The following is a 64,476-nucleotide window of genomic DNA, read 5'->3' on the forward strand; positions in this document are numbered from 1 at the left end:
CCCTCTCGTGCTGCCCATTGGCCAGACCCACACAGAAGCTGATGATGCCCCTGGCCAGTCTGGGGGACATGGGTTTGACCAGAGCAGGCAACGAGGGCAGCATACAGCAGAGGCGCTCATCTGTCGGGTGGGCACAGAGGAGTGGGACCTTCCAGGGTCCTGAGGTCTAGCCTCAGAGGCTGCACCCGGAGCTGTGGGATGGCAGGAGCAGCAGTTCACACAGGGGCTTTCATTGTCCATTTCCCTGATGAGCAAACTGAGTCCAAGAAGCCACGAGCCAGGTGGGCCAGAGGCAGTTGGCTGGGGCAGCGCAGACCCAAGCCAGGTCACCCTCTCCCCTGTCTGGCTGCTGCAGGTCCCCGCCCCCCTGGGCTTGCCTGAAAGTGAGAGAAGAGCTCTCTTCCTTGCGAAGGGGGACACAGAAGCCACAGCCACACTGGGTCCTCCTGCCCTGCAGCGCCCCAGGACCCCGCACATCCCTGGCAGCTCAGGCTCTGCCACCAGCTCCCCCCTCGGCCTTCCTCCGAGCCCTAGGGTTGGCATCCCCCACCCAGGGCCCCCCAGCGCTGCTCTCCATTCTGATGTCTGGCGAGTACCCCATCTCCAAACTTCTTCCTCCTGGGGTAGTGGGGGTAAGTGAGCCTCTCTGGCGAGGCACTCACGCAGCTGAGCTCCAGTCGCTTAATAAAGCGTGTGCAACAGTCGCTTAATAAACGCAGGGGCGAGCCCGCAGCTTCCGGAGTCCCCTAGCGTTTCAACCCCCGGCGGGCAGGCAGAAGTGTCCTTCGCCCCCAGGCTTTCTGTGCTGCTCACGCCTCCGGGCTCAGCCTGTGCAGCTCCTTCTCTGTGAAGCCTCCCCGACACGTTTCACCCCCAGAGACCACCCTCTCTACACCGCCCCCTCCCTCCCAGCCTTCCGGGGCCTGGGCCCCTGGTGGGCGGCCGGGTGCTAACCGGGACTGCGCGCTGTGCAAATAGAAGCCTGCGCTCGGGCTCTCTGTGCGCCCGCGCGGGGCCGCCCTCAGCGCAGGGCCCAGCGGCGCGACTAGGGGCCTCGCCGCGGAGCCGGGCTCCCACGCCCTCCGAGACCGCCGGGCGCCCCCGCCCCGCCCCGCCCCCTCTAATCCCCTCCGCGGGCAGAGGCGAGGCAAGCCGCGGCCCCGCCTCCGGACCGCCCCAGGGGAGGGGCGTGTCCCCGCGCCCGAGCGGGCCAGAGCGGGCGTGGCCGGGGCGGGGCGGGGCGGGCGCAGGCCGGCCCCCACTGGCTGCCGCGCGCCGGGCAGCCCGGGCTCAGTGCGCGGTGGCGGCGGCGGCGGCGGCGGCGCGGGCAGCTGGCGCCGCGCGGTCCAGCTCGGCCGGGCGCACGGACGCACCGCCGAGCCGACGGCCGGTGGGACGGGGCGCAGGCGCTGGGCCGGCGGGCAGCGAGCGCGAGCCAGAGCCGCGCTCAGTGAGTCGGGCGCCCGCTGCTGCCAGGTTGGTGCGTGGGGACCCGGCGGGCGCGAGGGGACCAGGCGGGCGCGCGGCAGGTCCAGAGCGCGCGGCGGGCTCGGATCCCGAGCGGTCTCTGCGGCGGGGCCCGGCCGGGGCGCGGGCTTCCAGCTCTGGAAAGTTTGCAGCCGCCGCCGCCGCCGCCCTGGGAGGGCTCTGCAGCAGCCAGGGAGGGAAGGGGGAGGGAGGGACCGCGGCGGGGAGGCGGCGGCCGGCGCCAGGCGGCCCGGGAGCCCTGGGCGGCGGCGGCGGGCGGGGCGGACGGGGATCGGAGGGGCCGGGGCGCAGGAGCCCTGCCACCGCCGCCTTCGCCCCTGCGCGCCCGAGTAACGAGTTGCCTGCCTCCTCCAACAGACTCCCGAGTGGCGCCCTCCCGCCGGTGCCAGAACCGGGCCATGGGGGGCAGCATGCTGGCGCGCGCCGCCTGAGGACGTCGTAACACCCTCCCCAGCTATGGGCGCCCCGGCTTGCGCCCTCGCGTTCTTTGTGGCCGTGGCAGTCGTGATGACCGGCGCCGTCTCCGGGTCCCCGGGCATGGAGCAGCGCGTCGTGCGGAGAGCAGCAGGTACGGAAGGACCCGACGGGTACTGGGGAGGGGCACTGGGCCCCGGCAGGCAGAAGCGTCGGGGCCGGGGAACGGGCGCCTGGGTGGGTGTGGGGCGCCGGAGATCAGAGTGGGCCCCAGGGCTTGCTCTGGGCTGGCATAGCGGGGCCAGCGTCCGGGTTTCTGCCGCCCTCCCTCCCCGGGGATCGGGGCCAGAGCTGGCGCGGCAGTTTGTGGGGCGCCTGGAGCCGCAGGGCTGCCACCCAAGTGCGAGGCTGCGGCGGCGAGCCGGGCACCGCGGTGGCGTCCGCAACCCCCGCCCCCAGCGGTTCCCCAGTGGGGCGCAGCCTGCTCCCGGGCGCTGTCGGGAGGGCTTGGGGACTGCGTTTCCACGATTCCCATTGTTCCGCCGGTTCTGCACTGACGGACAGTTTCTGCTGTTGGTGCCTCTCCCCCCAGCCCCCTTCGGGCCCCAGTTCGTGGCCAGCGTCAGCCAAAGCGAGAGGTTGGACTTTGGAGGGAGGGTATGAGAGTGCGTCAGCCCGGGGCCGGGCCCCAGCCCCTCAGTGGCCTGCATGACCAGGTGACACCTAGTGCCTCCGTTTCCCCCCACCCAGCTCTCATGCCCTGTGAGTTAAGATGACTGCCCCCAGGGGTGTGCAGCGAACGCCAGGCGGGGGCCGGGAGGTGAGAGGGCGGATGTCCGAGCGATGTGGAGTCGCAGAACCCCGCTGGCGGTCAAGGTCCAGCGGGACGTCGAGGGTCTGCGAGGAGGGCCCGTAGAGCCTGGGCAGGGGCGGGGCGGGAGCGCGTCTTGGCACCGGGCCCTGACCCGCACACGCACAAGGCCCTCGAGGTGCAGCGCGCGCTGACCCACGCTGCGCCCGGCCGAGCGCTCCGGGTGCCCACGCCCCGCACACGCGCTGCCAGGCCCCGGCAGAGAGGGGAGGCCGTAGGGAGCCCGCCCCCTGGAGACCAACAACTCCGGGGCGCTGGCGAGGATCGGCGCGGGCGAGGGGGCTGCGCGCACCGCTGTCCCCAGCCCGGCGGCGGCGCGGAGGGAGGCCTTCGCCCGGTGAGCTCACGCCCCACCCGGGCGAGACCCGAACAGCCGCTCCTTTGTACCTCGGCGCGGCCACAGACCGCGCATTGATGGCGGCCGGGCCTCGCGGGGAGGTGTGAGTCGAGCGGCTGCGGGCGCGCAGTGCCAGGGAGGCGGCGGCCGCGGGCTGGACGGAGGCAGATGGCGGCCCGCCCCTCCCTGCGTCCCCCGCGCCCCTTCCTCCGGCGGCGGCTGCGGCCTCCCGGAACAATGTCATTTTTTTATGAATGAAAGTGGGCTCGGCGCTTGAATGTGCGTGTCATTCAGCGGCGTGACAGAGGCCGTCGGGAGGTCAGGGCGCGCTTTTAGCGCTTGCTAGGGCGGCCCCCGCTTCCAGGGGCGCAGAATAGGCGGCCGCGGGGGGAGCCCCGAATTAGCATTCGCATTCAGATAAAGATATTACTCCCTACGGCCGGGGAATGTCAAATAGCCCCGGGGGAGGGGGCGGTGGGCGGAGCTCCAGACCTCCCGGACCCCCTGCGGCGCGGAGGTGGGGCAGCGGCCCCCTCCTTCCCCGCCTCGGGAAACTGGCAGCGCCCCCACCAGATGCGGGCCTGGGGTAGAGCGTCCTGAGGACCCCCCCAGGGGCTGGGGTGCCCGCGCACCGGGGCCCCCGTCCCCGCAGTCAAGTTGGTGAAACAGGTAGTGAGTTGACGGGTCAATAAACCTCATCCGGTTCCTGAAGGAGCTGGGCCGCGGGCCAGGCCGGAAAAATACAAAGGCCCCAGCCTGGCACTTCCCGGGGAACAGAAATTACGGAGCCGGAGCTGGCAGGGGTCGCGGACGCTGGGGAAGGTGTCCGCCGCTGGACTGCCCTGGCCACCCCAGGCCCCGCCAGGGCGGCCTCCAGCTCCGCACGAAGCCACTGGCGGGGGCCCCCGCCAGGCAGGAAGGTTGATGGGTGCCCCCCCCCCCCCGGCCAGGAGGGGCCTCGGGGGGTGAGGGTACTTCCCAGGAAGGCGCTGGCGGCACCCTCCCCCACCTGCTCCTCCTCAGGGCTGGACTTTGAGCCCCGCGGGCCTCTGGGTGGTTCATTAACCTGCGCTGAGCCTGAGGCTGGACCTCTGGCCTCTGAGCCCCTGCACTGAGCCAAAGGTGCCCCCGCCCCCCCAGGCCCTCAAGTCCCACCTGGGGCCCTATCTGGGGCCTGGTGCGCCCCATTGTACAGTTGCACCTAGAGGGGAGCTAGGGGTCTCCTTGAGGAGGTAGGCGGGGCGTCTGCCCAGGTACCGGTTTGGGGGAGCGGGTGGCCAGGCCGGCCTGAGTGATTTACAAGTGAATGAAAGGTGAGGAGCCTCTTCAGGCTGGGGGACCGGGGGGCTCCCTGACCCCAGGCCCTGCTGGGCCCGAGGCTGCTGGCTGCCCACCCTGGTTCTGGTTGCTTTCCTGCAGCCTCAGTTTCCTCGCCTGTGCGGGATAACGGAAGGGTTGCTGGAGGATTAGGCTGGATAATCCTGTAAGCCCTCATTAGCCCGCCAGGCCTCTGGATCCCACCCCTTTCTTTTCCTCACTTTGTTACGAAACTTTTCATATTGTTTCCGGGTGGGGAGGGGACTGGGGAGGCAGGAAGGCCATGACTTCACGGTCCCTTTGGGGCGCGCCTCCCGGCTATTTAAAGCATGTACCTGGCATCAGAGACCTTCACCCACATCCAGAGCCAGAGGGCTTTGCTCTTCCTCCGTCGTCAGCTCCAGGCGCCTCCTCTGAATCGGGTCTGGATTTGATGCTTGTTTCCTGGGGTCTCCTCCAGGCCCCTCTCACAGAGGGTGGCCCGACCCCTGCACACCCCACATGCATTGAGCGGGTCTCAACTGTAGTGACCCCAAACCGGGAGCGAGTTCCGCCAGCAGGGCTCGCGGCCCTCCGGAGCAGGCTGGCACCACTCCGGCTGCGGCCTGGTGGACATCAATCCTGGGGTGTAGCCCTGGGGCAGGGGGGTCTCGCGCCCCCTATTTTCACCGGCTCCAGTGCTTTAACTGCTTGTGGTGGCCCCCCTGGCCTGCCAGTGGGGGAAACTGAGTCACGGGGCCCGTGAGTGGCAGATTCAGGAGGATTCTGGGCCTGGGAGACGTGCCCGAAGGCCCGGCTTGGCCCCTCCAGGACACAGTACCCCTTGGCGGCCCCCTCACCGAGCTCAGGCCTTCGGTGGGGGTGCAGGCTGGAACAGGTGCTGTGGGACCCACGGGGGCGGACATTCCACCTCTGCCTACCCCCGCATGGCACGTGGGCACCCACCATGGCACAGAGGACATTTGTCTTCCCACGTGTGTGGCGCCAGTGCCTGTGTGGGTGTGGACGGGCCCCCTTTTGTTGATCAAGAAAGCCTCCTTCCTGAGGCCATTGTGGTGGGAGCTGAGTAGGCCACCGCCCCTAGGCAGAGTGCCCCCTCGGGCCCTGCCCGTCACTCTGTGTCCCCCCGCCTGACACCACCGCCGCCCCCTCCTTGGCGTTGCCTGGTCTCCCCCGGGTCCTCTGTGGCGCGGAGTGGATCGGATCTGCAGGAAGTGGAGGTGCTACTGCTGTCCCTGCCCTGGTCCGGAGGTCCCCGGCCTCTACGGCCACCTAGTGGAGCAGGGTCCTGGGCAGGTCCGGGGCTGGCCCTCGGCGGAGTGCTGGGTCCTCCCAGCCCCCTGCTGGACCAGGTTGAAGCGAATACTTGTGCGGATGGCTTGACCTGCCTTTGCCACCCAGACCAAACCGGAACCAACCACTGTTGCCCTTGGGCCAGGGCCTGGGGCTGAGGCAGCCGCAGCCAGCCTGTTCTCGGCCTTCTGGGGGGCCTCAGCCGGCTCCCGGCACTGGGTGGTCCCCACATAACACTGTGGCCGGGACTGGGGGTCTGCAAGTCAAGCCAGGAGCCCCCTGACTGTGGGGACCCTGGGAATGCAGACCCCATGGGCACTTCAGGGACCCTTCTGGTGGGCGCCGAGCTTGTGGAACCTCCTGAGGTGGGGGGCAGAATGGGGCCCGTCAGAGGAGCCAGGGACTGGCGTGGCCAGAACGGGCAGCTGGGCCCTCGAATCTAGGCCGTGCGTCGGCAGAATGACAAGTAACGGTGTGACCGACCCAGCTGGGTCTGCGTGGTGGGACCACCCACCCCTGTCCCGGGCCCAAAGCCCAGGCTGCCTGCCTGCGCCGTGCATTGCCCAGCTCTGGCAGGGAGGCCTGGGGGGGCTGGTCAGCCCCTGGGTCCCAGGCCTTGTTGGCCCCTTGGGATCTGGACAGCCACTGGTCAGGGGAGGGGCGCAGGGGCCACAGTGGACATCCGCCCTCGGCAAGGACCCTCCACCCCGACTTCTCGGCACCTGCGGGGAGAGGAGGGCCGGGCCTCCTCAGCCTGGCCTGGCGGTGCCTGCTCTGGCCTCGCCGCCAGCCGAGTCTGCAGTCTTCCTCCCCTCGCCTGTGTCCATCTGTAAGATGAGGGGTCCTAGGTCCCCTCACCCCACTGGCCACAACTGGTACCACGTCTGTGTATTTCTAGCCTCCTTCTGGGTATGTGTTCTCTCTGATTTACTGCGGAGGTGTAGTCTGAGTCGGGGTTCAGGCTGTCCATGCCCCTGAGAGCCTCCACTCTGGGCTGGCCTTGCCGGCATCAGCTTGGGGCTCTTCTGGAAGGCTTGGGGGTGTTGTCTGACTGCGGCGCTCCCTTCTGGGGCTGGGCAGGTCCCGAACTGGTTTTGAAGCCAAGATGAGGGGTGGGGGGCACCAGGTGGGCACCCCCTCCTGGGATGAATTGTCTTGTCACTACCCCGCTCGTCCCCACCTCCGAGCCTCTGTTTTAGCTGAGGTCGGCCAAACACAGCACGCCCACCTCCTGCTTCGCTGCTGCCCGTGAGGTCGGAGCGGATGCTGCATTTCTAAATCACTGAAAAGAATCAAAGGAAAATTGGACGCTCTGAAACTGGAGTGTTCCGTGTCTACAGACAGTGCTGGACTGGAGCGGCCCCTCCCGCTTCCTCGCGTGTCCTCTACGTAAGCGCTACCACAGCAGGGTCGTCCTCGGGACGGAGACCTGGTGGCACTACGAACAGTGCCCGCGCCCGGCCCTGTGGGACAGTCGGCAGGACCACAGGCTCTTCCGTCTCCTGGGCCCACCTCAGCCCCCACAGGCCCCAGCCTCCCCCCGGCGCCCCTGGTTTGGGGGGCGCCTGCCTCACGGGCCCCCATCTTGCCCGCAGAGGTCCCGGGCCCTGAGCCTGGCCAGCAGGAGCTGGTCTTTGGCAGCGGGGACACCGTGGAGCTGAGCTGCCACTGGCCCGCGGGGGCTCCCTCAGGGCCCACGGTCTGGGTGAAGGACGGCGTGGGGCTGGCGCCCTCAGACCGCATCCTGGTGGGGCCGCAGCGGCTGCAGGTGCTCAACGCCTCCCATGAGGACGCCGGGGCCTACAGCTGCCGCCAGCGCCTCACGCAGAGTGTCCTGTGCCACTTCACCGTGCGCGTGACAGGTAGGGCCTGCTGGGGCCCACGACGCTCCCGAGGGTCCTGGTGGCCTTGGGGGAGGGGAGGCCCCCGGAGGCGCCGTCGGAGTGAGGGGCCCCTGCCTGGTTGCAGGGCCACCTCCCACATTTCCCTCTCGCCTGCGCTACAGATGCTCCGTCCTCAGGAGACGATGAAGATGGGGAAGACGAAGCTGAAGACACAGGTGAGGCCGGGTTCCAGGCGCGCGGGGCTGCCCAGGGCTGGGGGCCACCTCCGTGGGGGCCCCTTAGTGTGGGGTGGCGGCGATGCGTGCCCAGCTCTGGGCTCCGGGTGGCAGGTGACGGGTGGGATGGGGCACCGTGCTGTGGGGAGGGGACTGGGGCCCGGGGCTCCAGGAGCAGCCGGGGGGCCGGTGTGGCCGGGGCCGGGGCAGTGAGGCCTGTGGGCGAGGTGGCCCGTCCCACGTGTGACTGAGACAGGGCAGGCGGCAGCGGACAGAGGGGTTAGGGCCGGTGGGGGGCGACTGAGACAGTGTGGGTGGGGGGGGGGGTGGCGCTGAGCAGCAGGGACAGCAGGTCCCGGCATACCACTGTGAAGGGGCTGCGCGGTGCTTTCCGGTGACAGGCTGAGGTGACAGCGCCTGGAACAGTGAGCAGCAAGGGCTTTGCCCAGCGGGCGGGGGCCGGCTCAGGGAGGTGGCGTCTGGTTTTGGAGGAGCTGAGTTTGAGATGCCCCGAGATGCGGGACGGGGGTGAGGGCCCGGCGGGCGCCCCGCCGCCTCCCGCCTGTCCCCTGTGTGTCCCGCTCGCCCTGGCCGTCCCAGGCAGGGGGTTGGCGTTCTTCTTCCTGAGTGGGCTCAGGGCCACGCAGCAGGGCTGCTGGCAGAGCTGCCTTCCTGAAGGCATCGCGGTCTCCAGTCCCAGGGAACGGCCCCTCCCTGCCGGGCTCCCCGGGCCACCCTGGGGTCTCTGACACCGGCCCCCAGAGCTCTGGAGGCGCCACCCCCGGCGCCTGCCCACACTGCTCCCCACCCGGGCTTCGGCACCCTCTCGGAGGTGGCTGCACGGATGGCAGCAGGGTCGCGGGGAAAGGCTCCCTCCCTCCTGGGGACACCCACCCAGCCTCCCCGTGGTGGGAATGCAGCCTCACCCCAGCCCCAAGGGAGAAAAGCCAGTTGGGCTGTGAGGGTGGGGGTGGGACGGTCCTGGAAAACAGGATGGGGGAGCAGGGCCTCCCAGACACCCTTTCACCGCGTCCCCACCTGGCGCCCATGGTGTGGAGAGTGGCTCCTGGCCGGTCTCAAGGCTCCGGGTTCTGCGGGTGGCTGGGTCTTGCCTCCTGGTGAGCTCCCGAGGCCTGGCCCTGCCCGTGCATGCAGCCGGGCTTCCTAGCCCGCTGTGACCTGGTCCCTCTGCGGGCTGCGTCTCCCCTCTGGTGGGCCTGCCTGGGTGGGTGGGTGCTCCCCTGGGAGGACACCTTTGCGTCGTGAAGGCTCCTGGGCCGTGGTGTGGCGCCCGGGGTCCTCTCGGCTGGAGGAGGTGCTTGAGGGAAGTGGACGGGAAGGGAGGGGACCTGGCTTTTGAATGCCGGGAGGTGGCCACCTGAGGCCACCGAAGGCTCGTCCAGCCCAGGCAGGGGTCTTCAAAAGGCCGACCTTTCCTACACAGGAGGGGAGACTGAGGCTGGCGCGGGGCAGGCAGGCCTCTACTCCCACCCTGGTCACAGCCTTCCCGCGCCCTTCTGCCAGCAGGGGCCCCTTACTGGACACGGCCCGAGCGGATGGACAAGAAGCTGCTGGCGGTGCCGGCGGCCAACACGGTTCGCTTCCGCTGCCCAGCCGCCGGCAACCCCACCCCGTCCATCTCCTGGCTGAAGAACGGCAAGGAGTTCCGAGGCGAGCACCGCATCGGGGGCATCAAGGTGGGCCCGGCGGGGGGCGCTGGGGCCTCGGTGCCGGCCAGCAGGGCACAGCCCGCCGTCCGCTCACCCGTGTCCACCTGCAGCTGCGGCACCAGCAGTGGAGCCTGGTCATGGAGAGCGTGGTGCCTTCGGACCGCGGCAACTACACGTGCGTCGTGGAGAACAAGTTCGGCAGCATCCGGCAGACGTACACTCTGGACGTGCTGGGTGAGGCCCGGGCTGGCGGGTGCGGGCGGCAAGCGGGCGCGGGTCAGGCAGCCTCTGAGCGCCCCCTGTCCCGCAGAGCGCTCCCCGCACCGGCCCATCCTGCAGGCGGGGCTGCCCGCCAACCAGACGGCGGTGCTGGGCAGCGACGTGGAATTCCACTGCAAGGTGTACAGCGACGCGCAGCCCCACATCCAGTGGCTCAAGCACGTGGAGGTGAACGGCAGCAAAGTGGGGCCCGACGGCACACCCTATGTCACGGTGCTCAAGGTGGGCCCCGCTGCGCCGCTGGCTGGGTGGGGCAGGCGGGCTGGGGGCGGGGGACTCCTTGCAGGTGAGCCATCAGGCCCGGCCCCGCGGGGGCCCCTTTCGCCGGGGACAGGGAGGGCATCCCAGGCAGGAGGCCTGTCGTGTTTAAGGGACGGGGGTCGGGGCACAGGCTTTGGACCTGTGGGGAGAAGCAGCGGGGGGGGGGGGGGGTCGGCTCGGGAGGTGGGGCCCGGCCCAGCACGCCAGGACCTACAGTGAGCCCTGTGTCCTTGCGCCCTTGTCTGCCTTCAGACGGCCACCCGCCCACCTCACTGGGCCCTCAGGGCAGGACCGCCTGAGCTTTGTTCCCACGGCCCCGGGGGTGGGGGCCCCCCGAGTTGGGGTGATTGCGACACTTGCAGCCCAAAGAGAAACATCTGTTTAGAGACGAGATGGGCCTGCGGGGCGGGAGCAGGGGTCCAGACTAGCCGCGGGGCGGTGCCGGGTGCGCTCGGCCCAGCCGTGTGGCAGCCGGGGCCCCCGCGGTGGGCAGCTCCAGCGCCCTGGGAGGGCCTCTCTGAGCGCCACCAGGGCTGCGCTCCGGGCTGTTGGGGTGGATGAGGGGAAGGCGCATCCGCGGAGACGACAGCCGCCTCCAGGCAGCCTTCCTAGCTGGCACAGCCTAGTCTGCCCATCCGTGCCTTGGGGGTCTCAGAGCCTCAGAGCCTGGGGTCTAGACAGGCCCGCTCCTGCGCGGCCACTTCCATGCCCGGCGGGGCTTCCGCGCCTGAGCCGGGTCTCTTGTCCCTGCAGTCGTGGATCAGTGAGAGTGTGGAGGCCGACGCGCGCCTCCGCCTGGCCAATGTGTCCGAGCGCGACGGGGGCGAGTACCTCTGTCGAGCCTCCAATTTCATAGGCGTGGCTGAGAAGGCCTTTTGGCTGCGTGTTCACGGGCCCCAAGCAGGTAACAACTCTGTCCCACGCCTGCCTGGCACGCCGAGCTCCAGCTCCGACGCCCTGGCCCTGCGCCCACCCGCACGCCCCGCCGCTCGTGCCCCGTCCCCGGCTCACACTCTGCTCCTGGCGTGGCCACATCTGCGCCGCCGCCTCTCTGGCCTCCGCCGTGACCGCCTGCTTTGAGCCCCTGTGGCCTGTGCCGACCCGCCTGCACCCCCGTGCGCACTCCTCCCCCCACCCCCCTGCCCGGAGGACCTCAGCCCCGAGGCCGGGCCGGAGCCCGTCTTCCTCTGCTCTGGCTCTCGCGCTCTCCCTCCATCCCTCTCTCTGGCCCCTGCTCCCGCTGCTGCTCACTTCCTGCCCGTCTCTGTCGCCTGCCCGCCCGCCTCCCCTCCTGGTGCGCGCTAATCCCTCCTGCTGTGCTGCCGGTCGCACGCCTGGCTCACCTGGGACAGAGGACTTGCCGGTGGAGGGACTGGCTTCAGGCTCGGTGTGGACGCACGAGGCAGGGGGCCCTCGGCCGCCGTGGCCGTGGCCGTGGTGGTGGTGGTGGCGTTTTCCTTGCAGCCTGGCTGGATCGTCGCCGCGTGGACTCTGGCTGTGGTGCCCGCGGGAGGTGCTGGCGCTCTCCTATCGCGCTCTGTTCTTTCTTTGTAGACGGCGGGCGCTAACACCACCGACAAGGAGCTAGAGGTTCTGTCCTTGCGCAATGTCACCTTTGAGGACGCGGGGGAGTACACGTGTCTGGCGGGCAATTCTATCGGGTTTTCCCATCACTCTGCGTGGCTGGTGGTGCTGCCAGGTACCAGCTCCTGCTGCGCTCGCTCTGCGCCTGTCCTCTCGGGGCTGCAGCTCGGGACACGCCAACGCCATCGGGGACAGGCAGGGGACCGCAGAGCCCTCGAGCCAGGCCCTGTGCCCGGTATGGGGACAGAGCCCACACGGCCCTGTCTTGGCGCAGAGGGCCTCCCTCGAGCGCCCCATCCCAACGGGGTCCCCCGCAGCCGATACGGTGGCTTTGGTGTCTCCCGGGTGGCGGGTGAGGGTGCCGCTGGCTCCGCTGGGCTCTTTCTGTCCTGGGTCTGCCCCTCCTGGCCCAGGCATTTCTGGCTGCTGGACCTTCAACGAGTAGGCCCTTCAGGCCTCAGCGCTCGCACCAGGGGAGCTGAGCCCCCGGCCCGGCCCAGGGCGGCCCGCGGGGGCTCCTGGGAGGCTGGGCCAGGCCCCCAACGCCCGTGTCTTTGCAGCTGAGGAGGAGCTGGTGGAGGCTGGTGAGGCTGGCAGTGTGTACGCAGGTGTCCTCAGCTACGGGGTGGGCTTCCTCCTCTTCATCCTGGTGGTGGCCGCTGTGACCCTCTGCCGCCTGCGCAGCCCCCCCAAGAAGGGCCTGGGCTCGCCCGCCGTGCACAAGGTCTCCCGCTTCCCGCTCAAGCGACAGGTAACAGAAAGTAGATACCAGGTTCCGAGCCGCCCGTGCCCCTGCCCCGGCCTCCCGGGCTCCCACGCTCAGTCCCCTTCCTAGTGTCAAGGCCTGGGGCCTGCCCGGGGACAGCCCTTCTGCTGTGGGGGGCGCCGAGCCCTCAGTGGTCTCTGTGGTCACCGCACAGAGCCGGGTCACTCTGGGCACAGAGCATGTTAGAAGTCTTCGCTCAGTGCTGTGCAAGAGTCAGGCAGCCATCCCAGGCCTGGCCTCGGCCTACGGTCCGAGGGGGCCGCACCCTCGCCCCCGCGCCCCGGCCGTGCGGCCCCGCAGCACCAACCTGCCCCTGCTGACCCAAGCAGGTGTCCTTGGAGTCCAGCTCGTCCATGAGCTCCAACACGCCGCTGGTGCGGATCGCCCGGCTGTCCTCGGGGGAGGGCCCCGCGCTGGCCAACGTCTCTGAGCTCGAGCTGCCCGCCGACCCCAAGTGGGAGCTGTCCCGGGCCCGGTCAGTGGTGTGCGAAGGCCTGGGGCCCTGGCCCGGGGGGGCGGGGGGCGCACACACGGTGGGGGCCGGTGGTGGGGAGGGGCCCCACTCGGACCCGGCTGCATTCAGATGGGAATCAGGTAGGCCACTGCCGGAGATGGGGCTGGGGCGTGGCGGGGAGGACCCGCCCCAGGAAGTGCTCTCACCGGCCCAGAGGCCGCGGTGGGGGGGGTGGGGGTAAGGTCCTCCACCAGCACGAGCACGGTCGCCGGGGCGAGGGTGGTGGGCTTCCTGGAGGCGGTGGCACTGCACCTCAGGCTGCCTGGGACAGTGCCTCGAGCGGGCGGGCGTGCTCATCGCTTCTCTGCTTTTGCCGCCAGGCTGACTCTGGGCAAGCCTCTCGGGGAGGGCTGCTTCGGCCAGGTGGTCATGGCGGAGGCTATCGGCATCGACAAGGACCGGGCTGCCAAGCCCGTCACGGTGGCGGTGAAGATGCTGAAAGGTGAGGGAGGGACGTGGCGAGGGGAGCCTGGACAAGGCTGGGGCGGCCCAGCCTGACAAAACCCCCTCCCCGCACAGATGACGCCACAGATAAGGACCTGTCGGACCTGGTGTCCGAGATGGAGATGATGAAGATGATCGGGAAACACAAGAACATCATCAACCTGCTGGGCGCCTGCACGCAGGGCGGTGGGTGCTGGGCCCGTGGCGGGCGGCGGGCGGCCCCCAGGTGCAGCCCCCTCTGAGACCCCGGTGCTCGCAGGGCCCCTGTACGTGCTGGTGGAGTACGCGGCCAAGGGCAACCTGCGGGAGTACCTGCGGGCGCGGCGGCCCCCGGGCACGGACTACTCCTTCGACACTTGCCGGCTGCCCGAGGAGCAGCTCACCTTCAAGGACCTGGTTTCCTGCGCCTACCAGGTGGCGCGGGGCATGGAGTACCTCGCCTCGCAGAAGGTGAGCACTGGCGGGGCCAGGCCGGCGGGGGGGCGGAGGGAGCAGCCGGTGGCGACCGCCTCAACCCCGGTCCTGTCCCCAGTGCATCCACAGGGACCTGGCCGCCCGCAACGTGCTGGTGACCGAGGACAACGTGATGAAGATCGCGGACTTTGGCCTGGCCCGCGACGTGCACAACCTCGACTACTACAAGAAGACCACCAATGTGAGCCCGGCCTGGGGAGGGTGGGGGACTCAAGCCGGGAGGGCGCCTGGCGGTCAACAAGCCCCGTTCCTCCTCCCAGGGCCGCCTGCCCGTGAAGTGGATGGCGCCCGAGGCCTTGTTTGACCGCGTCTACACCCACCAGAGTGACGTGTATGTGGCCCCCAGACCCGGGCGGGGGTGGGGTGGGGAGCCGGGCGGGGCACAGGCCACACCAGGGCAGGGGCCGGGGAGCTGTGGGGCAGAGCCGGCCACCATCAGTAGCCCCCTGCACCCCACTGGGGTCTGTCCTGGGGCTTCCGCATGCACGGGGGACCACGGGCGGCAGGGTGGGCTGACGGTGCCGCGCCCCCGCCGCCCACAGCTGGTCCTTCGGTGTCCTGCTCTGGGAGATCTTCACGCTGGGGGGCTCGCCGTACCCCGGCATCCCCGTGGAGGAGCTCTTCAAGCTGCTGAAGGAAGGCCACCGCATGGACAAGCCGGCCAACTGCACGCACGATCTGTGAGCGCGCGCACCCGCCTGTCACCTCGGACCCCGCTGGGCCCCCACTGAGCCCCGCCCCCGGGCAGGGGGAGGGCCGGCCTCGAGGCTGTTCCCAAGGGAGGGGGACTGGCACGGTGTGCGGGCGCAGGGCAGGGCCCACCTGAGTGCCGCCCGCAGGTACATGATCATGCGTGAGTGCTGGCACGCCGTGCCCTCCCAGAGGCCCACCTTCAAGCAGCTGGTGGAAGACCTGGACCGCGTGCTCACCGTTACATCCACCGACGTGAGTGCGGGCCCCACTGCCGCCCCCCGCCCACCCCCCGCCCCGGGCCTGGACAGCTCGGGCGTTGGAGGTGGCGTAGCACTGACCGCAACCCCGGCCCGCCCGCAGGAGTACCTCGACCTGTCGGTGCCCTTCGAGCAGTACTCGCCGGGCGGCCAGGACACCCCCAGCTCCGGCTCCTCAGGGGACGACTCCGTGTTCGCCCATGACCTGCTGCCCCCGGCCCCGCCAGGCAGCGGGGGCTCGCGGACGTGAAGGGCCGCGGCCTGCGGGCCAAGCCCCCATCAACGTGAGAGCGGACCCCAGCCTGCCGTGCTGCCGCTGGTGTGCTGTGACCAACGGGTCTCACCGGCCTGGGCTCAAGACCTGGAACAGGTGGACAGATGGACAGACAACTTCCACATGTGTGCATGTGTGCACTCGTGTGTGCTCGGGGTCCCCGGCGTGCCCGCCCTGCTGTACGGTGACCTCCTGGCCACCTGGGCCGGCAGCACCGGTGGACTGGACGTAGAATGTAAGGGGCTCCTCCCGTGGGGCCCCTCAGGGCAGGGAGCCGGGCCCCTCCCCAGGCTCCCCTGACCCCCGCTGCCACCCCACAGGGAGCATCGGGGCGGGCCGGGCTCCAGTGTCCAGAGTGGGCTGAGGCCCCCTCTCCAAGTGCCCAAGCTGAGCCTACAGGGAAGCCCCCGTGTGGCACACCTCCCACCCAAGTGGCACCTTGCGCCTGGGGTGAGTGTTAGCGGCTCCCCACCTCCAGGCCTCCCCACTTCTCACCTTGACCCTCAGAGACTGAAATTACGGGTACCTGAAGGCGGGAGCCTTTAACTTCTATCCGAAAGGTTTATTCCAGAAATGAGTGTACATTTATATAAATAGATGCTGTGTATATGATATACACATACACATATATATAAATATCTATATGGAAGAGGCAGGCTGGTGCAACTGAGGCACGGGGCCTGAGGGTGCAGGGGCCGGGGTGCCCTAGTCGAGCGAGGCGCCCTGGGGGCTCGCTGTTGAGACGCAAAAACCAGCAGAGGTTGGAGGGGCTTTTCTGGCACCGCAGTTTTGTTTTAAAAATTGTTCCTGGACCTGTATGTTTGTAAAGCTATTTATCGACCCCCAGAGCCTGTGTCCCCGTCACTCCCCAGGCTCCTAGCGTTCAGCCAGCTGCACGGCAGAGGCTTAAGTTTTAACTTATTAACAGTGAGATGGTTTATGCTTTGTTTAGGGGCATTGCTGAGGGTGTGTCCAGCCCACACCCCAAGGCCAGAGCCAGCCCCCTGGCACCCTAAAGGGTCGTTAATAGTTCGAGATGATTCCGAGCGGATATTTTATTTCCTTTGGCCTTCTTTTGCAGGAGAAGTAGATTTCGATAGGATTTTTCTTTAGGAGATTTATTTTTTTAGACTTCAAAGCAAGCTGGTATTTTCATACAGGTTCTTCTAATTGCCATGTGTTCCAGGCGGGGAGGCAGTTTCGGGGCGGGGGGGGGCAGCCCTGCATGCAGGTTCAGATGTTATTAGATGTTACAAGTTTATATATATCTATATATATAATTTATTGAGTTTTTACAAGACGTATTTGCTGTAGATTTAACACTTCTCACGCAACGCTTCTAGGCTTTTGTAGCCCGGACTGCTTCCTTTCAAAGCTTGGGAGAGAAAGCCACAAATTCAGTTTTGTTACTTTTTGTACTGTTAATGGCCCTGAGTTTGGGCGGCTGTTCTCTGCTTGTCAGCGGGCTCAGGGTGGTCTCGGTTCTCAGGGCCCCCAGCCTTGTGGGGGCCAAAGGTGTTGGCCCAAACCAGCAGACGTGCTTTCCAAAAAATAAACAGACAACTGGTTCAGATCCATGCTTTCTTGTCTCCTGTCCTGGAGTCCCGGGCAGCTCCCGGGTACTCACTGCCCACCTGGGACAAGTCCTGTCATCTGTCCCCCGAGGAGGGAGGGGTCACTAGTTGCTGCTGGAGCAACAGCTGCAGGGGTGGGGGCCCTAGACTAGACTGGCTGCCTGGGTCTTGCGCTCTCCAAGGCTTTCCAGCCCAGATCTTTGGCTCAGAGACGATGTGTCCTGGGCAGAGCTAGGGTGAGGGTGATCCGGTGTGCCCAGCTGCACAGGGGCCCGACACTGGCAGGGCGGAACCTCAGGGTCACCAGTGGTCTTCACTGCCTTGGTCGGGGGTCTCCAAGGGCAGGGAATGCAGGTGATGTGTTTGTGGGAGAAGGCAATGGGGAAATCCTCTGGGCCTGCCCATCCCCTATCTGCCCCCAGCTTGTGGAGTTCAGGGGCCGAGGGTCACATCCAGGTAACTGTTGCTGGTTCCAAGGCCTCCCTCTCCTCACCCTGCCCCCTGGTGTCTGCCTACCCTGTCAGCTGGGGGAGGGGGACATCTCTAGGTGGGTCCCCCCCATGGAGCCCCACGTAAACCAAGCCCTCACCTGGCGCCCTGATTCACTCCTGGCCACGTCTGCACTCCTGGCCACGCTCCTGCTCCTGGCTGGCTTCCACCCCGTCCCGGCCCTGGCACCCGCCTTGGGCCCCACCATTGCCCCCTGCGCTCCGCCACCGCCACTCCTTCAACTTTGGGCAGGTGCTGCATGCTGATGCTCAGCTCGCTGGGGTGCTGAGGACCCAGTGACAGCATCTGGGCCCGTCTACTGCACAGTTCACAGCCTGAGGGAGAGGGAAGACCTAGCAGGGCACCCACCCAGCAGTGGTGGGAGTAAGTCTGGGAAGGCTTCGTGGAGGAGGCAGCAGTGCCCAGGCCAAGTGGGGGACTCGGGTGGATTCAGGGACAGGTGGCTATGCAGACTCACGCCCTCCCTGGGACCCAGCGCTGCCCAGGGCTGGCTGTCCCTCCCCACCAGCCCCTGTTTTGCCACCTGGTGCCCCTCCCTCTGTCCCTCGTGGCTCACGGTGCTGGACGGTGTGAACTTTTACTCTGGCTTCTAAGAAACTCGCTCCCCTTATTGCTGTGTCCAACTCATCTTCCAACTGAGGGGGTTTCTGGGGCCTCTTTCTGGAGAGCAGGGGAGGTTGCTAGGAGCTTGGTTCTGGATAACGATGCCGCCCAATACCTGACCCAACTCGGGAAAGCGCTCCCGGCCCCCAAGCCCCTCCAGCCTGCCAGAGACCCCGTGTTTGTGTCCAACGCTCGGGAGACACGCGGCGATAGTGACGGGGATGGCAAGGAGGCCAGCGAAGGCCAGAGTCTGGAGGGAGGCCAAGGCCAGGAGGCGGGGAGGCGGCGAGGCGGGCGCAGTGCGGGCGTGGTGCGGGGCCCTCTAGCGCTGGCCGGGCCGAGCCCCAGCTCTGCCCCCGGCCTCTGTCCTGCCTGAACCCGGCTGGGCTCCGGGTGCGCGCTCTGGACACCGAGTGGACTGGCTGCGGGTGAGGCGCGGCTTTCCGGGACACCGGACGGAGACCCGGGTGGGGGGGGGGCGCTGGCCGGAGAGGGACGGGCCCAGGTGGGCAGGTTGGGGGGCCCGACAGGGGAGCTGCTCAGTCCTCCCCGGAACCTCCCCGCCCCGCCCCGCCCCGCCCCGCCCCTCCTCCGCCCCGCCCCTCCCCTCCTCAATACTGCCCCGCCCCCTCGCCCGCCTGGCCCCGCCCCTCACCTCGGCCCCGCCTCCACCCGCGGCCCGGCGTCTTCTCAGAGCCCCAGGGCCGGTGGGGTCCGGCCCAGGCCCGGGGGCGGGCTGCTGCGGGGCTTAGGGAGCAAGGCGCCAGCACTCCGCCCGCCCTCAGAAGGTCCGGAGCCCCCGTTCTCGGACCTCTAGGTCCGGCCTTGCCCTCTGCCTTCCCCTCGCGGCCTGGGGTGACTCACCTGGTATGTGCGTCTGCACCTCTGTCCTGGCCCCCTGGCCACCAGAATCTTGTTCCCACCCTGCAGTGTCGCCAGGCTGGACAGCGACCTCCCGGTGTCCTCTTCCCCAGGCGGGTGCCTGAATACACTCTCGGCCCCATAGTCTTCAGGGGGCCACATCACCACGTGTAAAAACACATGACGCCACCGGGAACAGAACGTCCCCAGTCGCCCCCCCACCGCAGTTGATGCAGGTTTTAAAGGTTTTAAATCAGGACCCCATCCGGCTGTCCCTCCTCCCGCTACGTGTGGCTTTTGGAGGGGGATGGCCATGGACGTGCTGGCGGCTCCTGTGGGGGGTCATGAGACTTCCCCGGCTGGGTGTCTGGGGCAGTGCCTGGGGCACACAGCCAGCGGCCCCGCACACCCAGCTCCCCACCCCCGTGACCCCAGGGTAGCCATCCGGGTGGGTTCCAGCGTTTCTCCCGTCTGTCCACCACCTGGAATTCTCCCTGAAGAGCTTCCTGGGATGGGCTCTATTTCCTCCTGAGAAAACAGGGTAGTCCCCAATTCTTTCCTGTCACCTGTTCTCGCTGTTTAAGAATCTCCATCAGCAGGGAAAGACTTTCCTGAGGATCAGCTGGGTGTGTGGATTTTTGTTTATGATCGATTTTGTCTTTTTTTGCTACTCACTCTGTCCTCGCTTTGGCCTGAAGTGTCCCTTTAGGTTGGCTGTGGTGTCCCTGGACTATATATAGCCCCCTTGCCCGCCCCGGGTCAGCCTTGCCAGAGCCCTTGGTGACCCTCGATGTGACCTTCTGAACCACAGAAGTGAGAAGCCTCGAATCCTGGGGCACCGGCTGGTACCTGAAGACTCGCACGGCCCCGACCCCGGCCACCTTCTCCCGGGGCCCGGCCTGAGGAGGGTCCAAGTACAGTGGACACACTCAGTCCTCAGCATGAGGGGACTGGGTGCCTGCCGGGGGTGAGATGAACCTGGACAGAAGCCACTGAGGCCCAGCAGCCCCCTGCCCGTGCCTGCACCCCCAGGGACATCTCCCTTCCACACGGGTCACGACCCACGTGCGAGCCCGCAGAATCCCTGGGGCAGACTGTGGCCAAGGCCAGGCTCAGGGAGGGATGGGGTGCAGGTGAGGACGACCCTGGGCAAGAGGTCGGGGCTCAGCAAGGGTAGAAGGAGCCCCCACAGGACCTGGGGCCGGTGCAGGGGCGAGGCCGCCTGAGACAGGCTGGACGTCCCAGCTCACGGGCGGCGGTCTGTCCACGCTGGGAGGATGGGGAGGTAGGACCCTCTGCCTGGCGGCCCTCCCAGCTGGGCCTCAGCTCTCTGCCCAGGGTAGGGCCCCCCTGCCCCTGGAGCCCAGAGATGAGGGCCGGAGAGGCAGTGGGCGCGGGGCGGGGGGGCGCTGCGGGCTGGCCCCCGGTCCGCACACCCCGTCGGCTCTCTGGGCCCTGCCCTGGTGTCGGGGAGACCGCAGTTCCTGAGGGCCCCCTCAGACAGTGGAGGGCACAGCCCTTAGGCAGTGCTGTCCCTGATCCCAGGGGCCCTCAGTCTCTCAGAACAGAATTCCACCCCCTAGGGCTGGCCAGGGTCCCAGCCCTGCCCACCAGGGACCACCCCCCACCCCGGGGCCTCTGAGGGTCGGGGAGAGGAGAGCCTGGTCAGGCAGTGGCTGCCGCGCCGACCTGACAGACAGACCGTCACAGGGAAGACAGGCCATCACGACAGCGCTTTATTCAACCTTCTCCTTACATCAACTCGAGTGCCTAGTCACCAGCACAGTCTGAGGGGACAGGCAGGGCACGCGGTCACAGCACAAGGGGACACCAGAGGCCAGGACCAGAGCGCTGGAAGGCCCTCGTCACGCTCTCCTGCGCGAGGCTGGGGCCAGACGCTCAGGCAGCTCCGCCATTTCCCGCCCTGACTGCCGCTGGGCCACGCGGGTCACAAGTCTGGTTTTGAGCTGTTACAGGAACACAAATTTGATATTTTAATAAAAACACTATTTCTACAAAAGGTGTTTACACACAGCCCAAGGAGGCGGCCCTCAGGCCAAGCCGGCCCTGGGCCCCTGGCGGACACGCAGACAGAGCTGCCAGCGGCCCAGGGCCCGCCGTGAGGAGCACTGCCTAGCGGTTCTTCTCTGCAAGTTACCAGGTGCCCTTCCTTCTCAAAGTCTGGATTTGGATATTCCAAAGCGACTCTGGAAGCCACGTGCCAACTTCCTGAATCCCTAATGAAGAAACCGGTGTTTAGGTGGAGCGAAGGAAGAATTCCCATTCTGCGTCACAGATCCCGAGGACGTCACAGATCCCAAGGACACAGGCGCCCTCTTGAGAAAGCTCGGGAAGGCCGGGCACAGGCACCGGGCACTCAGTCAACAGACGGCGGCCCTGACGCCTCGCTCGTCACATAAGACTCTCGTTCCCAGGGCCGCGTTCCATACACCTGCACCCGGGCACCCCTGTCAGCGGCAATAAATAAAGTTCAGGACAGTAAAAACAAGCAACGCGAAGGGGGAAGCCTGCAGCAGACCGTGGCCCACGGTACAAACACCAGCGAAGGGTCCCGCTGCACTGGGGGCGCAGACACGCACGATCTGGGAGGGCGGGGGGGGGGTGCGGGGTGGGTGTGCGATGGCAGCGACGGGGACGCCCCGGGCGCCTGGCGAAGGCAGCGAGGTGAGGACGGAGGCGGCAAGGACGACCCCATCCGCGGCACGCCGGCTACCACGAAGTTCACGAGCAAGCACGCTTCCGCAGCGGAAAACCAGGCCACTGAAACACGTGTGAGAGGACTCGGAAGTATCAACTAAGCGTGGGGAACGTGCCTCTTGAATAACCGAATGAGGAACCCTTTAGAACCACTGTCCCTTTACGAAGGTTTACATCTGAGAATGCAGAAGCTTATGTTGTCGAGTTTCTTCTTTAGTGGCTGGGTAGAAAGTTTCAAGTAACTTGGAAGCGATCATCTCGTCGTCGTCCTCCCTCAGCTCCTCTGGCCACTCTAGGCCCACATCTTCCGATTCCTATGTCTGTTCTCCCCCAAAGAACGTTCTTGCCGTACCTGACCCAGCCTTCGCGTGGGCAGCCGGACAGAGCTGGGGCCGCAGGCCGCCCAGCACCCCCGCCCCCCCCGCCACGGAGCACCGGCCTCCCCGAGCTGCCGGTTGTGGACCCATCACCGGACACGCGGTGACACCCGCTCCGAACACCCCAAATGAGGACACTTCCTAAAAGCACAACAAATGACTGCACCCGAGACGCTTCACTGTCCAGGGCTTCATTAGCACCTCTCCTGGCATAATTACGTTGGATTTACTCAGGTGGGCAGACTGTCATGTGAGGAAATTCTGTACCAGTTAAGTGGTTAGGGTTAGGTGAGAATCAAAGAGAACTCAAGAAAGAGCTCGGATACACACGTCAGAGCGAACTTCCAGGAGACCTGACATCCGCGTCAGAGAACGCGGCCCTCCAGAGGCCACGGAGATGACGGGCGTGTTGCTCACTCGCTGCAGGTGTGAGCTTGGGAGCGCGCACGAGTGGCTCCTATTCACACTGATCTGTGCGAATCCAGGCCCACGACTCACGCAGCGTCCTCTCCAGGCCGAGGCGGCTGTGTCTGCACGACTCCAATCCCACGCCTGGGGCTCCATGGGCACAGGGAGTCCACGCGGCCGGTCCTCTCTCCTCCCGCAGCAGACACCGCCAGGGGACACGCGGGGAGGCCCGAGCCGCTTCAGGAGCCCAGGGGGCTGTGCAGGGCCACGACCCCCGCTGCCGGCAGGCCGCATGCTTGCCTGCCACAGCTGGGACCACACCAGCACTGGGCCACCGCGTGAATCCAGAGCAGACTCCCTGGAGGGGTTCAGGGATCCAGACTGGCTGAATCTTCGTGGAATGATGGAAATTAAAAATTACCGATTATGAAGTCTCTGATTTATTCCAGACAAAATATTAGATCTGTCTCTAAGAATCACTTCAAAGCAATAACTGTCACGTTAGGACCGCCGCGGCAGACGCACAAAGGGCCACCAAGGCACCTGCGAGCCGGCGGGCCCTAACTCTTCACCTCTGCGGCCTCCTTCTCGGCCTTCTCCTTGGCCTTCTCCCTCTCCTCCACCTTCTCCTCCTTCCCCAGCGTGGCCACAATCTCAGCCACCTGGCTGGTGGAGATGTGGATGTCTTCTTTGTCCACCAGCTCGATCACCTGCACACACGGGAAGGGACGAGGGCCTCAGAGGTGGCTCTGCCCCTTCACAGCATGAAATCTCCCCTCAGGACACGGAGGGCACACGGCACACGGCCACCAGGCTGGGATGGCCTTTGGCACCCATAGGCCACGCTGTCCTGCCGGGGGCCCTGGGTCCTCCATCTGCCCCGGTCTTCTGAGGGCCAGACCCCCACCCGCACGGAGCCAACAGGCTCCACAGCCCCAGCCCAGGCTATGAGCCGCCAGGGAGCGGGCCCAGGTGAGGGCGCCAGCTGTGCCTCCCTCGGGTCGCAGGGCTGCAGGAAGGTGGGATGGACGACACAGCGAGGCTGCCGGGCCGGGCCCTGCTCGGGCAGAGCGCCGTGAGCACCGAGGAGGGGCCCCAGACGGCGGGCCCCGCCCAGCCACTGCTGCCGCCAGGGTGATGGCACTCGGCCCACGAGCGGGGAAGGCCGTGCTCCCGACCAGAGTGGCGTCCGCTGACATTCTAGGCAGACGTTTGAGTGGAAAGTCCCCGACGGGCTGGAGAGACCCTGGAGCCATGAGAGCTGCCGGCGAAGGCGTGCTCTCCACAGGAACGCCAGAGCCCACGGCCGTCCTGTGGAGGCGGAGCCCCGTGCAGGTCGCCTGGGCTGCCCAAGCTCCCGGCACCCTCTCAGGCCTCCGGCCACCCCCAGGGGTCCCGAGGCCCAGCCCCGAGGGCCACACGCGTCCCCTCCGGGCTGCCATGGCCCAGCCCCCCCAACACCATGCTCCGCAGACCCGGCCAGGGCTGGGCCAGGGGAGGCCAAGCAAGAGCCGGTGGCCTGCTCTGGACGGACGGCCTCACTGCCCTGACTCCACTCTGTTTGCGGCGAGGGCAAGACCAGCCCCAGGGGCCTCTCGGGTGGACGCACAGGTGGAAAAGGCTGCCAGCAAGACCCCCACGACCCACCTTGACGAGGTCGTCGATGTTGACCTTGCCGTCCTTATTTTCGTCCAGGGCCGAGGCCAAGCTGATGAGCTTGTTTTCGGGAATGTGCTTGATTTGCTTCATGGCACTGATGAGCTCAGCAACGCTGATGACGGTCTCCCTGGGGAACACAGCCCGCATGCGGCACAGCTGGCGCCCCCTACAGCCTCACTGGGGCCCCGTGGGTCAGACCTGCCCTGGACAGCCCCTCCCTCCAGAGCTCCCTCGCCCCGTCCTCTGGGAACACCCAGCCAACTTGGACACAGCAACAGAAACCACCGCCCCGTCCAGGGTCTCCTGTGTGTGCGCAGCCGCCCAGCGAGCCCGGCCTCTCCAGTGGGGACGAGGCCAGTGGGTCCCTCAGGCCTGCGTGCGCCCTGGTCAGGGTGGGAGGGGCTGAGTATGGCCACACTGCCCTCCAACCAGGTGGAGGGCAGTGGGCCCACACAGCACAGCAGGTCAATCCAAGCGGGGACACTGGCCTCGCCCGGGGGGAAGGGCCGCTGACCTGAGGACAGCGGGGGCCCTGCAGCCAGCCCGCCTGCCTGCCCCCTGGAGACGTGGGCGCTCGTGGTGCGGTGTCTGGCCCACGGGAGCGCCGAGTGTCAGTCGCTACCACCTGGGGGGGTTTCATTTGCCCGGCAGCCACTCACACGACACTGGCCCCCGCTGGCTGCTGTCCCAGGCATGTGAGACACACCAGTGCAGAGCCGGCCCCCACGCAGGGGGTCATTATTGAGTTGCCTGTGTGTAGGGGTTCAGGAAGAGGGAGGAGGCTAGAGGAAGGGGAAAAGGGACAGGGAGAGGCTGGTGGTTCCCAAGGGAGCTGTGATCCGAAGGACACTGTGGAAGGACTGGTGACAACAGCCTGGAGAGAGCTGGGGGAGGGGCGGTGGACACAGGGAGAGCAGGCAGCCGTGGGCTGACAGCGCTGCACCGTGTGTGCGTGCGCTTGTGTGTGTGAGCACGCGCGCGTGCAGGGAAGACCCAACTTGGGGCCGCTTCAGTGACAGTGTCGTGGAGAAGTGGGGACACCTGGGTTCTGGCTGCAGCCGCTAGGTCAGAAGGGCGGGGCAGCTGGTCACCAAAGCTGAGAAACGCGCTCTGGTCAGAAAGGCCCTGGGCCCCCCCGGGCTCCAGGCCCCCGGCAACCGCGTCGCACACTCACCCTGCAGGCGAGCCCTCGGCGGCCACGCCCAGCTTGCCAGCCTTCTGATCGGCCTCCAGCTGCGTGAGCAGGCTGTCAATCTGCCCGATCATCTGCTGTACCCGCTTCGTCAGCCTCTTGCTGGCTTTAGACTCTTCCACGTAGATTTCTTTGCCAGTCTTTGAAAGTTCCTTCTTGATCTCCTGCAAGTCCTAATAAAATTGTTTGCTTGTAAAAAGACTGCCTTAAAACTAAAAGAGAAACCTTAAGTTCACCTTGCAGAAGTACTGGGTTAACCCAGACTCCATCATCAAGGTGGAACGGTCTAGGCTGTGCGCAGAGCAGCCCCATTAACTGGAGCCACAAAGCAGCAGGCTTACTGCTGTCTATCATGCAAATTGGTTCTCACTGCCAACTCAAGCACTGTTTTTGTAGCAAAGGAAATGAACTCTGTCCTGAACCCCCGACTTTCTTCCTGACGGTGAAAGAATCCAGGAATGGTGAGTGCCTTCTTAAATTCCAACTTGTGGTTTTCCCTAGGAGCAAGCGTTACAGGGAAGAACGGGAGGTGAGGTGGGGACTGGAGAACCCACACAAGAGGGATGCCACGACAAAGTTCAGAAAATAACAGATTATTTTTACCAATCTTAAAATAAATAAATAAATAAATAGTATGTAAGAAAGAAGTCTCTTTTGGGGAATCATGAACAAAAATAAGATTTCATATACCAAGTGACCAGACTGTTCATCTGATACCTTCATGTGTTTAGAAACTAAAAAGATATATGCGTGTCATCGACAAGGGCGAATGGCCAGCATTCCAGGGGAAAGTGACAGAGTGGGATGACTAGAAAAGTTACTGAATAAGATTTACTTAAATTCAGTTTTCTCTCCAAAGACCATTTGGCCAGCTTCTCCCTTATCTGACGGAGGCATCACTAAATACTCGGGGCAATGCAGCCTGGGTTTACTCTGTGTGTAGCCTCAGCCCCGCCCCCGCCGCCCCCCCCACCAACTCCGCACCTCGCTGTAGTCCTGGACGTCCTCCTTCAGCAGCTCCAGCTCCTCCTTCTCTTTCGTCAGAGATTTCTTCTGACCCTTCAGTTTCGAGCAGGCATCACTGAGTATGTCAATTTCCTCCTGAGTTATTTCCTCTTCCTGGAAAGAAAATAAACAAGCAAACCGAAACCCTACATGAAGGGGAGTAACTGGCTTTCCCCCGAAGGCTTGGCCACTTTTCTATCCGTGTCCCGTGTCCACACTGCGCGTGCCAGTCTTGGGCTCTGGGCGAGGCGACAGGCACCTGCAGTCACCGTCTTCGCTCTCCGAGGGGCCTCCTGCACCCGAGCGCACCTGTGCAAATGTGTCTGGCAGACGTGCATAGCCACGGAGCGACCACCACCCGACAGAGAAGTATCGTCACCCTGAAGGTTTCCTTGTGCCCACGTCCCCACCCCAACCCCACTGGCCTGCCTTCTGCCACGACAGCCTCGTTTGCTGGAATTCTGACAAACGGTATCACATGGCTCGAGCTCCGTCACCCTGAGATTCACCCACATGACGGTGTGTTCCTTCTGACCGCCGTGCACGATTCCATCCGCAGATACGCCAAACCTGCTTCTCTCCATCGTCGTGGCTATTCTAGGTCCTCTGAATTTCCATATATGTTTTAGAGTAAGTCTGTCAATGTCAACAACAAAGCCTGCTGGGATTTTGATGGTGTTGAATCCACAGATCGGCTGCGGAGAATTAACATCCTACCAACACCGAGTCTTCACATCCACGAGTGCAGTGAAGCTCTCCGTTTAGTTGCTGCTTTACTCTACCTCAGCAACACTTTCCAGCATCCTGTACAGGTCTTCATATCTACTTTCAAACTTTCCCTAAGTAGTTCGTTTTCTGGATACTACCGTGTGATATGCTTCTTAGAATTTCAGCTTGATTGTTCGTTACTAGTACAAACAAGTACAATGAACTTTTAGGTGCTCACGTCATCCGTGAATAGTTTCGCTTCTGTGCGATTTTCCTTGTTTTTCTCTAACCATCCTGGCCAGTCCCGCAGTCCGATGCTGAACCGGTGGTGACAGCAGACGCCCGTGCTACCGTTAGGGATCCTGTGACCGCAGGGGCCACTCTGGCTGCTTTAAGTGGGGTTGAGAAGGTTCGCTCCCGCTGGTTTGCTGAGAGACCTTTTCAATTGAGAAGAGACGCTGAATTCTGCCAAGCGCTTTTTGTGCATCTGCTGAAATGATCGTACATGGTTTTTCTCTTGAGGCTGTTAATGTGCTCGTTACATTGCCTAATTTTTTTGTATTCCTTGGACAAACCCCACCAGGTCACAGTGTATTATCCTTTCTACAGAACAGCTGCATTTCACTTACTGGAAACTTGTTGAGAATTTCACACCTGTGTTCAGGACAGATGCTGGTCTGTAGCTGTCTCGTATCCACCTGGTTTTGGCATCAGGGGCAGCTCATCTCAGAATATCCTCTTCTCAACTTTCTGCCAAGAGCTTGTGTAGCACGGGAAGGGTTTATTCTTCACATGTTTGGACTCACCAGCAACTTCACCCCTGAAGCCATGTGGGTCTGGGGCTTTCCCTGTGGAGAGGTTCTTCAGCTACCAACTCAACTTCCTAGAGCTATTCAGGTCTCTGTCTGAGTAAATGGTCAATACCGGTAAGACCCAGCCTTGTGCTGCAAATAGGAAACGGCGGTGCCCCGACTCTCTGTGGCATCTTTCCAACAAACCAAGGTTCTTCAGTGTTAAGTTTTTAAAGGTTTGTGCTCCTTGCTAAGAAATCCTTAGCGATCCTTAGTTCATAAGCTCTCCGGAGAGTTTAAATGTCCTTTCACGTCTAAGTCTTGAATCCACTGGAAATGGAATGCATCTGTTTCCATGGAGACAGCCAACCATCCTGGCCCTACTGCTGACGAGTGACCCCTAATCCCAGACCACGCTCCATGGGCCCGACCAGGCCCCGCCTCTGTTCAGCTTCCTGGCCTCAGCCCCAAACTGCCTTCAAAATGACCCTGGTACCTCGGTTCCTGACCCTTCCCAGGGTCACCCTTCAAGCCTAGGTCAGCCCAGGCTCCCGGGACCCTCCTCCTCTCAGCCTCTCCTCAGTGACAAGAGCGTGTGGGTCTTCATCTGTCTCCTGGGCCATCACCGGGCGAACAGAGGCTCACCGGACTCATCCCAGGCTACGCCAGCCCCTTCCCACCACACCACACCACACCACACCAGCCCTGCAGCCCACAGCTCCCTTCACCAAGACCCCCGGTGTTGATGCTTTATGCTTTCTCTTCTCATACGCACAGGACTGGAGGACACTCCTCCCTGAGGCCCTGCAGTGGGGCCCTTCCCTCCACCTCCAATGACCCCGCAGGGCCCATCAGGGGTCAGTCCCCATCCACCCGGCCCTCAGGACACGTGACGAGGCCCACCCCTCCACCCAGGTATCAACACACTCGACTTCACGCGCACCCCCCACCACAGCCTCGTCCCCCCTCTGACCCCTCTGAATGCGGTGGTCCCCCACCCGCCCCACCCCGGGACCTCGCTGGGAATCCCCAGACATAAAGCTGCCGTCCTGGTTTCTGTCTCCTACTCCAGCTGCCCGACGCTGCTGCCGCCCATCTAGTAAACACCTCCTGCCCCCAACACGCCTTCAGAAGCTGCCCTGCCCATCATGTTCCGTGTGCCAGGGGCCACCTGGCGGTTCCCCCGGCAGAAGGCGTCTCATGAGGAACATGGGCTACAACCACGACGGCGAGGCTGCCAGAAGCGAGCACGCCCAGCGCGCACCGCACGTCGGGCCCCCTGCGCCGGGCAGCTGGGAAGGGGACAGCAAGGGGGGCTTCCCCGCTGGGGGCCCTGCCACGCAGAGCACAGGGGCCGCAGCCAGGGCAGGGCCGCCTCACCCTCCCCGGCCTCGCTCTCCTCGCCCCTCGACCATCCACCGTCACCCTGAGAAGCCAGGCTGCGGCCTTCCGGCCCCACTTCCTCGGGAGCCCCCACCCTGCAGGCAGGCTCGCTGGCCCTGTGGTGCGGCTCCAACACCGCTCCCTCCAGGCGGGCGCCGTTACCTTCAAGCCCTCTAGGACGGGCGCGCTGTCCGTCAGGGCCTCGGACGGCAGGGTCACATCAGGCACTTCCGGCTGCGGCTCGACCACCAGCCTCCCAGGGGCACCTTCTGCCACCACTTCAGGCTCCACTTCCTTCTGAAACGCAAAGCCTCTGCCGGCTCAGCACCACCCGTCAGACCGTGGCCTTCCCAGGCATCCACACCGGCAGACGTGCCGCTGGCCAGAGGGCCGCCAGGCGCGGGGCAAGGTCTACAGAGCCCGGCCGGCTGGCAGTGGGGTCTGCCTCCGCCCGGTTCCACCGCAGGACCCTCCACGTGGGCGCAGCGCGTGATGAGCGCAGTCACGCAGCTTCTGCATCCACGCCCCAGCACCTATGGGCTGCCGGAGGCCTCGGTCAGGTCGCCACAGCCTCGAACCCCAGCTTCGGGGCCTCAGGGCCGGCCGCTTGCGCTGACTGGCGCCCGAGCCGCAAGAGTGCGTCTGCCTCCCCGTGCCCCCACCCCACCCCCACCCCACCCATGGGCCCAGCCCTTCCACCGCCCGGCTGCCCGCTCACCGCCGCCTGGGACCGCCTCTGCAGCTCTTTCTCACGATGCTCCTGCTGGATGGCCGCCTCCTCCTGCAGCGTGGCCTCCAGCTTCGCCTTGTTGTCCACCTGCTCGCCCTCCACCTCGGCCACCTTCACCTGGGCCTCCTTTGCCTTCAGGGAGGGGACACCCGTGAGCGCACTTGGAAGCGGGGCAGGCACACCCCCACCAGAGCAGCCCACACGGCGCCCGGCCCGGATCTCGGGGTGTCTTGGCCATCAGGGCTTGCTCTCCGAGGAGCAGGAACCCCGGCTGCTGGGAAACGCCCTGAGGACCCCAAGGGTCACCTTCTGCACGCACCGCAGGGCCCTCAGCGTGCAGAGGGCAGACAAGAAAGGAGGGGGCGAGTGGTGGGTCCGGGGGCTCCCCCAGAAGGGAGAGGGCCCCCGGCAGAGAGAGCAGCAGAAGGGGGCCTTGTAACACGCACCACAATCTCCGGAAGGGTCTGCAGGGTGGACTTGAGCTGGTCGGCGGGAGAGAGGGTGTCAGGAAGGTACATGGCCCGGGACAGGATGAGCAGCGACGTCGGGATCTCCTGGTGCAGGTGCAGCTCCAGCCACTGGAAGTGGGAGGTGGAGACCCAGACTCACCTGCCGGCCTCATCCCACCCACGTTTCCTGTGACCCGGGCAAGGGCTTCTGGCCCTGGAACTTCCCTCTCTGTTCTGGTTTGCGTAGGGGAGAGGAGGAGGAGGACACTGGTGGCAACAACCACGGCGGCACCTGAGTGGGCGGACCCGTACGTCCCCCGAGCGAGTTCTCCCGGGAGAGACCCCGCAAGCTCTGAAGGGCCTATTTACCGCTGTGCTAACGCCCACTGCCCGCCTCAGTCACGGGAGCAGGAGACACCCCGCAGCGAGGCGGCAGGGCTTATAAAACACTGAGCGAGACGGCCAGGTCCTGTTCCCAAAGTTCTTCACTTAACAATGGCACAGAAACTCCAAAGGTGGCGCTGGTGAGTTCATTCGGCGTTTGAGGTTTGCACGGCTACCGTGAGCTGGGCGCTGTTTGAGGCTATTTTAGCGACAGACAATGTGCAAACTGACAAAAGAGCCCCCGACAGTGCTCGGACACAAGGTAGACACAGAACAAAAGATGGGGCGAGAAGAACTCCCAGAACGGGGAGAAAATGCCGAGCACAGGCTAAACGACGAGAGAAGGAAGACACCTGAGCCCTTGGAAACCGAAACACCCCGAGTCCTGACATCCCTCGGGCACAGTGCCCCACACTCGAGCGCCCCAGGTGTGCTCCAGCCCAGGCGGACCCAGGGCACCCCTCACAGAGGAGGGTCTGCGAGGGGACCCTGTTGGAGACAAGGGCAGTGAAGACAAGGACGAGAATGCACTGCCCACTAAGCACCGTCTGTGTCAGCAGGGGGGGCAGCGGGTGTCAACAGATCTGTCTACACTGGGAAGACAACCCGAGGGGGTGCCCAGCTGGCGCCCTGCCCCTTTTGATACGAAGGCTGCGTTGCTGTGAACGTTGCCTACCCATCATCGCATCCACTCAGACCCATGCCGGCGGGGCAGGCCTGTGGCCCTGCAGAGCCGGCCCCTGGCTTCTGCCCGAGGGCCCCCTCTGAGCGGCCGGAGAAGCAGGGTCACTCAGACCCAGGCTGCCAAGAGCAGGGGCTTCGGAGGTCGGCCTGGCCTGGGTCCTACTTCCCCAAACACCCCCTGGCCTCAGTTGAGAGTCGTACTGGAATTTCAAAGGAAGCTGACCTCGTCCTCGTGAGTCCACGGAAGACGGGGCGGAGGGAAGAGCAAGCACAGCGAAGGCAACCAAGAGCTGGGGAGGGAGATGGGAGCGGCGCCCAGGAGCGGCGGGCAGCCACCGCGCGCGGAGCGCACACAGGCCCCGGCGCAGGCGGCAGCTGAGCCGGAGCACCTCCCGCCCCCTGCTGGGACGGAAGGGCCCCCCACCACGCCGCAGGTACGCACCTGCTTCAGCTGGCCCCGCAGACGGTCTTCCGTGACGCCCAGAGCCCGCATGCCTCGCGCCCGACACGCCGCCTGTAGCTCCTTGACGTTGAGGCTGTCCACACCCTCCTCAGCAATCAGCTGTCAAAGGAAGCCAGCAGTTACCTCCTGAAGGGTCACTACGGGTCTGTGCTGTCTGCATTCGCACGCTTGGGAACTAAGTGTCTGATTAGAAACCACCTTCCTGGGCTTCCCTGGTGGCGCGGTGGTTGACAGCCCACCTGCCAATGAAGGGAACATGGCTTTGAGCCCCGGTCCGGGAAGATCCCACATGCCGCGGAGCGGCTGGGCCCGTGCACCACAGCTGCTGGGCCTGCGCTCTGGAGCCTGCGAGCGACAACGGCTGAGCCCGCGTGCTACAGCTGCTGAGGCCTGCGTGCCTAGAGCCCGTGCTCTGCAACCCCCCGCTCGCTGCAACTAGAGAGGGCCCGTGCGCAGCAATGAAGACCCAATGCAGCCAAAAATAAATAAATAAAATAAATACATTTATAAAAAAAAGAAAGAAACCACCTTCCTACTATGCTTTGCCAAACACAAGATAAACCCCCACTACCAAGGCCCCGATTCCAGGTTTGCAGTGATCAGACCTTCTGACAGAGGGTGGGACCTTAGGGTCAACAGCCAGGATCCACCCCGAGATGCGAAGACACCCACTCAGGGCCTGCTCTCTGCCCAGGGAGCAGCCCTGCTGCCCGAGCCCCACGCTTCTCCCGTCCTACACTGTGCAGGGACGAGGGGAGAGGCGAGGAGGAACAAAGGGCAACAGTGCCACCTGCTCCCCCCATTTAAACCCCCCAGTGACCCTGTGAGGAGGACACGACCGCTACCTGCGTCAACTGTGAGACCACTGTAGGTGGACGTGCAGCCACACGGCTCCTCCCCGTGGCTAACACCTTGCAACGTGCAGTATCAAGCCACCGCCGGGACGCGATGCCGAGCCAGTCCAGGCAGAAGACACCTCTGTCCCCACGAGGACCTCCCACCCCGTCTTGACCCCTGGGAACCAACCACCAATCCGCTCTTCGTCCCTGTGATTCTGTCACTTGAAGAGCATTACAGGGATGGGACTGCACAGCGCACAGCCTTTGGGGACTCCTTGAGGATCCACGCGGTGTGTGTAGTAATGACCCACTCCTTTCCTTCGTGAGTCCACTGCCTGGTACAAACGCCCTGGTTTCACCGTTCGCCCGTGAAGGACATCTGGGTGGTTTGGTTCCTTTCCCCGTCTTCCCGTGGGGCACGTGGATCCCATCTGCACTTGTCTCCTGCGCTTCTGAGCACATGTCTGCGTCCATTTTCAGGGGCTGCTCTGGTATCACATGATGTGCCTACCTCATCATGGAGGGAACGTGGTGGCCTCCCCCCTTTATCCTCCCGCACTTGTCGAGCTCATCCTAATGTCACCTACTGACACAGCGCCCCATCTTCGCCTCCACCATCGCACTTTACTTAGAAGACACACGAGCAGAAGCAAAGCCTGGTGCTTGTGTTCTTTCTTCCTGACGCCCTAAGGTTCCTCTAGGCTCTGCTGGTGGCAAATTGTCGTAGTTTTCCTTCACCTGGGAACGTCTTGATTCCTCCCTCGTTTTTATCTTTGCTGAATCTAGGATTGAATTGACCGAGTTCTTTTTTTTCAGCACACGAAAAATACTTTCCAGTTCCTTCTGGCCTCCATGGTTTCTGATGAGAAATGCACTGTCATTTGAATTGTTTTTCCTGCAGGTAAGATGCCATTCTCTCTCATTGCTTTCAAAATTATTTCTTTTTTTTTTAAATAAATTTATTTTTATTTTTGGCTGCGTTGGGTCTTCGTTTCTTGCATGTGGGCTTTCTCTAGTTGCAGTGAGCGGGGGCTACTCTTCGTTGCAGTGCGTGGGCTTCTCACTGCAGTGGCTTCTCTTGTTGCAGAACATGGGCTCGAGGCGCGAGGGCTTCAGTAGTCGTGGTGCACGGGCTTAGCTGCTCCACGCCACGTGGGATCCTCCCGGACCAGGGACCGAACCTGTGTCCCCTGCACTGGCAGGCAGATTCTTAACCACTGGGCCACCAGGGAAGCCCCTCAAAATTACTTCTTTGTCCTTCACGTTTGCTCATTTGACTATGGGTCTTTGTGTGGCCTTCTTTGTGTTTATCCGGTCTGAGGTTCACTCAGCGTCTTCAATCTGTAGATGCATGCCTTTTACCGAATCTGGGGAGTGGCCCACGGTCAGGATGGCGCTGGCACCCACTGCTTGTCTTCTTTTCATTCGCTTTGGGGTCCTCCTGGTTCTCAGCACGAGGAGTGACTTTCGGCTGAAGCTGGACATTCTGGGTATAATTCTGGGTATTACGCTATGCGATCCTGGCGCTCACTTCCATCTGCTGTCCTAACTGGCTTCCTCTTGACAGTGCTCTGGCATGGGGGTGTTCTACCCAGCGTTTACAGGTGGTGTAACTGACAATCTGGCATCTACTGATCCAAACCAACGGACAAAGTTGTTCACGTCTCCCCTGCTGCCTGGCTTTCCTGGGCGTGCTGCAATCATATTTCAAATCCTCCAACCACAAACTCTGACCTCTGCTTCACGTCCTGCCCAATGAAAAACGCCTCCAGCTGACCACTCCCGCTGGCCAGTGATGAAGGCTGTCTCGACTCCTCCCTCCCCTCACGTCCGGGTCCCCTCTTCCGGGGAACCGTGAGCACAGCTTCCTTCCAACAGCCCTGAGCTCTGTGTGGCATCACTCGGTCATTGTAAATTACATCCCGGAACGGATGAGATCCGGCCTCCACTGAGGCCAGGGGGAGAGGTACTTCTGAGTCTACTGGGAGGGGTGGGTGGAGTCTGGCCTCCCCGCTAGGCTCTGCATGCCTCCCTGGCTGGCAGGGGCGGGAGAACCTCTTACTGGCCCCTCCTGACACCACTCCAGCAGGGAAGTATGGAGAGTGCCTTGAGACTGTCGGGTGCCGGTGGAGGCCAGGCCCCCTGCTGGTCTCTACTGACACCACAGGGGGCAGGGGGCAGGGGGCAGGGGGCCGGGGGATGAATGAGCCAGCTCCTCGCGGCCTTCCCCGATACCATCCCAGCTGCTACAGCCTGAGGGTGGCGGTCCCAGCCCCACCGCCACTGTGTGTGTGTGTGGGGGGGGTCCGGGGAGGGTCGGGGTGGGGAGACACTGTTTCCTGTGGCGTCTGGCTGGAGCAGAGCCATCACTCTCTGAAGTCTTCTGTCCTGCTAGGTGGCCCCGTTCCTCTCCTCCGACCATAGGATGGCGATTCTGGCTTCTTCAGCCCCATGGCTGGATCTATGAGGCACAAAGACCTCCTGTGTCATTCCTGGGGTCCCAGGGGCTTCTCCCCACTTTTCAGAATCTTCTTATGTATGTTTTTTACCGTTTAACGTCCACGGGAAAGTATGCCCCCTCCACCTGCTCAACAGCAGAGGTCTGGCCACCGCCCCACCTCATAGGAATCTGAAGCACTGAGGTGAGGTGACTTGTTCAATTTCACAAAGCTAGTGAGTGGCCAGGACACAACCCAGACCTCCTGCCTTCATGCTGCCTCTCCCGAGGAGGGGCAGCCGCACGGCAAATTCTCCAGCAGAGCAGAGAGACAACTTCTCTTCATCCTTACAAAATGCAGTGATGATCTGCTTCTGGAGAACAAGAGAGACAGTTTTACCTGCAGACGGAAATCTTGGAGGACGGGTTTAAGAGTGATCAGACCAAGAAGAGAGGATAAGTAAACCACACGTACGAAAGGATGTAAAATACAGGAAGAGCATATGTGATGCAGGGACCGTGAGCGGTCTAAGGGGAACATAACCCATGTCGGGGGGGTAGGGGGGTATTTAATGAAATGATGGAAGCACCACAACCAGGAAATAGGATAAGCACAGACACAGACACGCCTAGGGACGTTACTGTATAGCTGCTAAAATCCAAACAAGATGTAACAAAATCCAAACATCTCGGATGCTGCCGGAGAAAGATGGACACCTTCAAAGGAACAATAATAGGCCTGCCAGCTGACATGCACTCAATGGCATCTTTTTTTTTTTTTTTTTTTTTTGCGGTACGCGGGCCTCTCACTGCTGTGGCCTCTCCCGCTGCGGAGCACAGGCTCCGGACGCGCAGGCTCAGCGGCCATGGCTCACGGGCCCAGCCGCTCCGCGGCACGTGGGATCTTCCCGGACCGGGGCACGAAGCCGTGTCCCCTGCATCCGCAGGTGGACTCTCAACCACTGCACCACTAGGGAAGCCCTCAGTGGCATCTTTAAATGTAGAAAAAAGAACTGCAAGCCTGGAGTCCTACACCCAGCAATACCCTGCAGAATGGAAGGTTAATACAGACAAATCCATACAAACGCCACTGAGGGGACTCCTCAAGCGGAGGAAACGGTCCGGGTGGAAACGCAGGAAGGAAGGAAGGGGGTCAGGAGGGTAAATACGTGGTGCACACACATCAACTCAGCAGCAAAAGCGCGTGCGACGCAGAGGCGGGGCCGGCGAGTGCAGCTGGGACCTGGCGCGTGGCAGGAAAAGCACTCAGTCCCATTAGACTCCTGTGTGTCGAGGAAGCTCGTTGTAAACTCCAGAGAAATTGCTAAAACAATAAATAAGGAGCAAGCTAATGGAGAGCGGATGGAAGCGTAAACGTTTGATTAATCCAAAAGAAGGCAAGAAAGGAGATAAAGTGGAACATGAAACACACAGGACAGACAGGAAAAGAGTATGGGCTAAATACTACAACCGTAAGACAGAGGGTCGCCAGAGCAGATGAAAACAGTAACAGACACAAGGCAGAGAGGATTCAGGAAGCCTGTAAGCAACAAGAGGGAAGATCAGCCCCGAGGCAAGCTGGTGGAGCTATCAGAAGACCAGGCGCCACAGACTTCAACGCAGGCAGCGTCACTAGGGAGAACGAGGGGCACTTCGTGACTTCCTGAGACACACACACTGCACGGGGGCAGGCAGGCGGCACAGCTCCGGAGCAATCTGGTCACGGGCCAGGACTTGCTTTTGGCCTCCTGCCCTTTTTACTCAGGAGCCGCCATTCTAGGTCACTATTTTTATAGGACCTATCAAAGATCTGGGGCATAATTCACATTAATAGGTATTTATTGGAGGGCTCTTTAGGGTAGCAGATTAGCTAAAGTGACCGTTAATAAACTAGGACACGTTCATATAATGAAACATTAGGCTGCCTTTAAAATCCATCTTTTCAGCGACTACGTCCCACCACGGGAAGGCGTGCTGTCACTGCGGCTGGAAACCCTGTGATCCCAGCACTCACCCCGGGAGACACAGACGAGCCCCGAGCGGGCTGTGGGTGCTCACCTTGTCGTCGGCCTTGATGGAGCGCAGCCTCATGGTGAGCTGGAAGCGCAGGAAGTTGTTGGTGCCCATGGACTGCAGCTCCAGCAGCTTGCACAGCGCCACCAGCTGTAGGCGCGTGAGGTTGTCCAGGGTCAGCTCGTCCTCAAACAGTTTGGAAAACCGCATGATTTCCTCGTTGCTGGGTCTCTCACCCGTCTCTCGGATCTGCGGGAGCCATGGTAAGGGTCACCACGCGTGGGCTGTGTCCCCCGCACCCCCACGGCCTCGGGTCACACGCCTCAAGTCAGGAAACAAAGCAGAAGGGGCCACCCACACCCTCCCTCAGCTCCACTCACGTCTCCTACCGGGAGTGGCCCCTGCGACCCAAAGCCCTGAGCGCCGCCTGGCTGGGCTCCTGCGAGCGAGGCGTCCGCGCAGGGGATGGCATCCGGTCCCTGGCCCTTGTCTGCTACACCAGCGGAGCCGAGGCGGCTGGCCGGGAGGAGGCTGGGGCCTCTCCAAGCTGGGCTGGCCTCCCGCACCGTGGGCGTGGCTATGGAGCAGTCTGCCCCTCCTTCCCAGCCCAGCCCCCTGCTGGTCACAACTGTGGGGTCTTAGGTTCCTGCCAAACTCTACCTCCCCCAGGGCTGCTGCAAAGTCCGGAGACCCAGGCCAGGGCTTGTGAACGTAAGTTCACGTTCTCGGGGCAGCAGGCTTGACCTCCAGGAGCCCCGCCCCCATTGTGCACAGTGAAAAGGAGGGAAGAAAGGAGAAAAGGCACGCTCCCCAGATAAGGTGGGCAGCCCCGAGGCGCTAACCGGCACTGGGGACCGACAGGGTAAGGCCTCAAGGGACGACGCATCACAGCACCTTCTGGAAAAACATGGCGAAGTCTTTGGTGGCGTCCCCCTTGGCTGCCTTGTTCTTCAGGGCCATCTCCTCGATGGTGTCCTGCAGAAACTTGGCCAGCTCTAACTTGACCCGCAGCTCCTTCTTCAGCCTCTCTTCCTGCGAAGTCAGAGAGGGCACTGCACTCCTGGGTTCCCGCCCCGCACGGCCTCCTGGACGGCGCCGGTCCGGCATTGAGCCCCAGCACGAAGTGCATGCACACCCCACCCAGCGCCGCCACACGCCTCCTGAACAGCGCCTCCTCCACCCACGAGCTCTGTGTGACCCTCCCCCCACCCCTGCCAGAGAAGGGCCGGCAAAGTCCATAAAGGGCTGGCCTGTGACGCTTTCAGGCCCTGCGGGCTGAGCCGTGTGAAACGTGGAGGCCACCAGACAACACACACACGACAGGCAGGCATGTCCCCAGAGGCCTTACTGACCAAAATGGCCCGTGGGCTGGAAGTCTGCCAACCCTGCCCTAGACCTGTCTCGTCCCCCACGAATGGGTCTCAACCTGTGGCTCAAGAACACTGGTCTAGAGAAACTAGAATTTAAGACACATTTTAAAGAGAAGCAAACCTGAAACCAGCATCTATTAAATAATCACAGCACAGCATGACTGAATTATGAAGAAAACATAAAATTTAGAAACATCTAACATCTCAAATGTCAGTCATAAAACAATGCGGCCTTGTAACTGCTTTCAAACTGGGTCAAAACGAGCCGGTCACCTTGATGGACTGGGTCTCGAACGTGGACGGTAACATGTTGGGGAAGAGCTTTACGGCAACAGGAAGCAGGAACTCCATGAAGGGCACCACCACGAAGACCAGGAAGGGCACCAGGCGGAAGAGGTCGGCACAGATCCGGAGGAACTGGAAAGGGGTGGAGGGACCAGAGGGTGACTGGGGAGCATTTCTTGCACAGTCGTCCGCAGGAGCAACAGCAGGCGCCTCGCAGGGAGCAGACAGGGCTCCGGAGGCCCCCTGAGGCCAAACCACAAGGTGATGCCTTCAGAAAAGCTGGGTGAAGCTACCTCCCTGCGTGGAGGGGCACCCATCACTGGATGCTGCCAGTGAGCCGCCCCCCAGGGCGTCCGCCAGGTGCCCACCGGCCTGGCAGACAGCTGGACGAGACTGACAGACGGAGGACTGGCCACTGCTGGCAGCAGCGAGGGCCTCCGGGGAAGGCTGCGGCCACACCACGCACTCCAGGCGCTCTGCGGAAAGGAGGGCCGAGTGTTGGCGGGGCACTTCTCTTGTGTTCCCCGACACGATCGGTTAGATTTAAGACTATGTAACACAGCAATGATCAGGGAAAAACTCCAAGTGCCTCACTGATGCAAACAAACCACTGCTGAAGACATTAAAGAAACGTGCGACGTGAAATAATCGACAACCCCTGGGAACAGCGGACACTGCCAGGCCTCCAGCAGCTCACCTGCCCCTGCGCCAGTGCCTGCTCGCGCGTGCTCCTTCCACTCGGAACCGCCTGGGTGCACGGCAGCCGAGACTACACTCCCCGCATCCCCAGCTGTGTTTCCACCGTGACCGACGAGACCGTCTTTGGAGGAGTGACGTCATTTCTACTAAGGGCCTCGTTTCTGGCTGGCCCCACTTTCCATGATGGTTGCCCTCCCCGGGGGTCAGGCGCCACCCACCCTGCGACAGCGGTCACTGTGATCACCTGGACAGGCTGTTCTCTCCACTTGTGAGGGAACGCCCTGAGAGCACGCAAATAAACACCCATCTCTCTCCCTAGACACACTCATCACAGTTCCTCCCAAACCAGCCTCTACTCTGATGGTCACAAAACGGCAATTTCCTAACTCAAGCCCATCTCCCCATTTATCGACCTCGCTTTGCACCTTCATTTTTCTATTTATTACCAAAATGGACTCAAGGATTCCCATGTTTTTCATTTGTTTATAATTCATTATCATCTATATTTTTATGCTCAAATGATCCCAGATATGACCCTTCAAGTTGGTGCCTATGTTTTTTAACATTCTTCCATTAAATTATTTTTAGCAGTTCTATCGAGGTTTAATTTACATACCGTAACATTCACTCATTGTAAGTATGTAATTCAATAAATTTTGGTAAATTTATAGACTGAAACCATCTCTAAAATCCAGTTTTAGAACACTTTCATCGTGACAAAAAGTCCCACTGTGTCCATCTGCAGTTAACCTCCATTTCCACTCTGGGGTCTAGGCAAACAGGGATTTGATTTCTTTCTACAACTTTGCTTTTCCTGAAAATTTTCCATGCACAGAGCCAGCGTCCAGCTTCTGTTACCAGTGTATAAATGTCTAGGAATATCATGTCCTCTTGGCAACCTGACCCTCTCGTCACCATGAGTGACCTCTTCTGCCCTGGTAATCCTGCTCTAACGTCGACTCTGTCTGATATTAACGTTGGCTTTCCTGGACTAGTGTTAGCACCACTTACCTTTCTCCATTCTTTTACTTTTAACCTATTTGTGTCTTTACATTTAGATGTGTTCCTTGTAGAGTGCACAGAGTTCAGTCTTGCTTTTTTATTTAATCTGACAATATCAACCATTTACTTAATAAAACTAGAAAAAGAAAACACCATACGACCATCTAAATACACACAGAAAAGATAAACAACAAGAATGTACTGTATAGCACAGGAAACTATATTCAATATCTTATAATAACCTGTATCATGAAAAATAATCTGAAAAATGTATATACATAATTGAATCACTTTGCTGTACACTTAAAACTAACACAATATCGTTAATCAACTATACTTCAAAAAAATTAAAAATAAATAGTAAAAAAAGTAGATGCAGAAAAAGCATCTGACAAAATCCAAAATCTGTTCCTGATAAAAAGTCTGATGGAATTTACAAAAAAGATACTAGAACTAATAACTGAGTTTGGTAAGTCTGCAAGATACAAGATCAATATATAAAAATCCACTGTATTTCTATATACGAGCAATAAACAAATGGAAAATGGAATTTTTAAAATTCTATTTACCTACAACAGACAGAATGTGGAAGCAACCCAAGTGTCCATGGATGGATGATGGATAAACGAACTGTGGTCCATACACACAACAGAGTACCATTCAGCCTTAAACAGGAAGGAAATTCTGACACCTGCTATGGCGAAGGTGAACCTTGAGGACATTCTACTCAGTGAAACCAGCCAGTCACAAAGGACAGATCCTGTGTGATTCCACTGCTATGAGGTCCCTGAAGGGTTCAGATTAAGAGAGACAGAGAGTAGATGATGGATGGCGGGCGCTGGGGGCCAAGGGGTGGGGAGCTGTTATTTAACAGGTGCAGTGTCAGCTCAGGAAGATGACAAGAGATGAAGAGTTCTGGAGACAGATGGTGGCACCGACTTTACCCCAGTGTGAATGTGCTTAATGCCACAGCCTGTATACTTAGAATGCTCAAAAAGGGTAAATTTTAGGTTGTGTATTTCACCAGTGAAAAAATTCCATTCACAATACCATAAAAAATATGAAGCCACACACTATTGCTGAGGGAAATGGAAAAAGTCCCGTCTTATTCCCCACTGGCCATCCCCAGAAGGGCCCCCATTGTTTATTTTCCAGCCTTTTCTTATTTTCTGACACAGGTTATTCTAGTACCACTGCTGTCCCAGCCCTTGATCAGTTATGCTTCCAAACAGCCCCGGTTCCTCTCCATGAGGGTGGTTAGATCCAAGGGCTGGGAGTCAGGGGTGCTCATTGCTGCTAGGCTGGGGCCCCAGACTGAAAGGGAGCAGAAGGTTTGACAGCATGAAGGATCAAGGATCTGACGAGAGCAATTTAACAAAGGCAGAAACTAAGTCACAAAACAACAGCTTCATCTGTGACAACTCAAAGAAACTGGGGGGTAACTTTCAACAATGCACTTGGCATAAAAGGATGGATTAGCAGTTTAATCATTCTAGAAGAATCACTTATATGGTGAGGGTGCCAATCCTTCAACATGCTGCACCTTAAGCAAGCAATTAAAGCTCCAAAGGAGGACTTCCCTGGTGGCGCAGTGGTTAAGAATCCGCCTGCCAATGCAGAGGACACGGGTTCGAGCCCTGGTCTGGTAAGATCCCACAGGCTGCGGAGCAACTAAGCCCATGCGCCACAACTACTGAGCCTGCGCTCTAGAGTCTGTGAGCCACAACTACTGAGCCTGCGAGCCACAACTACTGAAGCCGACACGCCTAGAGCTGGTGCTCCGCAACAAGAGAAGCCACCACCATGAGAAGCCCGCCCGCACACCGCAACGAAGAGTAGCCCCCGCTTGCCGCAACTAGAGAAAGCCACTCGCAGCAACGGAGACCCAATGCTGCCAAAAATAAATAAATAAGTTTATTAAAAAAACAAACAAACAAACCCCCCCACACACACTCCAAAGGAGGAGCCGTGAGCACACTTCAGGCAGAGAACAGAGCCCCGGGGAGCCCACCAACGTGGTCATGGCTGCACCTCCTCCACAGAGCTGCGTCAGCCCCAGCGGAAAACCAGGACCCCTGAGGCGTCTGAAAGAAACATTCAGCTAACTCAGGCGAGAACTAAAGCTACTGCAGGACAATCTCTTGCTGTGACTTTAGACACTTAAAGCAACTGACAGGTGACCCCAGCAGGGGCACACGCCCATTACCTGCCTGCGCTCTCGGCGGGTCAGGCTGTGGCCGTGGAGGATGCGCCAGAGCATGCGCGCGGCGATCTTGGTGTCGATCCAGAGCAGGCGGAAGCCGTGGTAGTAGTGCTTCAGCTCATCCAGGACCCGCTGCCCCAGGGGCTTCCTCACGGCCGCCTCTGCGGGGGGGCTGTACACGGGGCCTCCTTCTTCCAGCTTCTTGCTCTTGTCCTTTAGGGACCGGAGGGACTTCTCCACCACAGAGTCATCGCCCAGCGGGGGCGACGAGTGCCAGCAGCGCACAGGAAGGAGCCTCGGCCCTGCGACCACCACGCACGTGTGCTTGGGCCTCAGAGTCCAGCAGCCGAGGGGATCGCCTCGCAAGGAAAGGTACACGGGGTGGATGGGACTGCAGCCGCCAAAAAGAAGTTTCCTTGAAGAGGGAAGAAAGAAGCCAGTGGTGAGGGGCCAGCCTTGCTATGACCTCCTGGCAGCAGCACAGACCACAGCCGGATCAAAACCTCACACCCAGCGTCCCAGCGTGTAGGACGGACTCCCTGCCCCTTCCTGACGCCGGAGAAATACACTCACTGTGGGGAGCCAGTCCCCACGGCCTCAAAGGAGCAGGTCAAACACAAACAACCAGCAAAGGCTTCACCTCCAGACAAGACAGACCCAACCTCTGGGTGGGTCTCCCAGGCCAGCCCTCTCCCCAGCAGGTGACTTTCTACAAAGACCTGCGGTTCCTGAGCAAGTCTGTCATGAAAACCAGGGAGGATGTTCCAATCGGGGTGACCCGGATCTGTGCATCAGCTGACCGAAGGCCTCTGGGCAAAAGGACACAAAGCCCAGGCCTCCCTCTCCTCCCCCTGCGGCTCACTCGGCTCCCGCACTGGCCTCCTTGCCCACGCGCGGCGGCAGACCCCAGGCCCAGAGGCTCTGCAGCCATGCCTGCCTGGACACCCCACAGGTGCTGGCTCCGCCCTGGGCTTCCTTGGGCCCCCCGACCTGCGGGGCTACCCTGGTGCCCACCCCTCTCAAATGCTCACACGCGGGCCACCTCCCACTGGACCATGGGCTCCACGAGGCCCAGTGGGGAGCCGCCTCCACACCACAGCGGGAAGCTGCAGGGGCTTCCGGAAGTGGGTACCTCAGAACCCTCTCTATCGGCAGCCTAGCAGGCCTACAAGGCTGCCCAGACCCCCGGCCGCCAGAGAAGGCCAGTCTGCTCTGCCGGGCCCCAGGCAGCTGTGTCCTCGGTGTCTGCCTGCAGGACAGCCGCTCGAGGAGGGCCACTCGCTGCAGCCTGAGTTTCGGCAGCCAGGACCCGGCCCTCCCCAGCTCTCAGTGCCCACTAGACCTGGCACAGCCCAAGGTCTGGGCATGACGAAGAGGTCCCCTTCCAACGGCAACACGTGATGGAAGGCCATTTACAACCCAACACTGGAACAATTTACCCACACAATTCTCCTTCCGTGTTTCACAATCTTCTCATCTCACGTGTCCCTTCAGAAACCTCTCCCTGCTCACGCACGAATCCACCACTGGGTGGCCAAAGGGCCACTCACTTGAGAGGCTGTTTATCACTGACACACCCCAGCTTCTTCCCACCTGTCCAGTCATCCCTGTGCACCTGGCCTGCTGCCAGCAGCGAGGACCTGAGCTCTGAGCAGACCATCCCAGGTCAAACTCCAGCTCCATCACTGACGGCTCCGTGACCTTGGACAAGCAACCTCTCTGCTTCAAGAGCACCCCTCGTGGATGTGTGCGGGCTAATACACAGGAAGTGCCCAGAACTGCGCCTGGGGCACAGCAAGCCCCATTAAAGCGGTTGAGAAGCCACCAGTCAGGGCTGGAAGAAAGCTGGGACATGTCTAGTTTAGCTGCCTTTTTTTTTTTTTTTTTTTTTTTTGGCTGTACGCGGCCTCTCACTGTTGTGGCCTCTCCCGTTGCGGAGCACAGGCTCCGGACGCACAGGCTCAGCGGCCATGGCTCACGGGCCCAGCCGCTCCGCGGCACGCGGGATCTTCCCGGACCGGGGCACGAACCCGCGTCCCCCGCATCGGCAGGCTGACTCTCAGCCACTGCGCCGCCAGGGAAGCCCTAGCTGCTCCTTTTATGCACGGGGAACACTGAAGGACAAGCAGGGACGGCCCACCTTGGCTCTGGCCTGTACAGGCGGAGACAGCTGGCAGATGGCACCCCCCGCCGGCCTCTCTTCTGTCCCGAGCCCCTCGGCCCCGCAGTCAACACCTAAGCCAGGAAAGGCGGGTCCCTCGAGCCCGCCCTGTCCTGAGTCCTACAGGCTGGGGAACAGCCTTGCCCAGGGCACGGCAGCACCGCTGGCTCAGCCATTACTTTCTGTGCCTCAGTCTCACCTCTCAAAGCGGGAGATGATCATGCCCACACCTCCTGTCTTCATCAAGCTTAATTAACCAGTTTTCCAACCCAGTTGCCAAGGAAGCAAGTGACTTCCTCGAGGTGTGATGTCAGTCACGAGGGGCAGCCAAGAGGCAAGGACAGAGACCCATGAAAACAGACCAAGCAGAGAGACATGGGGCGCGCCCAGCGAGGGCCATCGGGCCCCCAAACCTGGCTGTCTTCTCGCATGTTAGAGAGACTATTAACCGTCTAGCCAGAGAGATTCAGCTACATTCCAAAAGCACAAAATAACAAAACTAACGCGGGCACTGTTGCCTTTCCTCGGGGAGCTGGGACAGACAGCATCTTCGAGCAGGCAGCTCCTGCTCTGCCCTGGCCCACCAGAGCCCAGGCGTCAGCCTCCTGGAAGTGCCCGCTCCCCTGACTGCCAACACGTGGGAACGTCCCTTTCCCAGGGGGACAGCATGCCAAGACAGCAGCCTGAGGCTGGACCAGGGAGGACGCCGACCCTCCACGTGCCCCTCAGCTCCTCAGGGCAGACAGGAAAGGGAAGGCGGGATGCAGCAACAGGCACCGCGACCCAGAGGGTGTTCCAGAAGTGCAGGTGCCCAGAGACAAGAGGGGACCCCACGACTGCCTGCAGGACAACATGCCCCTCAGCCGGGACCTGCAGCCCTCGGGGCCATAGGACATCCATGCGAGGGCAGCACCGTCACCAGCAGCTCAGTATGTCCGCAACGAACCTTACACGCGCTCCCGCTAAGGGAGGCTTAAAAACAGAAGCAGCTCATCAGCTCAGCTTTTCCCACTGAATGGGGTTCGGCGCCTGCGGGGGTCTCAGAACCGCCTGCTGTCTCACGGTCTGACGGCTCATTCAAGTTGTGGGTGCTTCCTCTCTGCCTTTGTTTCTATGATAAGGGAGGTGAGAGCAGCTAGACAATGTCCACGATGTTATCTTGGATCAGAAACTCCCCCACTCACCCTTCAGGGGTCTGGACTGTTTCCATTAAGACTGAGATTGCAGGGCTTCCCTGGTGGCGCAGTGGTTGAGAGTCTGCCTGCCAATGCAGGGGACACGGGTTCGATCCCTGGTCCGGGAGGATCCCACATGCTGCGGGGCAACTAAGCCCATGCGCCACAACCACTGAGCCCATGCGCCGCAACTACTGAAGCCCGCGCACCACAACTGCTGAAGCCCGCGCGCCTAGAGCCTGTGCTCCACAAGAGAAGCCACTGCAATGAGAAGCCCGTGCACTGCAAAAGTAGCCCCTGCTCGCCGCAACTAGAGAAAGCCCCAGTGCAGCAACAAAGACCCAACGCAGCCAATACTTAAATAAATAAATTTATATATAAAAAAACCCCTGAGATTGCAAAATGACTCTTAAAAAAAACTAATACAAACGAGTACCACTTACAACCACTTATCTGTGTGACTCAAGATTTCTTACGTTGTGCGATCAAAATAAACAATAAAAATTCCTGGATGCTGAGACTGACATAAGACCTCAACTCTCGTCTATAATTCCTAACCTGAAGTGTGTGAGCTCAGGACGACAGCCTTACAGTTCTCCCTGTTTCACTTTCTAATCAAAGTGTTTAACTTTCTAAACACTGTGAACTTAGAAAACACTAGAGTCTCTATTTTTTGCTGTCGTGATAATGCGTGAATGACTACAGCTCTCTGATAACAGAGCTGGCTACTGAGATGAAAGAAAACTGAAAAACTGAAGCAAACGCACTGGGAAGGAAGAGACAAAAAATCACTGCTGTGCACTAGGCAGCCAATTAGAGCTAAAACAATCAACAGAGCTGTGTGAAGTGGCCGGGCACAAGAAAGCGTACCCAAATCAGTAACTTCCACGCCGCCAACAATCACTTAGAAAAGATAATGAAGAGCGAGCCCCCTCAGCCCCACCAAGTACAGCGCATCTGGGAACTGTCTTAAAGGCCATGCACGTGGCCTGCATAAGGAACACGACAGACCCTTTTCCGAAAGAGGGAAAACAACTTACAGGTGGAAAGACCACGTGCGATTTTAAAAGTTAATATTCCCCAGTGATGTTATGGGTTTAACGACATTCCAGTTACAATCCCCAAAAGACCATCCTAGAATGGAAATAATTCAAAAGTTGGTCTAGAAGGACTGTGGAGAAAGGAGGCAGGGGAGGCCTGGCCCCCAGCAAGTGGCAGGTGCAGACTGTCCCCCACAGGAGAGCCAGGCACGCCAGCCCCGCAAGCGCCGGGGTCACTGACCCATGGGTGGCGCCACCCCACCACCTGAAGAGCTAGGCCACACAGCGGAACTAACCTGCCTCAGCGCTCAGTACTTTAAAACCAGAGACTTCACACCGAGACCCAGACTTCCAGCTTCTCCTGAAAAACCCTGACAGTTGACCCTGCGGGACCACATCCTTCACGGCAACCATGACCGCACCCCCAGGTCACCGGTCACCCGTTCCAGCCACCCACTGGGCCCCAAGCCCCTGAAACGCCAGCCGCCGATTAAAGAGTTCACTTAGAACTCTGAAATCCAGAAAGAGTAAAGATGTTCTACACTCATACGTTAATGCCTCCACATCACAAAAAGAGGTTTCGTGGCGACAAAGTCTGGTGACTATCAGAAGAGGAGCCTAATTAAAATCAAAGCCCAGAGCTGGCTGGGAGCGCTCCGGCAGCAGGTGGGGGCCTGCAGAGGCTGCTGCTGGGAGGGGCTTCTGAAAATACTTTGTCGTGTCCCCGCCAAACACTGCCCACGCGCCCATTCTGCTCCACGAAGACACCTGCTCATGGGTGGAAAGGCTGGGCCCGGCTACTCATTTTAGGACTGTGTAAGAGCCAGAAAACTGGAAATCCGCTTACATACACTTTTGCTTTAACAGCAATCCAGTCTTCACGTACAGCTGTGTACTATTCGCTTTAGGGAATGAAATCTGTCCCAGGGAGCATCCTCCAGAAGTTTCATAGCCAAGACGAGGCAACACATCAACGATCTCAAGTGAATGAGAAAACCCGAGGAGCCCACAGCTCTACGGACAAGGGGTCGTAAGGGCCCAGCACTCTCACAGAGGAAGGATCGGGCGTGTCGAGAGGCACGAGCTCCACTCCAGGTACCCGGGGCAGGTGGACATGGACCCGGTGCCGACAGCCGTCTGGGTGCCCCACCACACAGGTGAGGGCGTCAGGAGACTAAGCTCAGGGGCTGGGCAGGGATGATGACTGGCGAGGAGAGTACAGCAGCCCTGCGGGAAGCTCAAGTCCATGGGTGACAGTGGACAGGGGAGTGTGGGTGCCACTCCCTCCAGGAAGCCCTCCAGCCTCTCAGCAGTACCACAGAGCTCCCACCACACTCCAGATATGGCCCCAGGACCAGCAGGGCAGGCCCCGTGGCCAGCGGTCCATCCACAGGGCCTTCTCCGAAGGACCGAGCGCGGTGCCAGGGAGGGTTTGTCTGTGTGTTCACACGAAAAGCCACTGGAAATGGCAGCTGTGTGAGTGTGGAAAAGACTCGATACTGTACGCAGACTGTGGTTACCACTGCATGTTTCAAAAAACAGATACATAAGGAAAAAAACCAGAATAAAATATACCAAAAGGCTAATAATTTCTGTAACAGGTACTGGGATTATGAATGTTTATTTTCCAAATATTCACTAATGTATGTGGTTACGTATTTCAAGATGAAAAGATACAGGTTTAAAAGAACAAAGAGCAGGAACGTAGGCTCTACCACCTCCCCAAACCGAGAGTCGCGCGTCACTTGAGCACTTTCAAGCCCCCACCTACAAACGGGCAGAGGGTGACGTTTATCTACTTACATGCAGCTCGTCAACCCCGCGGTGCTGGCACAACTGAGGCAGGCACGATCCCCCGCACGACCTGCGATGAAACCAGAAAAAAAAAGTCAGCCTCAAACCAGGAGCTTCACACTGGCACCATCTCTTGTAGGCTAAGTCTCCGGAAGCTGAGCGAAGGCTCTGCCCCAGCTGGAACGCGGTGTCTTGGAGGCAGTCCCAGGGCGCAGGCACCCTACCTTGGGGCCCAGGCCCTGGCAGCCCTTCAGGCCTCCCCAGCTGGGACCGCCCCCCACCAGCCCCGGCTGCCTCTGGTGGGCAGACGCAGGGCGCACGTGACCCCCAGCACACACAGCAAGGCAGGGCCCCGTCCCAATGTCCCAACACGCCCCTGCCCGCACGAGCGGTGGGGGCCGTGAGAACTGCCAGGACAACCGACGCCAAGAGTGAACCAGCTCTCGCATAAACGGTACTGGGGAGCGCGCGGCACGTTTTCAGGATTTTCACGCGCTTTTGATGCTTTCTCTAACGCTAGTTCTCAAGCCCTTCCTCCAGCTGAGGCGGATCCGCTTTCCTTGTTCCCCCAACAGAAGCCCCCCACCTCGAGACCTTAACTCAGAAACGGGCCCCGCGGCAACCAGACCAGCTGCCGCAGCGCCCAGAGCCCCCTGGCCTGCCTGCCCCCCGCACGCCGCCCTGCCGGCCCCTTCCCATGCCCTCCCACTCTGAAGGCCTGGAGAGCAAACCCGGGGGTGGGCTCCAGGCTCTGCCCGCCCCCGCCCGGCACAGAAGGTGGTGGGTGTGCCACCCCCTCCTCCCGAGGCCCTTCTGTGTCTCTTTCCCGACAACCACCCTGAACTCTGACCCCAGCTGGGTCTCCTACAACTCACTGCTCCCCTAACTCCCCAGAGTTAGTCCCGGGCCCACAGACGGCCCGCCACTTCAGACACCAGTTGCAAGTGGGGTCCCCAGGCTAACCACACTCCTGCCGACTACAAATTCGGGGTATCCATGACCCTCTCGGTTTTGATAATTTGCTAAAATGGCCCACAGAACTCAGGGAAGTACTCTATTCACTACTGCAGTTTATCATAAAGGATACAGATGAAACGCCAGACAGAAAAGTATATAGTGCAAGGTCTGGGAGAGTCCTTGAGCACAGGGGCTTCTGTCCCCACTGACTGGCACGTGCCACCAACCCCAAAGCTCCCAAGCCTCCCTGTTCAAGAGCTCCTATCTTCACTGCCTAGACATGACTGATTACATCCTTGGCCACTGGCAGCTGAACTCCATCTCCAGACCCCCTCCCCTCCCTGGAGTTTGGGTGTGGGTCTGGAAGGTCCAATCCTCTAATCACAGGTACCTCATTAGCATAAACTCTGGGGTGTGGGAAAGGGACTCATTATGAATAACAAAAGATATTCTTATCATTCAAGAAATTCCTAGGGTTTTAGGAGCTCCGCCGGGAACCCACGATGGGGCAAGAGACCAAACTTATTTCTCCCCATCCCACACCATTCTTAACCTGGCTTCCAGTACACCAGGCTCTTTGGGTTCTCCTCCCGAAGCTGCTCCAGGGAGGATCCTCCCGGCCCCATCTCCAGATCCTCCCCAGGCACTCCGTACCTGAACACCTGAGGATACACGAGACCCAGAAGTCCGATGGGCACCTCGCACTCAACAGCTCCAAGAACTCCCGGCCCCCCAGCCTGCTCCTCCCCCGTGCTCCCGTGTTTCAATAATGGCCAGACCAATAATGGCCATTCAATAATGGCCTGCTCTCACACCCAGTCCTTGGCAAATCTGGTCAGCCCACCTCTACAAGTCCCAGCCCACTCCCAAGTCCGTGCCACACATAGCAACTTCCTCCCAAAGAGTACAGTGTGCAAAGGGCAGGAAGCAACTCTGGAGAAGACACCACCTTAGCCCAGTGACTGAGGTCAGCACAGCCATGGTCTTAACACCTGCAGGCACCCTTGACAGATGTGATGAGAAGGACACACTTCACCTCTGGAGTCTTCCTCCCCAAAACCCTTAACCCCAGTCTAACCATGACAGAAACATCAGACAAATCCCAATAGATGGGCATCCTACAGTATATCTGGCCAGTCTTCCTCAAAACTATCAAAGAGTCTGAGAAACTGTCACAGCCAGGAGACCAAAAAGAAATGGTGACTAAATGTAATGGGTGTCCTGGATGGGGTCCTGGGACAAAAAAAGGACATCAGAATAAAGTATATACAGAATAAGGGAAATCTGAATACACTGTGGACCTCGGTTAATAACAATGTATTAACGTTGGTTTACTGATTATGACAATGACCCAAATTGATGTAAGATGTTAATAATGGGGGAAATGTTCTCCAGAAAAGGGCTGCCACACCCAGCTGGGAGCCTCATTTCCAAGGGTTCAAGGACTGGCTCCCCACGGTCCAGCCCTGGGTCTTGCAGGCTCTGGATGCCCTGTAGGTCCTACAGAAAATCAGTCGTCTGACCAACACTCAGCCCCTTAGTGTCTGTATAAAGAACAGTGCTAACCATGGGACACACCTGTGTTCCTGGAATGATACAACCACAAAACAAATTCAGCTGATTTTTAAACTGTAAACATGCTACAGAAACCTGTGTGGAGGGACTTCCCTGGTGGCCCAATGGTTAAGAATCCGCCTGCCAATGCAGAGGACACGGGTTCGAGCCTGGTCCGGGAAGATCCCACATGCCGCGGAGCAACTAAGCCCGTGTGCCACAACTACTGAGCCTGCACTCTAGAGCCCGCGAGCCACAACTACCAGCCCACGTGCCACAACTACTGAAGCCCATGCACCTAGAGCCCGTGCTCCGCAACAAGAGAAGCCATCGTAGTGAGAAGCCTGCGCACAGCAACGAAGAGTAGCCCCCGCTAGCTGCAACTAGAGAAAGCCCGCGCAGCAACGAAGACCCAATGCAGCCAAAAATAAATAAAATAAAATTTTAAAAAATATATATCAAAAAAAAAAAGAAACGTGTGTGGCCAAAGTATTTTTATCACCATACTTAAGAGGCAAGAGATATAGAGAGCCCTGACAGCAGAGGGAAGGACTAAAAGCTGGACTGGGCAACCAGACTACCGTTCACAAAGGAGTGCTTCCTGTTGCATGCCCTTCTGCCGGCTCCAAAGGTCTAAGCAGCTGATCAACCATTATTGTTGAAAAATGACAAGAAGCGTGTTTTCCAGGGTGCCTTTACAAACTGTGAACACCTTGAAACACATAATTCTATTTGACAACCTCAATCTCATAGGACAAATAACAAGCCACAAACTCAGAAAGGTTAACGTAAAAAGAGACATGGAGTGAGGGTCACTGCAGGCACCCTACATGCGAGCCCCTAAGAGCTCCGCGTTATGTGTGATCTCCGTGTCACAGCTAGGGTCACTGAGGCTCCAGGTACAGCGGGACCTGCCTGAGGCCATGCGAAAAGGCCTGGGGACCCTGCACGACGCCCGTAACACCATAAAGGTATCGGTCCCAGGAACGTCTGCCCTTCAAGCCGGCAGAGCCTGCTCGCCAGTGTGTGCCAGACCCCGCCGTGGCCCCCGCCATCTCTAGAGCCCCGAACGTGGCCCGAGGGCAAGAGTGTCCTCGCGCGTGGGCGCCAGGTCCACGGGGCTTAACCACGAGAGGAGCGCCGACACCGTCCCAGGGCTGGCTGTCAGCGCGCTCCCTTCAAAACTTTCCCAACCCCGCTCCCGAAGCAGCGGCCGGCGACAGAGCAACTAAGGTCACGGCGCGGATGAGTCACACGCGGTCCCCGCGGGAAGTCACGGCCCGGCCGCTCCCCACCCCCGGCGACCGGCCGGCCAGGGCGGGGCGGACGGGCAAGGCCGTGCAAGGCCCCTCCCGGCGTGACCCGGCTCCGGGCTCGGTCCGAGTGCCGCGATCCACCCAGCGGGGAGTCGCCCGGACCTGAGGGTAGCGGGGGGCCGGCCCCGAGGCCCTCCCCGGTCCGCCCAAGACGGCCCCGGCCCCGGCCCCGCGTCGTCGGCCGAGAGCCGGCCGCTTACCCCTCGGAGCGGCGGCGCGGGGCGGCGGGAGGCGGGCGGGCCCCCGGCCGCGGCAACTCCTCAGTAAAATGGACGCCATGTGCCCTGCGCGGCGGCCGCCGGCCTTCTGATGCTGCTGCTCCTCCCCCGCGGCGGCCGCGGCGCCTCCGCCCGCCAGCGGAAGAATGAGAACGGTAGTTGGTTGCAGGTGGCGGGCGCTCAGCTCAAGGACCCGGCACCGGCGGCGGCCATGTCCCGGGGCCGACGTCCGGTGGCGCGGGGCGGGGCGGCCTGGCCGCCGCTCCCATTGGACCCTTAGGCGCCCGGCGCCGGCCAGGTGAGGGGCGGGCCCGCGCCGCCGCGGACTGCCCGTCCCGGCGTGCCCCGGGAGGCTGCCCCTGCAGCGCGCTGCATTCTGGGTCGCGGCTCGACGCTTGGCCCAGCGTGCCGGCTGCAGGGACTTGGGGAGCCGGCGGCGCATGCGTGCTGGGCCCTTCCGCGTCCGGGCGGCGGCGGCTGCGTAAGGCTTGGCGTGCGGCGGGGCGGAGACCCGCACCGACTGGCGGCAGATACCTCCGGGACGTTTGGGGACCGTCCCCGCCGGGGGCTGAGGGGCGTCGGCGGCCGGGCCTCTCTGGCCGAGCCCCCGGTCGGCCTCCGCCTCGGGCCGCCGCTAGTAACGCTGAGGGCCCCGGCTTCCGGGCGGCGCCCCCAGTGCCGCTCACCGCTCGAGCGTCTGCCCCCGGGCGGGGAAGACCCGGCAGCCGTCATCTTTGGGCCCCACCTTTCCCTTCCCTAAAGGCGGTCAGTTGGTCGTGGAGGGTCGATGAGGTGATGCAGGGAAAGCACGCTGGGGGAATGTGGGGCTCGGCGGCTCCTGGGGCCCCGTAGTCGCCTCCCCAGCAGGTCACGCCCACCGGCCTGCACCTCAATCCTTCCCCGGGACTCCCCACCCTGCTTCCCCAGGGCCTTTGCCGCTCTAAGGCCCTGCTCCTCCTGGAAGTGCTTTGCAGTCTTTCTCTCGCCCTCTGCCTGTCTTGTTCGCGGATGTGACCCCAGGGCACTGCTTGGCGAGGTCCTGCAGTGCACACGCAGCGCGCATCTGTGTTGTGCGGTGCGGGAGTGTGGAACTCCTGATCGCAGCAGGCGCCCGTCTGCAGGGGCTGCTTGGATGGCAGTCTCCCTGGGAGGCTCCCGCAGCACTAAGCCCTCACTGTCTGGAGGAAGTAGCCTGCCTGCGGTGGTTTTCCTGAACCTCCCTGAGCCAGAACTGCCAGGTGCTGGACCGGGATAGGCCTAGATAGGATAGGATAGGCCTAGAGTCCCCGCCTCAGGTGGCGCCAGTCAGTGCAGGGCCCTTTAAAGATGACATGAAGTGCCTGTATTGGCCTTGGGCAGTGAGCGCTCTAGACTTAGAATGCAGGGCTAGTCTAAGCTCACAGATGCCTGAAACCCACGACCCCACTGCCAACAAACCATAAAGCCTGGCTCCTACCTGGCTTTATGAGCCTCGGAAGAGGGAGGGGAAGGGGGGGGTCACAAGGAAGGACAGTCCTTGGGCTAGGCCTGAGCCAGGGCCAACAGGCGCTCAGGGTTGGACAGGACGGGACTTTTAATGTCCAAATTGTAGGAGTATGCTGGTCTTAGTACTAGTAACTGACATTAGCCCTGAGCTCCTGAGGGCTCTGTCCCAAAGCTGTCGAGGGGCAGAGAGGGAAGCCGTACAGGGGGCCCGAGGATCAAAGCTGGTCCCTGATAATGCTTCAGGGTTCCAGCTGGCCCGAGACAGGGCAGAGCAGGAGGCAGTGACCGACCAATGGGCATGAGTGTCCGTCTGTTTGCAGGACTTTGAATAGCAACACTGCTCACTGCCCTTGGGTGACTCACCCCTGCCCAGCCAGGTGGGGTGAGAAGGAGAAACCAAAAATCGGGTCTTCGTAGAGCGGTGAGGGTGCTGTGTCTGGGGCTTCTGGGCAACCTGGGCAGGGTGGAGTTTTAGAGAAATTCATTTTTCAACAATCAATAACTTTATTGGGTTTCCTGATTATCAGAAGAACATATGCTCGCTGTAGCCATTCAGGTCTATAAAAATAAATATAAAGAAACGAGTAGAAATCTGGCATCCTGCTGACTTGCACGCACACCCTTAAAGCGATGAAAGGCTGCCTTCCTGCCCCGCGTCCCTTCATGCAAGAAGAACGCAGAATCATGGCGCAGCGAGTTTGTTTTAAAATTATGAACTCTTTCTGCCTTTTTTCCCTCTCTTTTTGGGCGGCTCTCTTCTCCTCTTCTCTGTGCTCCCCACATACTGTACATAAACTTCTCTCGTCGCTGTGCATTTACACAAGTGACAGAGTCGAGAGAAACAAGGTGGGATGTCCAGGCAACACAAATGCCCCAGTTAGGGAGGTTAGAGAATCAGGTTAAGGAGTCAGGTTAGAGATCACATAAGGTTAGGGATGAAATTAGGGACCCGATTAGGGGGGTCAGATTATAGATCAGCTTAGGGAATCGGGTTAGGGGTCAGGGTGCCAGAGGAGGCCTGGGCAGAGCTGTGTGCTGTGCTCCACGCCTTGGTGCAGGGCAAGCAGAGCTGGATTGGACCATGTTGGGGTTTGGCCCAGAGGTGTGATGAAGGAAGAAAGGGACAGTGGGGTCAAGGTGTGTGTGCAATAGGGTGGCTCATATAAGGCTCGATCAGGAAGCTCAGACTGGGGAGGAGGGGAAGGGGGAGAAGGTGGAGGCGGCTTGGGACAGTGGCAGGTGGCAGGGTTATCCGCCTGTGGGGCCTGCTGGGCCTGAAGGGAGTTTGGAGTGGGGTACCAGAGCAAGTGAGCTGGCCCGAGAGGGATGCTTACAACAGGGGTGGTGGGCGTGGCTTGAAGCTGTGGGCTGAGGCGAGGGGTAGGGTGTGAGCCCAGAAGAGGCTGAGGTGAGGCTGGAGGGCAAGGTCCTTGAGGAGAGGGGCCAGGTGCCTTCCCCCAGCAGCCTCAGCCACGTTGGTGTACGGAGCGCCCTGATCAAGCGAGATGGTGGCTGTGGGCTGGATATGGGAGGGACATGTATTTGAGTCGAGAACCCAAGGATGGGGTCCATGGACCAAGGCTGCGCCTACTGGTTCCTCGCAGCGACACCCACCCTCTCCTTGCCTCTTCATAGCGGAACCCTGGGTTTACTGAAAAATCTTTTTGCAAACCTTTAAAATTAAAAGTTTTAATATTAAAATTAATGTTACTTCAACGTGTGTGTAGTGAAGTGGCCATGTCCCAGGTGTAGTCTGAAGCGTTTTTCCACTGTACACACAGCCACGCCGCCCTCACTCCAGTCAGAGCAGAAGGCTGCCAGCCCTCTAGCAGCCTCCCCATACCCGCCCCCGACGTCCCCCCTTCTCAGAGATAAACTCTACTATGACTTCCACCTCAAAAATCACTTCTGCCTGTTCTTTCACTCTATATAAATGGAATCAAATAGTGTGTACTTTTCTTTTAATCTGGCTGCTTTCACTTAGCATTATGTCTATGAAATTCTTCAGCGCTGTGGGTAACGTAAGTTTGCTGTTCGTCATTGCTATGCAATGTCCCATTGTATGACTATACCACAGTTTATCAATGCTGTGGTTGACGGACCCTCCATTTTTGGCCCTTCTGACTAACGTTGCCATTAATATTCTCACACGTGGCTTTGCTGCACACACGTACGCCTTTGATAGTAGAACTGCGGGTCGGAGGGTGTGCTGAAGTTCAACGTTAGTAAGTACTGACAGGTGGTTTCCAGGGTGTTGCTCCCAGCTTACCCGGCCACCAGCAGAGCGGAAGCAGCGCTCCGCCGCATCCCCGCAGACCCTGGTGCTGTGGTTACTGTGATGGTAATCACTCCCGAAGGTGGGGGCCTAGGGTGGCTTCGTTTTGCATTCCTTTCATGACTAAGAATTTGGAGGCACTTGAACATCTGGACCTCCTCTTTCCTGGAGCGCCTGTGTAAGGCTAGTTTCTTATCCCTTTCTCCATTGGGTCATCTGCATTTTTCTTTTTGATTTCTAAGAGTTCTTTGTATACCCTTAGATTATATGCATTTCAAGCGTTTTCTCCCATTCAGGATTACCTTTTAAATTCCTAATGGTGTCTTTTGATGAAGAGAAGCTCTTGATTTTAATGCTTTAATATCTTTTTTGGTGAATGCTTTTAGATTTTTGGTTTGGGGGTTCATTTATTTATTTATTTATTTATTATATGGTGAATGCTTTTTGTGATTGAAGAAGTCTTTGTTACCCCAAGGTCCTGAAGATATTTTCATGTTTTATTCTAGAAACTTAATTGTTCTCTCTTTCACATTTAGGCTTATGATAATTTGGAATGGTGTTTGTTTTGTGTGTTGTGACGCAGGGATCAAGGATTATTTTTCCCCTGTGGTTACAGAATGGATCCAGCACCGTTTATTGAAAAGACCATCTTCCTTCCCCTTCTGTAGGCAGAATAATGGTCCTCAAAGATGTCCACATTCCATCCTAATTCTGGAATTTGTGATTCTACAGCTTTACACAGAAAAAGGGATTTCGCAGAAAAAGGGATTATATGAAGGATCTTCAGATGCAGTTTGCTCTGGTTTATCCCGCTGGGCCCAATGTAACCATGAGCGTCCTTAGGAAGGGAAGAGGGAGGAAGAAGTGAGGGGCGGAGGGAGGTCTGACCACAAGGAGGAGATCAGAGTGACATGGTATTAGGGGACTCAAGCAGCCATTGCCAGCTTTGGAGATGGAGAAGGGGCCTTGAGCCAAGGAACGCAAGCAGCCTCTAGAAGCTGCAAAACGCAAGGAAATGAATTCTCTCCTAGACTCTCCAGACAGGAATGCAGCCCTGATGACACCTTGATTTTAGCAGATTTCTGACCTACAGAACTTTATGATGATAAATTTGGGTGGTTTTAAGCCACTAAGTTTACAGGAATTTGTTACAGAAGCAAATAACTAATCTGTCCCACTGAATTACACTCTCACTTTTGTTATAAATCAGGTGGCCACGTGTGCATGGGACTCTATTCTGTGACTTTTTTTTTTTTTTTTTTGCGGTACGCAGGCCTCTCACTGTTGTGGCCTCTCCCTCTGCGGAGCACAGGCTCCGGACGCGCAGGCCCAGCAGCCGTGGCTCACGGGCCCAGCTGCTCCGCGGCATGTGGGATCTTCCCGGACTGGGGCACAAACCTGTGTCCCCTGCATCGGCAGGCGGACTCTCAACCACTGCACTACCAGGGAAGCCCCTTTTTTTTAAAAATCAGATTTTTCCCCTGTCCTTTTAGCAAAATCTTCCCTGACCTAAGGTCAGAAGGGTATTCACTTATATCTCCTACCAAAAGATTTAAAGATTTTCTTTTACTATTTAATACCTTGACCCATCAAGAGTTTCCAGGAAATTTTGCATGTAGTGTGAGGTACAAGCCGAACTTCGTTTTTCTTACCCTACAGATAACGCGGCATTTTCCCAGGCCTCCTTACTGAACGGTCTCTCCTTTCCCCCAATCGGCCGTGGCCCTCTGTCACGTACCCAAGTTCTGTCTGTCCTTCTCCATCTTCTTTTTTTGGCATACGGAAATTTATTACTATCCTGCTTTCATCATCAAAACTTATAATCTTGGTCTTTCCTTCTTGCCTTTGTATAAGGCCAAAAGAGAGACATTGGCTACTCTGACAACCTTGAAAGTGGACTCCAGGAATGTCACCAACAGCATGACCTTTGCGACCAAATCCAGCAACCAGAACTTCATCATTTTCCTCAATAAAATTCAAACAACCATCATTGGGTACAAAGGCTGTTGTGTTTTTTTGCCATTCTTGATTAGCTGAACCCTGACACACTTCCTGATGGCAGAAATCGGCTGTTTGGCTTCAACCCCTACTTTTTCAAGCACAATTCCCTTGGCATGAGAATCACCTCCAAAAGGATTGGCCTTCAGGGCTGTGCCCAAATGGGCTTTCTTGTACTGTTTATCATGCCACTTCTGGTCTTGTCGGTGGCTGTGGGGCTTCCTGGCAGTACGAGGACCGTGACACTTGCCCATCCTGTAGGTGCCACGGGCCTGAGCGAAAGCTGTCCTTCTTTCATTGGTCAGCTGTTCCCTGTACCACTACGCTGCTCATGGTGGGTCCCCATCAGAGGCACAGCCACCCGGAAGCTAAGGAGGCCCCTGCATGAGACCCAGACAAGTCAGTGTATTCACACGGCTCTTTTCTTTTTTGGGTAAGTGGGCAAAAGAGTGATATTTGGATTGATTGCTATTGTTTAAGTCCACTGTCTCTTTTCTTCCTGCCTGTCCCTCTGGTTTGACTATGAAATGCTTACGTGTGGTTTGCATCCCAACAGGCTGAATCCTGCTTGGGGCTCACTGAGCTTCTTGGATGTGTAAGTCAATGTTTTTGTCAACTCTGGAAAACCTTTGGCCATCATTTTGGCAAATATTTTTTTTCTGTCCCATTTCTACCTTTTTCTCCTTCTCAGATTCCAACACACATATGTTAAACCCTTTAATATTGTTTGCCAAGTGCCTAAGACTGTTTATTTTCTTCAACGTTTGCCTCTCTGATCGGATAATTTCTTCTTCAGATTGGATAATTACTGGGACTCCCCTGGTGGCACAGTGGTTAAGATCCGCCTGCCAATATAGGGGACACAGGTTCGTTCCCTGGTCTGGGAAGATCCCACATGCCGCAGAGCAACTAAGCCCGTGTGCCACAACTACTGAGCCAGTGTGCCACGACTACTGAAGCCCACGTGCCACGTGCCAAAAAAAGATTGGATAATGACTATTGGTCTGTCTTTTTTTTTAAATTTATTTATTCACTTACTTATTTTTGGCTGTGTTGGGTCTTCGTTGCTGCACGCAGGCTTTTCTCTAGTTGCGGCGAGCGGGGGCTACGCTTCGTTGCGGTGCGCAGGCTTCTCATTGCGGTGGCTCCTCTTGTTGCAGAGCACAGGCTCTAGGCACACGGGCTTCAGTAGTCGCGGCACATGGGCTCAGTAGTTGTGGCTCACGAGCTCTAGAGCGCAGGCTCAGTAGTTGTAGCGCACGGGCTTAGTTGCTCCGCGGCATGTGGAATCTTCCTGGACCAGGGCTCGAACTCGTGTTCCCTGCCTTTGGCAGGTGGATTCTTAACCCCTACGCCACCAGGGAAGTCCTACTGGTGTGTGTTTAAATTCACTGACTCTTTCTTCTGTCGCCTTCAATCGTCTGTCAAGCCCATTCAGTGATTTTGTCATTTTAGTTATGTACTTTTCATTTCCAGAACTTTCATTTGCCTTTTTTAACAGCTTCCATTTTTTCTATTGAGATAGATTCCTTTTCACTCACTAGACCTTTTCACTCACTCACTAATTTTCTTTGAATTATTGAATATCTCAAAACAATGACTTTGAAGTCTCCATCTGTCAAATCTAATAACACTGGGCTCAGGGGTGGTTTCTATTGACTGCTCTTCCCCTTGATTTTGGCCACATTCTCTCTTTTCTTTGCCTAGAGACTTTTTATTGTATTTTGGTTGTTGTGGATGATATGTTACAGTCTCTAGACTGTTATCTTCCTCTGAAAATGAAAACATGTGCTTTCCAAGAGGCCAGACCACCAGAGACGGAAGCTTCTGCCTTCCGCCCCTCTGGATTCCTGCTCTGGGGGAAGCCAGCCCCCATGTTAGGAGGACACTCGAGCAGTCCCTGGAGCAGTCCAAGTGGGGAAGAACTGAGGCCTCCTGCCAATGACCAGCACCACCTGAGTAAAGCATCTCAGCAGCCCATCCACAGCCCCAGTGAAACCTTTATTTATTTTTTATTAAAAAAAATTTTTGGCCTCACCGCGTGGCATGCGGGATCCTAGTTCCCCAACCAGGGATCGAACCCACGGCCCCTGCAGTGGAAGCGTGGAGTCCTAACCACTGGACTGCCAGGGAAGTCCCCCTAGTCAAGCCTTTAGGTGATGGAAGCCCTGGGTGACATCTTGTCTGCAACCTCATGGGAGACCTTGAGCCTTGAGCCAGAACCTTCCAGCTCCCCCACTCCCAAATTCCTGACAAAGCAATTGCATCCGATAATCGGTGTTCACTGGTGTTTTGAACCACTGGGTTTTGGGGTCATGTTATATGCAGCAGTAGGTAGTGGGACAGGGTGAGACTGGAGGATGTCTTGCTCCAGGGTGCAACCCCAGTTCCCAGGGCATGGATCCTGGTGTCTCAGCGGCTCAGCCAGGGACGTACACAGGGCTTGATGAGGCCCCCACTCGGGCCAGGCCAGAGCTCCCACAGCAGTCGTTTTCTGGTCCGTCTGGGGTTCTCACCCCAGCCAAGGGCAGTGGAACATCTTAGACTCCCCTCTACATAGTGGTCTCTCCTCCAGTGTCCTCCCCACAGATTCCAGCCGCGTCACTGGCCCTCGGCTCAGTGGTACAGGCTGCCCCACTTGGACTCTGTCCCTCTGTGCCAGGAGGGGTAGAGAGCTGGGTGGGCGGGCAGGGGGCGGTCAAGGCGTGCCTCATAAAGTTCTCTTCCCTGGGGAGCGCAGTCCTGCCCTTCCCTTCCCCCACCACCTGAAAACGGTTGCCTCATCTCTTTTGTCCATGTTATGGTTGTTTACAGTGGGAGGTGCAGTCAGATCCCAGCTTCTGTTATAGCCCACAGCAGAAGTCTCAATCAGATTTGCTTTTTAAGAGAGTCTTCTACATTTGTGGGAAAACTGGTGAGCTCTGACTCAAGTCTGGGATTTAGTTAACGGTAATGACCAATTTTGGTGTCTTAGTTTTGACAAAGCTGTGGAAATGTAAGGTGTTGACACTAGGGGAAGCACCTAGTTGGCGGGGGGGACTCTATACTATATCTGCCTCTTTTCTGTAAATGTAAAATTGTTCCAGTAAAATAAATAAAAAGGACCTGTCTGGCTGGGCGGCAGGGGAAGGCGAGTGGCTCCTAGTGGCCATTCCTGCTGTTCCTGGTCAGTCCCCAACTCAGGCTGGTGAAGCCCCTCATCTGTCCAGAACAGAAGCGGTCCAAAGCGCTCCGCAAGCTGTTACCAGCGCTTATATCTCTCGCTGCAGGCCCAGGACTTAGGAAGAACTTTTATTTTTTCCTTTCTGCTGTTCTGGGTTTTAATTTCATGCAATTTTCACAATTAGAAAAAGAAGTGCTGCTTTAGCACAAAACAATGTTTCTTTAGCCAAAGCCTGAGCGAGTGGTGAGCGCTGGAGGAGGGCCCTGCCCTGGCTGGTCCTGGATCTGGGCAGTCCCGTGGAGAATCGGGGTGCAGGGGCCGCAGGCGGGGTGTTGGGCAAGGTAGAGGTCACCCGTCTTCTCACCATCGCTCTCCGTTCTCGGGTGTCCTTTCCTTCTCTCCGAGAGACCCGGAACTGCAAAAACCGAGCAGCCCGGCTGGCCGCCGGGGAGAGTGCGGTCGGGGGCGGCGGGCGTGGCTTCGCGGCGCTTGGCCAATGCGGGGGCGGGACTTCGGGGGGCGGGGCCAGCGCGGAAGGAGCCCTGCAGCCGGCCCGCCGGCCCGCAGGTCCCTAACCCTGGAGCCCCAGGCGCTGCCGCGCCCAGTTCCCACTGTCCCCACCCTGCGGGTTCCGGAGGAGGGCAGCCTGGCAGGTGCGAGCTCGCGCCCTCCGGGGAGGCGGGCTCTAACCCGGCGCAGCCGTTCCTGCCTAGCAGCCTCTCCCAAAGGGGACACTGTCCTAGTAGTGTCACCATTTCACACACACACACACACAGGCCTTACAACCTGCCCAAGGTCGTGCAACTAGGAAGAGAAGGGCTGTGGGTTGAACTGTGTCCTCCCAAAAGGTGTGTTCATAAACTTCCGCCCTGTGAATGTGACCTTATTTGGAAAGAGGGTCTTTGCAGATGTCATCAAGTTAAGACGGGGTCATCAGGTGGGCCCTAATCCAGTCACTGGTGACCTTACAAGAAGAGAAAACAGAGACCAGTGGACACAGGGAGAAGGCCCTGTGAAGACAGATCCTGGGAGTGGAGTGATTCTGACTCAAACCAAAGAACACCAAGGACTGAGGCGTCACCAGCAGCTAGGGACAGGCAAGGAGGGATTCTTCCAGAGAGCCTCTGGAGGGAGCGTGACTGTGCATTCACCTTGGTTTCAGGTTTCTGGCGTCCAGAACTGTGAGAGAACAACTTTGTGTTGTTCTGTGGTACTTTACCAGCAGTCCTCAGGTACCAGCACAGGGGGAACAAGGACCGGAGGCCAGGCAGTCCATCCCAGGCAGCCTTGGCACCTGGAGATGAGCATGGGCTGTGTGTACCCCCAGGGGACTCAGCCAGCCTAAGGGGGGATCAGGGAAGGCTTCTGGAAAAAGTAGTATCCCCGCTAAGACCTGGCATGGGGATGAGAAGGGGAGAAGTTCAATTTGGTAACTGTCCAGGGGTGGGTCCATGTGGCTGTCCAAGGGGACACATCCAGTGAGGAGTCAACTTTATTGGCCAGGAGCTCTGGGGAGAGGGCTGGGCTGGAGAGGCAGAACTGGATGGCCTCCGCATTCCTGAAAGTGGGATGCAAGTCTCACTGAGGAGTGGGATTGGTGTGAGGGGCACTGGGCAGCCATAGCAGAATTTTAAGCCGGTGGGTGACATGGCCAATTTTGTGGTTTAGAAAAATTCCCCTGGCTGGGTGCGGAGAATGAACTAAAGGGGGAGAAAGCAGGTGGGGAATCAGTGAGTCGAAAACTGCCTCTTTTTTTAAAAAAAAATTATTTATTTATTTATTGTTGGCTGCATTGGGTCTTCGTTGCTGCGTGCGGGCTTTCTCTAGTCGTGACGAGCAGGGGCTACTCTTTGTTGTGGTGCGCAGGCTTCCCATTGTGGTGGCTTCCCTTGTTGCGGAGCACGGGCTCCAGTAGTTGTGGCACGTGGGCTCAGTAGTTGTGGCACATGGGCTCTAGAGCGCAGGCTCGGTAGTTGTGGCGCACGGGATTAGTCGCTCTGCGGCATGTGGGATCCTCCTGGACCAGGGCTCGAACCCACAGTCCCCTGTGTTGGCAGGCGGATTCTCAACCACTGCGCCACCAGGGAAGCCCCCGAAAACTGCCTCTTATTTCCAAGTAAGAAGCTGAACTAAGGCCCTGGTCGGGGGCGGGAGGGGGGCCGGCGGGCAGAGTGGCAGGGGAGGAGAGGCTGGCTTAGAGGAGGCTTTAGGAAGTCGAATCCTGAGGAGGGTGAGCCCTGGGCTGGCTTGGGTGCAATCTCCAGGAAGCAGCCTTTGGTGGGGGTGGGGGAGGGAGGGAAGATGGTCCTGAGGTTGCCTCAGGACCCGACCATGGTCCTGGGCTGTGGTTTGTTCCTGCAGGTGACCACCGAGACTGATGACAGACACCTCAGGCCTCTCAGGGGCTCCTGTAGGTCAGCCCCAAGGCGGATGGAGAGAGGGGTGGGCAGAGAAGGCGGGGAGGCCTACTGCTCAGGCCTCCCAGCCAGGACTTAGATGGGGGGCTTCTCAGCAGGGCTTCAGTCTCCTGGTCTATCTCCCAGCCCGACAGGGAGCCCTGCACAGGGGAGGGTCAGCCCATGTGACCCAAGGGGCCTTACAGCCTGCTGGCTCCCGTGGGCTGGCCCGGTGAACTGCAGTGGTCCTTGGGCTGGGCAGGAGCTGAGGCAATGCCGGGCCTTTAGAAAGGCAAGTTTCCAGCCTGGGGAACAGAGCGGTCTGGGCTTGGAAGGGGCTGCCGAGAAGGTCTGGGGGTGGGAGGCCCTTGCCACTGCTAGGCCTGGCTCTGGGCCTGTGCTGGGCTGAGAAGGAAGCCTCTCTCCTCCGCCCCCTTGGAGAGAGGGGCCACCTGGGGCACGGGAGGAGGGGCAGCTTGAGACTGCTGGTTTCCACTTGGAAGCCCTCTTTATTTGGCCAGGGATGGAGAAAGGCTGGGGTCAGAGTGCATACATTCCCATGGAAACAGCGATGAGCCTGGCCCCTGGGGGACCCCGGCCCT

General features: G+C 59.9%; 2 protein-coding genes and 1 pseudogene across 8 annotated transcripts; 1 reads left to right on the forward strand and 2 right to left on the reverse strand.

Moving 5' to 3' along the window:
- The first annotated feature begins 1,158 nt into the window (after positions 1-1,158).
- Positions 1,159-16,766, forward strand: FGFR3 (fibroblast growth factor receptor 3). 4 transcript variants are annotated; one of them, XM_079919907.1, is made up of 18 exons: positions 1,159-1,476; positions 1,846-2,056; positions 7,316-7,582; positions 7,726-7,779; positions 9,304-9,476; positions 9,560-9,683; positions 9,760-9,950; positions 11,544-11,688; positions 12,134-12,324; positions 12,666-12,814; positions 13,174-13,295; positions 13,373-13,483; positions 13,557-13,747; positions 13,830-13,952; positions 14,032-14,102; positions 14,314-14,451; positions 14,611-14,716; positions 14,825-16,766. In XM_079919907.1, exons 2-18 carry the CDS (start codon positions 1,945-1,947, stop codon positions 14,969-14,971), a joined length of 2,415 nt encoding a protein of 804 aa, XP_079776033.1. In that variant the 5' UTR covers positions 1,159-1,476; positions 1,846-1,944; the 3' UTR covers positions 14,972-16,766. The 4 variants fall into 4 exon arrangements, with proteins under 4 accessions (XP_079776033.1, XP_079776031.1, XP_079776034.1 ...); XM_079919905.1 differs by having other exon boundaries at positions 1,353-1,476; positions 12,669-12,814; XM_079919908.1 differs by having other exon boundaries at positions 1,353-1,476; positions 9,307-9,476.
- A 3,034-nt stretch (positions 16,767-19,800) lies between these two features.
- On the reverse strand, positions 19,801-52,916 carry LETM1 (leucine zipper and EF-hand containing transmembrane protein 1). 3 transcript variants are annotated; one of them, XM_079919888.1, is made up of 14 exons: positions 52,540-52,916; positions 48,522-48,582; positions 42,346-42,757; positions 38,427-38,570; positions 37,678-37,815; positions 36,829-37,032; positions 31,474-31,593; positions 29,961-30,092; positions 29,503-29,646; positions 28,947-29,078; positions 25,882-26,016; positions 24,880-25,070; positions 23,694-23,832; positions 19,801-22,756 (listed from the first exon to the last, which is right to left on the reverse strand). In XM_079919888.1, exons 1-14 carry the CDS (start codon positions 52,616-52,618, stop codon positions 22,607-22,609), a joined length of 2,181 nt encoding a protein of 726 aa, XP_079776014.1. In that variant the 5' UTR covers positions 52,619-52,916; the 3' UTR covers positions 19,801-22,606. The 3 variants fall into 3 exon arrangements, with proteins under 3 accessions (XP_079776014.1, XP_079776013.1, XP_079776015.1); XM_079919887.1 differs by having other exon boundaries at positions 28,947-29,081; XM_079919889.1 differs by lacking the exon at positions 19,801-22,756 and adding an exon at positions 22,804-23,357 and having other exon boundaries at positions 28,947-29,081.
- A 5,181-nt stretch (positions 52,917-58,097) lies between these two features.
- On the reverse strand, positions 58,098-58,569 carry LOC307185727 (small ribosomal subunit protein uS12-like; annotated as a pseudogene). The gene has a single exon. The product of its transcript is annotated as a small ribosomal subunit protein uS12-like (transcript).
- Positions 58,570-64,476: the final 5,907 nt, after the last annotated feature.

Source organism: Stenella coeruleoalba, assembly GCF_951394435.1.
Source record: "Stenella coeruleoalba genome assembly, chromosome: 4".
NCBI lineage: Eukaryota > Metazoa > Chordata > Mammalia > Artiodactyla > Delphinidae > Stenella > Stenella coeruleoalba.

Coding starts and splice junctions, on each gene's coding strand:
- FGFR3 (XM_079919907.1), top strand. CDS start 1,945: ATGGGCGCCCCGGCTTGCGCCCTCGCGTTCTTTGTGGCCGTGGCAGTC. Junction 11,689..12,133: donor GTGGCTGGTGGTGCTGCCAG/GTACCAGCTCCT, acceptor GTGTCTTTGCAG/CTGAGGAGGAGCTGGTGGAG. Junction 14,452..14,610: donor GCCAACTGCACGCACGATCT/GTGAGCGCGCGC, acceptor TGCCGCCCGCAG/GTACATGATCATGCGTGAGT.
- LETM1 (XM_079919887.1), bottom strand. CDS start 52,618: ATGGCGTCCATTTTACTGAGGAGTTGCCGCGGCCGGGGGCCCGCCCGC. Junction 29,082..29,502: donor AGAGGCGGTCCCAGGCGGCG/GTGAGCGGGCAG, acceptor TTTGCGTTTCAG/AAGGAAGTGGAGCCTGAAGT. Junction 23,833..24,879: donor GCCGAGGGCTCGCCTGCAGG/GTGAGTGTGCGA, acceptor TGTGTTCCCCAG/GGAGACCGTCATCAGCGTTG.